We start from the raw sequence: 72,089 nt of genomic DNA on the forward strand, positions 1-72,089 counted from the left end.
CATCTACGTCTATCGACAGTGACATCATGAACATTCTATTGAAATGGCTACTTGCATAGTGGAGTCTTTTGTTAAGACATGTAGCTAGCTAGTTAAACAATGAGCCATAATCCCAACTCATAACGTTACTACCCTGCATGAATCTGCAGGTAGCAAACCAACCAGGTTCAATGTTAACTAGCTAGCTAACATTAGGCTATATCTAGCAATGCAAATGGCTCTGAGATACGACTAATATGACTACACAGTTCATACACTAGCTAGCAAACAGCACACTTTAACTTGAAATGAAAATGACTTTCTGACAAAATTTGAATTTAGAATTTTAGAATTAGAATTTCTGAAAGTGTAGCTAGCTAGACTATTTTACCCATATACATGGATGGACACTTCTCCCTCTGTCACGAATGCCATGGTTGCCCTTAGTTTGAAGATATTGAAGATATTTGCAAACATTTCTAAAAACTTTTTTTTTCACTTTGTCATTATGGAGTATTGTGTGTAGATTGATGAGGGAAACTATTGAATTAATTAATTTTAGAATAAGGCTGTAACATAACAAAATGTGGAAAAGGAGAAGTTGTCTGAATACTTTCCGAATGCATAGAAGGATTTTGGAACCTCTTACCCTGGCAATTTGAGTATTAAACTCATGGGTATACTAGCAATGGCTGCTGGTTCAGACTTGAATATGAATTGCCATTAATGGATTATATTTCTATGGTTGGTTGTGGCTGTCTGTTTGCCTTTTGCAAATTGTTAAATACAATCGCAGGAAAAACGTAGTTTGGAAAGCAAATGACTTCCGTTGAAAAGAGAAGGCTAATAAAAAAAACAGCCGCGGCTCCTATAATTTCTTAATCCGGCCCTGTGTACTGGCAGTAGGTAGCCCAGCGGCTAAGGAGTTGGACCTGTGGTAGGAGTTGGACCCAGGGCCGGTGTTATGGCCGGGCCTTAGGGGGCCTGACCCGCCCTACCGTACCTTTTGCTCTTCCAAATAAAATATTTAAATATTTATCATTTATTTGACCGAGATGCACGCAGACAGAAAGACGCGTCAGTCTCAGTTAAAGCATCCGAGAAAATGAAACAGCGCCCCTCTATCTCAATATGTGTAGACCATGAAGAGTATGGCAAAAGAGTATGGCATGTCATACTATTTCTGGCCAGACAGAATCAGATACATGGGCTATATATAGTGTGGTGTTTTTTTGCTTGCTCAGAGGCTTACTCCGGTGATATAGTTTCTGCCGGGAGGAAGAGGTGAAGCGAGAGGGCTCACTCTTGCCAAAATCTGTCCAGAATGCGTTTCTATGGGAATAATATGCAGACATAAGCTTGTCGCCTGCCTTCCTGCTTTTGGGACAAAGTCTCCCATTGTTTGTGCGGAGACATGAGCATCACTAAATTATATACAGATCAGTGGCGTTCGGTGATGTTTAAGATGAGGGAGGACGGCCTCCCAGGTGGCGCAGCGGTCTATTGCACTGCATCGCGGTGCTTGAGGCGTCACTACAGACCCGGGTTCGATCCCAGGCTGTATCACAGCCGGCCGTGACTGGGAGACCAGTGATGCAGCGCACAATTGGCCCAGCATCGTCTGGGTTAGGGGAGGGGTTTGGCCGGCCCGGGATGTCCTTGTCCCATCGCGCTCTCGCGACTTCTTGTGGTGGGCAGGGTGCCTGCAAGCTGACTTCCAGTTGTACGGTATTTCCTCCGACACATTGGTGTGGCTGGCTTCAAGGTTAAGCGAGCAGTGCGGCTTGGCAGGGTCGAGTTTCAGAGAACGCATGGCTTTCAACTTTCGCCTCTCCCGAGTCCGTACGGGAGTTGCAGCAGTGGAACAAGACTGTAACTACCAATTGGATATCATGAAATTGGGGAGAAAAAGGGGTAAAAGTACAAAAAAAATCCTTTATTTCTATTACAGCATATTAGATGACTGTCATTCATATTCCATTCACCCAGCTCAATGTAACATCTATAGGTTTAGGCTACTACATGATTCTCAAATTTTCCCTATACCCATCATAAGGTTGCTACAACCTAGCCTATGAATGAAAGTTTACAACGTAGGTGCACCGGTCAAGATAAAAATGTGAGTAATCAAGGTCACAGACAGTGACACATTCAATACCGCCTTGCACACTATTGACTGCATCTAGCTGATCAAAGGGGTAGTCATTAGTCCTACAGTCGAGAGTTTCTATTGGACAAATTCAGGTATGTTTCCCCGTTTCGTTCTGTTTTCCATTTAAAAAGCGTTTTTCAACAGAATCGGTAAAATGGATACACCCCTGATCATATGCAAACACAGTTCACTTTCATAGCAGCCACATACAAAGAAGATGATATTTGTCTCGTTAAATAATTCATTCTCGCTTTGAAATGCTCTCCTCCTCTCACCTTTTCACTTCGGTGCACWATTTTTTTATTTTTTTTAAACTTTTATTTATCTAGGCAAGTCAGTTAAGAAAAAAGTATTATTTACAATGATGGCCTACTGGGGAACAGTGGGTTAACTGCCTTGTTCAGGGGCAGAACAACAGATTTTTACTTTGTCAGCTCGGGGATTCAATCCAGCAACCTTTCGGTAACTGGCCCAACGCTCTAACCACTAGGTTACCTCCCGTCTGTCACTAAGGTGTCTGGAGTCTTTGGCAATTTGTAGAGCCTTCCTCTGACGCCACCTGGTATAGAGGTCCTGGATGGCAGGAAGCTTGGCCCCAGTGATGTACTGGGCCATACGCACTACCCTCTGTAGCGCCTTGCGGTCCGAGGCTGAGCAGTTGCCATACCAGGCAGTGACGCAACCAGTCAGGATGCTTTAGATGGTGCAGTTGTAGAACTTTTTGAGGATCTGAGGACCCATGCCAAACCTTTCAGTCTCCTGAGGGGGAATAGTTGTTGTGCCCTCTTCACAACTGTCTTGGTGTGTTTGGACATGATAGTTTGTTGGTAATGGTACTCTCAACCTGCCTCCCTACAACCCCATCGATGAGAATGGGGGTGTGCTCGGCCCTCCCTTTCCTGTAGTCCATGATCATCTCCTTTGTCTTGATCACGTTGAGGGAGAGGTTGTTGTCCTAGCACCACACTTCCAGGTCTCTGACCTCCTCCCTAGGGTTGCACATTTTGGGGAATATTGAGAGGTGGAAACTTTCTGTGGGAATTAACGGGAATATATGGGAATTAACGGGAATATATGGGAATTAATATTAATACCATTTAAATATATATGTTTTTTGCATTGGATATATTTACCATATCATATGGAGACATAATTGTAAATGTTTAAATGCTTCCAATATTTTTAAAAAAAATGTACGATTTAGTTACGAACTTTAATTAAATGAGTTGACTCTTCACATGGGATGATTTCACTGAACAACAAAAGAAAGGGGATATTGAACGATCCCCAATGATCCATCAATCTCCCAAAAACGTTTTCAAAATACATCTGTAAAATGATAGTCTAGATACTAAAGCTTTGGTTGTCTTCTCAGGCTTCCATGTCTTCTCCCTGGACCTCCTCAATGTCCACCTCTTGAACATCAGACTCTGAGGCCGCATCTTCACTGTCACTTTCCAACCTTGTTGACGATGGCTCGTTGTCAGGCTCAAAAAGCCTCAAATTTGCTCGGATAGCCACCAATTTTTCAACCCTTGTATTGATCAGCCTGTTGCGTGCTTTGATGTGTGTGTTCCCAAACAAGGACCAATTGCGCTCTGAGGCGGCTGATGTTGGTGGGATTTGGAGGATGATGGAGGCAACTGGGGAAAGAGCCTCAGATCCATGAAGTCCCTTCCACCAGGTGGCTGATGAGATATGTTGGCACGACTGCCCTATGCATCTCCATCCCAAAGCCATTGCTTGGAAGTGTACTTCGCCAGACTGCCAAGAACCTTGCCCTCATCCAGGCCAAGTTGGCGAGACACGGTAGTGATGACACCATAGGCCTGGTTGATCTCTGCACCAGACAGGATGCTCTTGCCAGCATACTTTGAGTCCAACATGTACAATGCGGTGTGTATGGGCTTCAGGCAGAAGTCTTCACGCTTTTTGATGTATTTCAGAACTGCAGTTTCCTCTGCTTGGAGCAACATTGAAGTGGGTAGGGCAGTACTTCTCTTACATCTACAAGCAGAGTCTGAACATCAGACAGGGTTGAGGGAGTCTCCCTCAATCCGTGAAATGGCTACTGCTGTAGGTTTCAGGAGTTTCAGGCTGCTTACCACTCTCTCCCAAAATACATCATCCAGGAGGATCCTCTTGATGGGGCTGTCCATATCGGCAGACTGTGATATGGCCATTTCATAGAGAGACTCCTTCCCCTCCAAGAGACTGTCAAACATGACGACAACATCACCCCAACGGGTGTTGCTGGGCAGCTTCAATGTGGTGCTCTTATTCTTCTCACTTTGCTTGGTGAGATAGATTGCTGCTATAACTTGATGACCCTTCACATACCTAACCGTTTCCTTGTCTCTCTTGTACAGTGTATCCATTGTTTTCAGTGCTATGATGTCCTTGAGGAGCAGATTCAATGCATGAGCAGCACAGCCAATGGGTGTGATGTGAGGGTAGGACTCCTCCACTTTAGACCAAGCAGCCTTCATGTTCGCAGCATTGTCTGTGACCAGTGCAAATACCTTCTGTGGTCCAAGGTCATTGATGACTGCCTTCAGCTCATCTGCAATGTCGAGAACGGTGTGCCTGTTGTCCCTTGTGTCTGTGCTCTTGTAGAATACTGGTTGAGGGGTGGAGATGATGTAGTTAATTATTCCTTGCCCACGAACATTCGACCACCCATCAGAGATGATTGCAATACAGTCTGCTTTCTCTATGATTTGCTTGACCTTCACTTGAACTCTGTTGAACTCTGCATCCAGCAAATGAGTAGATAAAGCATGTCTGGTTGGAGCGGTGTATGCTGGGCGAAGAACAATCAGAAATCTCTTCTAATACACATTGCCAGATGAACCAGTTGCAAACACAGCTCGAGCAAGACGTTCATCAGCATTTCTCTGACTACGTTCCTCCATTGAGTCAAAAAAACTTCTGATTCCAGGAGGACCATGAGCTGTTGCTATCTATAAGGTGTCTGATTCAACATTTTCACCTCGAATAGAAGTAGAGTGACTTTTGTCAGAGGTTGCTTGTTGTGAGCACTGAGGGAACTTTATGCTCTTGGCCAGATTCTTCATCTTTGTTGCATTCTTCACATATGATTTAGCACATTATTTGCAAATGTACACAGCTTATCCTTTTACATTAGCTGCAGTGAAATTTCTCAACACATCAGATAGTGCCCGTGGCATTTTCCTGTAAAGATTATAATTTGTTTTATATATTTTTTTACCCAAATACAATTCCATGTACAGATAAATAGTTAAGCAGGTAGATTAAACAACTCCTTTGTAAGATAAATGTTTTAAAATTAAACATGTATGGAAACAGGTGAATTAACACTCCTCTGTTAGCAGGCTCAATCAAGCTAAAACCCACATGGTAGCAAAAACTAACTAGCAGAAATTGTTAACAAGTTTAAAATGATTTCTACACACCTTGCTGTAGGCTACTATTTACTAGTTAACAGAAAATCATGTATGTCATTAAATATGTTCAGGTAACCTTGGTGTTCTTGAGCACAGGGACTGTAGTGGTCTGCTTGAAACATGTTGGTATTACAGCCTTGGCCCGGGACATGTTGAAAATGTCAGTGAAGACACTTGCCAGTTGGTCAGCATATGCTCGGAGTACATGTCCTGGTAATTCATTTGGCCCGGCGGCCTTGTGAATGTTGACCTGTTTAAAGGTCTTGCTCACATCGACTACGACGAGCGTGATCACACAGTTGTCCGAAACAGCTGGTGCTCTCATGCATGCTTCAGTTGTGCTTGCCTCAAAGCACGCATACAACTCATTTAGCTCATCTGGCTTCCCTTTGTAGTCCATAGTAGTTTGCAATCCCTGCCACATCCGATGAGCGCCGGAGCCGGTGTAGTAGGATTCAATCTTAGTCCTTATTTACTCTTTGCCTGTTTCATGGTTCATCTGAGGGCATAGCAGGATTTCTTATAAGTGTCCAGGTTAGAGTCCCACTCCTTGAAAGCAGCATCTCTACCTTTTAGCTCAGTGCGGATTTGCCTGTAATCTGTGGCTTCTGGTTGGGGTATGTACGTACGGTTACTGGGGACAACGTCATCGATGCACTTATTGATGAAGCTTAATACGGAAGTGGTCAGATGACATAGATGCTAAGCTACAGGACCATTTTGCTAGCACAGGCTGAAATATGTTCCGAGACTCAGACTGATGTGGTATACTCCTCAATGCCATCGAATGAGTCTCGGAACATATGCGAATGTCGGGATTTGGGCCTGGTCGGGTATCTCGAGTAAATCCTTTGCGTCTGACTCGTTAAAGAAACAATCTTTTTCCAATTAGATGGTGAGTAATCGCTGTTCTGACATCCAGAAGCTATTTTTGGTCATAAGAGACGGTGGCTGAAACATTATGTACAAAATAAGTTACAAACAATGCGAAGAAACACGAAATAGCTCAATTGGTTAGGAGCCCGTAAAACGGCAGCCATCTCCCTCCGGCACCATTCTATTCCATGAGATGTTTTAGATGTTTCTACAACTTGATTAGAGTCCACCTGTGGTAAATTAAATCGATTGGACATTATTTGGAAAGGCACACACCATTCTATATAAGGTCCCACAGTTGACAGTGCATGTCAGAGCAAACGCCAAGCCATGAGGTCGAAGGAATTGTTTGTAGAGTTCAGAGACAGGATTGTGTCAAGGGACAGGTGTGGGGAAGGGTACCGGTCCCCAAAAACACAGTGGCCTCCATCATTCTTAGATGGAAAAAGTTTGGTAACACCAAGACTCTTCCTAGAGCTGGGAGCCCAGCCAAACTGAGCAATCGGTGGGGAAGGGCTGTGGTCAGAGAGGTGAACAAGAACCCTATGGTCACTCTGACAGAGCTCCAGAGTTCCTCTGTGAAGATGGGATAACCTTCCAGAAGAACAACCATCTCTGCAGAACTCCACCAATCAGGCCTTTATGGTATAGAAGCCACTCCTCAGTAAAAGGTACATGACAGCCCGCTCGGAGTTTTCCAAAAAGCACCTAAGGGACTCTCAGACCATGAGGAACAAGATTATCTGGTCTGGTGAAACCAGGATCGAACTCTTTGGCCTGAATGCCAATCATCACGTCTGGAGGAAACCAGGCACCGCTCATCACCTAGCCAATATCAATCAAATTTATTCATAAAGCCCATTTTACATCAGCCAATGTCACAAAGTGCTATACAGAAACCCAGCCTAAAACCCAAAACTGCAAGCAATGCAGATGTAGAAGCACGGTCGCTAGGAAAAACTCCTAGGGAGGAACCAGGCTCTGAGAGGTGGCCAGTCCTCTTCTGGCTAAGGCCGGTGGATATTATAACATTACATGGCCAAGATGTTCAAGCGTTCATAGATGACCAGCAGGGTCAAATAATAATAATCACAGTGGTTGTAGAGGGTGCAACAGGTGAGCACCTCAGGAGTAAATGTCAGTTGGCTTTTCATAGCCGATCATTCAGAGTTAGAGACGGCAGGTGCGGTAGAGAGAGAGAGAGAGTCTAAAACCTTGTCCGGGATAAGGTAGCACGTCCGGTGAACAGGTCAGGGTTCCATAGCCACAGGCAGAACAGTTGAAACTGGAGCAGCAGCACGACCAGGTGGACTGGGGATAGCAAGGAGTCATCAGGCCGGTAGTCCTGAGGCATGGTCCTAGGGCTCAGGTCCTCCGAGAGAAGAGAAAGAGAGAGAGAGAATTAGAGGAAGCATACTTAAATTCACACAGGACACCAGATAAGACAGGAAAAATACTCCAGATATAACAGACTGACCCTAGCCCCCTGACACATAAATTATTGCAGCATAATTACTGAAGGCTGAGACAGGAGAGGTCGGGAGACACTGTGGCCCGTCCGACTATACCCCTGGACAGGGCCAACCAGGCAGGATATTACCCCACCCACTTTTCCAAAGCACAGCCCCCACACCAAAGTACTCTAACATCCCTACGGGGAAGCATGGTGGTGGCAGCATCATGCTGTCGGATGTTTTTCAGCGGCAGGGACTGGGAGACTTGTCAGGATCGAGGGAAAGATGAACAGAGCAAAGTACCGTGAGATTATTAATGAAAACCTGCTCCAGAGCATTCAGGACCTCAGATTGAGGCGAAGGTTAATCTTCCAACAGGACAAAGACACTAAGCACACAGCTAAGACAATGTAGGAGTGGCTTCGGGACAAGTTTCTGAATGTTCTTGAGTGGCCCAGCCAGAGCCCGGACTTGAACCTGATCGAACATCTCTGGAGAGAACTGAAAAAGCTGTGCAGCGAAGCTCCCCATCCAACCTAACAGAGCTTCAGAGAATCAGCAGAAAATAATGCGAGAAATTCCCCAAATACAGATGTGCCAAGCTTGTAGCATCATACCCAAGAAGGCTCGAGGCTGTACTCGCTTTACTGAGTAAAGGGTCTGAATACTTATGTAAATGTAATATTTCATTTTTATTTGTAATAAATTTGCTAAAATGTATCATTATGGGGTATTGTGTGTAGATTGATGAGCGGGAAAAAACGATTTAATCAATTTTAGAATAAGGCTGTAATATTTAAAAAATGTGGAAAAAGTCAATGGGTCTGAATACTTTCTGAACGCATTGGCAGCCGCAACTCATCGGATTGAGTTGCGGCTGTCAGTAAAAAGCTTCTAAAATATGTCTGAAGATAATGTGTCTTGAGTATAATTTAAAATGTTAAGAAGAGGAGGAGGGGGGTGTGGTGAAGATATGGTGCGTCTCTCTCCAGAATGCATGCACATGTAGGAAAGTGCCCATTTGGCAATTACTGTTTTCTCTGTCATTTTTTCTTCGTCAAGGATGTCTGTTTTTTTAACATCCATTGCGACTGATAGTTCCTCAGTATTTGAAAAATCTTTCCAACACTCCTGGCCTCGATATTCACCATGACTCGGTATGAAAGAGCAAAATATCATGATCTGATGAACCCATATATCAAGTGGAAACGTCGTTAAAAAAAAAACTATTTGTCCCGAGGTCACTGGCACATAGGCTAGTTGATAAAATGTTCCAAGTTCGCTAGCGACAGCTTCTGGACACCTAGTGGTGGGAGGCATACAGGGGGAGTAGAGAGATGAATTTTCTTTAGGATATTTTGTACTGTTTTTATTTGTCGACTTTAGGCCTATGTATTTTACTTAGTTGTCGATGGAAGTTATAGGCCTACTGCTGCATTGGCTATAGGCTATCTCTGAGTTCTATACTCATTTCACAGTGTGTCAATGTCTTCATATGGCAGAGGCCAGTGCTCTCCCCATACTTGAATTTTTACTTTGAGATTTTTATCATTTTACTTCAGATTTGTATGATTAACCACGTGACAATGATTTTGAGAAACGTAAACGTTACTATTGAAATTAAAATGTTAAACAAAAATGTGCATATAAAAATAATCATAACTGGCAAGCAGATCGGTTTGGTAGGATTAGCTTTGGTAGATTAGCTTTGGTAGGATAAATTGTAAGCTTCCCCAAACTTGAAACTCATGAGCTACCTATGTATGGTCTCTACTATTACACCCATTAAAACCTCTTAGGGATCCCTTACAGCTAGAATCCCGTTAATGGGATCGATTTGACAACATCCGGTAAATTGCAGAGCGCGAAATTCAAAAATACTAAATTCGTAATATTAAACATTCATGACGATACAAGTGTCCTACATAATTTAAAAGCTTAACTTCTTGTTAATCCAGATGCTTTGTCAGATTTCAAAAAGGCATTATGCTGAAAGCATACCATGCGATGATCTGAGGACAGCGCCCCGCATACAAAAGCATGAAAAACATTTTCCACCCAAACAGATGCATCACGAAAGTCAGAAATAGCAATAAAATAAATCGCTTACCTTTGAAGATCTTCATATTTTTTAAATCCCAAAGGTCTCAGTTACACAATGAATGGTTGTTTTGTTCGATAAAGTCCTTCTTTATATCCCAAAAATGTCTGTGTATTTGGCGCGTTTGATTCAGAAATACATCAGTTCCAACTCGCCCAACATGCCTACAAAGAATCTAATAAGTTACCTGTAAACTTGGTCCAAACATTTCAAACAATGTTTCTAATCCCTAAAATGTAAATAATCGATTAAATTTAAGATGGAATAAACTGTTTCCAATACCGGAGAAAAACAACGAGGAGCGCGCTCTCATTCACGCGAATCAAAAGACTAGAGTCCACCTGAGTGACACTTAGAAAGAATACGACTACTTCTTCATTTTCCAAAAAAAAAACATTGAACAATTTCTAAAGACTGTTGACATCTAGTGGAAGCCATAGGAACTGCAATCTGGGTCCTAATAATTATGCTTTCCCATAGAAAAGCATTGGAAAATCCAATGACCTCAAAAAAAATTCCTGGATGGATTGCCCTCTGGGTTTCGCCTGCCAAATCAGTTCTGTTATACTCACAGACATTATGTTAACAGTTTTAGAACCTTTGGAGTGTTTTCTATCCAATACTACCATTCATATGCATATCGTAGCTTCTGGGCCTGAGTAACAGGCAGTTTACTTTGGGCACCTCAGTCATCCAAACTTCTGAATACTGCCCCCTAGCCTTAAGAAGTTTAAAGACATATGAACGCGCAAGCGCGTGCACACATAAGGAGATCCCGTGAAAGAAAAGTGTCCGCCTATGGAAATCAAAGGCCAGTTCAACTGATTCGTTCTAGCACTGGCCCTGGTTGGAAATGTGGCCGATTCGCATCCAGGGCCGGCGCTGGAAAAAACGGGTGGATTTGATCTGACAACTGCAGTCCATTCTCATTCATTGAGAATGGAGCAGAAGACCCATTTTTGTTGTTCGCTGTAACTAGTGGACAAAGTTGAATTGTATGGTAAAGATGTCAACCAGAGTTGACATGAGCCATCATTCGAACAAAGAGATGCCTCCCTGGTCACCAGTGCATATTTCCAAACTATGTTTGCATATAATGACAATACATTATAAAAACTACGCAGATAATATTTTGTCCATTATTTAATTTTTTATTAAATTATATTCTTAGCCTAAACTATTTTATAGTAGTAGCCATAATTCAGAAATGTAACCATTTTTGTTCAGTGAAGAAGAAACTCTAGGGTTCTGATCAAAGAAACCTATAACAGGGTTCTAAACTCTAAACAAAGAAACGTCCCTTTTTGAGGACGCTGTCTTTCAAAGCAAAAATCCAAATAACTTCACAGATCTTCATTGTAAAGGGTTTAAACACTGTTTCCCATCCTTGTTCAATGAACCATAAACAATGAATGAACATGCATCTGTGGAACGGTCGTTAAGACACTAACAGCTTACAGACGGTAGGCAATTAAGGTCACAGTTATGAAAACTTAGGACACTAAAGAGGCCTTTCTACTGACTCTGGAAAAACACCAAAAGAAAGATGCCCAGGGTCCCTGCTCATCTGCGTGAACGTGCCTTGGGCATGCTGCAAGGAGGCATGAGGACTGCAGATGTGGCCAGGGCAATAAATTGCAATGTCCGTACTATGAGACGCCTAAGACAGCGCTACAGGGAGACAGGACGGACTGATCGTCCTCGCAATGGCAGACCACATGTAACAACACCTACACAGGATTGGTACATCTGAACATCACACCTGCGGGACAGGTACAGGATGGCAAAAACAACTGCCCGAGTTACACCAGGAACGCACAATCCCTCCATCAGTGCTCACACTGTCCGCAATAGGCTTAGAGAGGCTGGACTGTGGGCTTGTAGGCCTGTTGTAAGGCAGGTCCTCACCAGACATCACCGGCAACAACGTCACCTATGGGCACAAACCCACCGTCAATGGACCAGACAGGACTGGCAGTTTTGTCTCACCAGGGGCGATGGTTGGATTTGCGTTTATCGTAGAAGGAATGAGCGTTACACCGAGGCCTGTACTCTGGATTGGGATCGATTTGGAGGTGGAGGGTCCGTGATGGTCTGGGGCGGTGTGTCACAGCATCATCGGACTGAGCTCGTTGTCACTGCAGGCAATCTCAATGCTGTGCGTTACAGGGAAGACATCCTCCTCCCTCATGTGGTACCCTTCCTGCAGGCTCATCTTAACATGACCCTCCAGCATGACAATGCCACCAGCTATACTGCTCGTTCTGTGCGTGATTTACTGCAAGACAGGAATGTCAGTGTTCTGCCATGGCCAGCGAAGAGCCCGTATCTCAATCCCATTGAGCACGTCTGGGACCTGCTGGATTGGAGGGTGAGGGCTAGGGCCATTCCCCCCAGAAATGTCCAGGAACTTGCAGGTGCCTTGGTGGGAAAATGGGGTAACATCTCACTGCAAGAACTGGCAAATCTGGTGCAGTCCATGAGGAGGAGATGCACTGCAGTACTTCATGCAGCTGGTGGCCACACCAGATACTGACTGTTACTTTTGATTTTGACTCCCCCTTTGTTCAGGGACACATTATTCCATTTCTGTTAGTCACATGTCTGTGGAACTTGTTCAGTTCATGTCTCAGTTGTTGAATCTTGTTATGTTCATACAAATATTTACACATTTACACACGTTTGCTGAAAATAAACGCAGTTGACAGTGAGAGGACGTTTTTTTTGTAGCTGAGTTTGTATAGAACTAGGTTGGAAGCAAGCAATAGAACCCTTTTTGGTTCTATTCTGAACAAAAATATAACATTAACATTTACAGTGTTGGTCCGATGTTTCATGGGCTGAAATAATAGATCCCAAACATTTTCCATAAGCACAAAACACTTATTTCAAATGTGTGCACAAATGTGTTTACATCCTTGTTAGTGAGTGTTTCTCCTTTGCCAAGATAATCCATTCCCCTGACAGGTGTGGCATATCAAGAAGCTGATTAAACAGCATGATCAGTACAGAGGTGCACCTTGTGCTGGGTGCAATAAAATATCGCTCAAATGTGCAGTTTTGTCACACAATACAATTCCACAGGTGTCTCTAAGTTTTGAGGGAGTGTGCAATTGACATGCTGACTGCAGGAATGTCCACCAGAGCTGTTGCCAGATAATTGAATGTTCATTTCTCTACCATAAGCCGCCTCAAACTTCATTTTAGAGGATTTGGCAGTATGTCCAACTGTCCGAACAACCACAGACCACGTGTAACCATGCCAGCCCAGGACCTCCACATCCAAATTCTTCACCTGTGGGATTGTCTGAGACCAACCACCCCAACACTTGATGAAACTGGGTTTGCACAACCAAAGAATTTCTGCACAAACCAGGAAAGCTAGTCATCCTCAGCAGGGTCTTGACCTGACTGCAGTTATGAGTCTTAAATGACTTCAATGGGCAAATGCTGGAGAAGTGTGCTCTTCAYGGATGAATCCCGGTTTCAACTATACCGGTCAGACCGCGTGTATTGAGTCGTCAACGTTGTGAGATTGACCCATGGTGACGGTGGGGTTATTGTATGGGCAGGCATAAACTACGGACAACAAACACAATTTTATCGATGGCAATATGAATGCACAGATATACCGTCACCTCATGTTTCAGAATGATAATGCACGACCCCGTGTCTCAAGGATCTGTACACAATACCTGGAAGCTGAAAATGTCCCCGTTTTTCCATGGCCAAAAGATGCATATCTGTATTCCCAGTCGAGTGAAATCCATAGATTAGGGCCTAATGAATGTATTTAAATTGACTGATTTCCTTATATGAACTGTAACTTCTTTGAAATTGTTGCATGTTGCGTTTATATTTTTGTTTGTATAAGGAACCTTTTTTTTCTGGAATGTAGCGCTAATTTAAGAAAGGCTATGATTGTTGTGTGTAGCTAAATTTGGCCACTTTGCTGTAGCTATAGCCTATGTGGTATTTTAATATCAGGGAATATTGGCCTTAATTTGATTGATTTTATGTTTTGTTAGTGTGGTTATGAGTCGTTCAAATTTACCTAAAATGACAATGTAGCAATGCATAGGCTTCCGTCGACCACGCTTATTTAATAAATATGAGGACAGACATTTACATTGTTTTGTGTTAGCCAAAAAGTTTCTACTTCCGTCGTTTTATTAATATACCAATAGTTTCGTAACTTGTGGTGCGCATAATCTGTTGAATGATTGTCAATTGTCAATCATCTAACTAATTAGTGTTGCAAAATAGGCTACTGCATGTCAAATTACCAATGGTCTGTTTGGTATTTTGAAATTATAATTTGTATTTCCTAAAGGCTGATAATTCACTCATTCAAACTCTTGGCAGGCAATTTCAACCATAATTATGCTATGAAAAACCTACTTCTGATAAATACATCTCGAGCTGTGTGCCTTGCACTCCCGTCTTCAACCATTCGTTATTTCTTGTTACTCTATAGTGAAAATAAGAAGCTACTAACTCAGCCACCTGTGATTACACTTAGGCCTATCCTTGCCTCGTGGGGATGCGCATCGATTTGTTTCATGTAGTAAAATGTTCTATAAACCTTTCCTTGGTGCGCTTAATAATTCAATCTGAACTCTTCACTAATTTGAGCACATGTGCTTGGTCTCTAAACACTATTGTTTCTGTCGTATTCAGAAGTGTGCCACAAAATCTGGGTGTATAATTTAATTGAACAGGGAGCTTATTGTGCACTAATTTCTCTTGTGTAGCAGACACCGTCCTTTATTCAGATGGAAACCTAAAGTGCATTTGATATGATAAACTCCAAAGCGGTTAGAACCAGCATGCATTATCCATTCACATTATCGTCATAATGAAGCGAAACGCGAGACTGGACAAGAGGCTTTCTTTTTGGATTATTAAGACTGCACATGTCCTCGCTTGGCTATGGATTAGTGTTGGATGAATTGGTATTTAGCATTATTGTATGCATTCGGTAAATTAATATGTTTACATTATTGGTGATATTGTTTTGGTGTGATTGTGTTGGGTATTAGGCGGGTCGTTGGAACCCAATTTGAGTGTGCCATTTGGGTACATTCCCATAACCACTTATGTGATGTCGCAACCTTTTACGAAACGTCTATTAATGCTTTCTGTTTGCTTTAGAGCCCTCTACTTCTTTCGTTCTTTTCAAATCCTCGTCTTCACCTGGCCTGTAAGAAACCTACATTTTTGTCTCCTATTCTTTCTCTCTCAAATAATCAGCCGTGTGCCAAAAGTGTCCCTCTTGTTTTTACGCGTGCCAGTCACCTGCTGTCTCCCTTAGCCGCCCTCATTCTCTTCCCCCGTTTAAAGAAGCTTGCCTTTCTCTTACCAATTCTTTTGACTTTCAGTAGTCTGTTTCTCTAAATAGATTCAGATTGGGTACATATTGAGTTCCCATTGTCTCTCAAGGGCTGTACTAAGCTAATTAAAGTTTATCCTACCAAATAAAAAAGCATCTCCCGGCCTCGCTCCTATTAAATTCGCCCATCGCTTTCCAGCCAAACTCCCCCATTTTTACCCCATGAAAAAAATCCTCTGTTCATCGAGTCAAATCAATTGAAAAACATTTGCAAATCTCCATTATTCGTGGATTTTTGTCTTTCTCTTTTCACAAAAGCCACAGAAGCAGCTTGCTGCTTTGTGCAACTGAGCCGCTCAGGGAAGCTATGAATTCTAAATAAATTACGCATTGGGGTACCTCTCTTTATCTTTCTGTGTAGCCTACAGCTTTTCTTTATTTTCACTTTATTGTTTGCAATAAACTTTTACGCAATACTAATAAGACATCGTTTAAAATAAGTGTCTGTTTCTGCCTGAGTTTAGTTGCCCCTAAATATGGACTAATTCGCTGGTAAATTAATTGTATGACATGCGCGCAATCACTTATTCTATAGCATATCCAGGTTATTTTCTATTCACAATTAAGTACATTTTTTATTAAAAGTTGTGTGTAGCATAAAGTTGTTTGTTTCAGTAGGTTAACTGGGTCGTGATACTGCCGCTCGCATAATCTGTGTCCATGGGTCCCACATGTGCCCATGGGAGTTTTACAAAAACACTTCAAGCGTCCAAATTAGCAATATCAAACTGGAAATGGTCTGTTGTTGCCAAAGGGAATTTGATAAATCATTATTAACTACTCTAATGTACTCTGATAACGTTTTGCATATGATGTGTGTGTGTGTGTGTGTGGCTAGCTATAGTTCTCCAAAACATGCAAAACTAGACACTCCATAACATGTTTAGGTTAGTTTCCTACTGTATGCTAACTCAAATTCGCCAAGACAACGTCATAAAAACAGATTGTATGAAAATGTTTTGCGAACATATTTTTCCCTGTATCTATTTAGGGATTTCATGAATTTATCTTAACTGCATGTCCTTTTATTTCATATGTCTATACCTTCCCTTTTACATCGATGATATTACAGACCAATAATAATTGTATGAGCTAGGCTACTGTTTACTGGAAATATCAAATGTAATTCTTACTGCTTATTCATAAGGTCTATTTTTATATTTCTTCAATATCCTAGATATTGTCCATCCCTCCCGGCGCATTTCTTGTTCAACTGTCTAAAATCAAATTTCTTCGAGTGCAATAAATGTTAAACTGCAATAAATATAAATCAATCTCAATGTGTGCAAATCCTATTCCAAAGCGTAGGAAAAAAATCCCGAGAAGAAAAATGGAGGGGGGGAGCCCCCTAAAAAGCAGGTGTTGAGCAGTAATCTCTTTTCGTGCCCTGTCACTCACCTTCGTTTTCCCTTGTCACTTTGTCGCATGCAGCCTTCTCACTTCGAGCGCCTTTCTTCATTTTCATCTAAAAAAAAAATCTCGTCTTGCACTTGTAAGACCCCAACCTGGTCCAGATTTCCCAACCATACCCTTGTATTTATCCAAATAAAAGATGAGTGCATCGATGTCAAATTGCTCTCAAAACACCATGAAAGATTGATTTGCAGCACTTTCCTTTCAGCTGACATTATTGCGAAGAGAGCAGAATAGGGAACCCGCGAGCTTGGATGGAATAAAGATGTTCTCTCTGCTGGAAAAGGGGGAAAACTACCCATTTACTCCCAGTCCATCAACCCTGAAAAACAGGAAAATAAAGAGCCATGTCTATTCAAAGAGAGGCCGGTACACCTCTTAACACTGTCACAATTCTTAAGGCTTTATATTAACATTCATTAATATTTAAGGCAGGGATGCGATAGCTGAATCTCCCATCGCATAAATTGCTTAGCATTTTTTTGCCTCTCAAATTCAGTAATGTTATTAATTGGCTGTATGGCAGGGCTGTGAACGGTTGTGTTAAGCCGATTTCTATTGGTATAGACTTTGTAAAGTTCTACTTCCATGAGTGTAAAAATGACTGCAATATTCCCATTTTCACTTGTGATGCATAAACCTATTGGCTATAGGCCTACATCACTTTACATAATCTCTAGATCATGTAGGCCTGTAGCCTACGCTACTCATTTAGCAAGTAAACAATTTGTGACCTTAATTTGAGTCACTGTCAATTATGTGGTTAGATTTGCACTGTAATCCTACATGTAGATGATGCATAGATTATTTAACTTATTACTTGTTCCGTTTATATTTGAAAGAAATACAGGCTAATTAGCCCAAATACATAATTTCGCATGTATGTTATGAATGCTATGTGATTGTGCGTCTGCCATGCAGGTTACTTTGCTATAGGCTATCAATTCGACTATTACTGTATAGGCTAATAACAACGTGCCATGCTGAAAAGGTACGTCGTGTTGTATAACCTACTATTTAATGATTCTGAACAAAGTTATGGTCCTTTACAAAAAGTAAATGTTGCCTAAGTGTAATTGGTCATATTCACAGTCAATGTGGCAAAACGTTTGTTTTCTCAATAGACTAATGCTCTGAAGTAAAATCATTTTAACTCAGAATTATTCCAGTTATTAGCTTGTTTTTTTATGCTAAACTAAGTTTGTCTTTATTTTGCTGGGTTTGTTGGGTTGTTCCCCTGCCCGGAGCATTTTGGGGCACGCTACTTCTGCTGCAGCGCAAGACGCCGGAGGTTGGTGAGAGAGTGGTGGACTGAGCTTGTTATTCCTCGGGCAAGGTGGTTGTATTTCGCACCATTAGACACCCCAGTTAACAGTCCCGTTCCCTTGACACACACCTCCCTCCCCTGCCCCCCTGAGGATTGGCCACTCAATAAAGAGCCTGGCTTTTTTTCTGGTAGAACAAGGCTCCAGAACATAAGGGGAGGGTCATTAATAACTAATTAGAGGGGGTCACACCAGCAGCATATAAAGACTACCAGGACTTTGAAAAGGCGAAACATTTTAAAACTTCAGCCAGCAAAGGAGGACGTGTATTTGGCAAATAGCCTAGTCTGAAATTGTTGTGCATATAAGTATTCGTTTATTTTTATTTGTGTGTGTCATTTATTCTCCATACATTAAAAAAGGCAGATGGACATCTGAAATTGCGCACAGACTAGCCTACTTATATTTCGGCATTTTTTAGATAAACCTCACAGATTTGTGGCACCATGGGTTCCGTGTTGCCCGCTGAAGCATTGGTGCTGAAGTCTGGATTTAAGCAACAGAGTTTGTCTCTGTCTGAAATTATCACCTCGGACATTCTCCATAGTTTTCTCTATGGTAGATGGAGGAACGTGCTTGGGGAACACCTTTTGGAGGAGAAGATAAACGTCAGTCCCAAAACAGCTTTCACCGCAGAGGTCCTTGCGCAATCATTCTCAGGGGGTGAGTCAATTGGATGTTTCATTTCGAATTATGCAGGCCTTTATTATTTGTATCCTTTCAACTGTTTCCATGTCTTTATCCACGTATAGCCTGTTTATATATTAGTATGAAGTAAAACAAAATTACAAATATTTTATTGATATTATTGAGTTTCGTTATTTTGAATTTCCTAGGCGACTCTAAAGTGTGTTAATTTTTTACGTAATTCAAGTGTTGAAATGCCGCCTGTCTAGAAGCAGCATATAGACTAACTGTGAACTATAAGTGATCAAATTCACATAGCCTATAGGCTTACAGAATTTTCCAGAAAACCCGTTCTAAAGTTTTGTTCTGGTCCCCATGCACTTTTTCCTTGAATTCCATTTATTTTCATTCCATTAAGCGTATTAACCGTTTCACGACATGATCCCACGTAGCATATTTAGAGACTCGTTTAGGATCGCGTGTAATTAACTGATGGTGACTTAAATAGGGATATTAAATTCATTTGGTTAAAGTTGTGCTTGACCGAAGAAAGTTTCCACACGGACCACGGACTATAGAGGGAAAGAAAAACCCTTTTAAATGTCCCAGGTTTTATCTTGCATTTAACAATCTCAGAAAAGCCTCTCTCTCCCGCTTTGGCAGCTATTACACGGCCGGCACTTTTCTCTTTCAGTCGCCTTTAATAAAGATTGGTGTTCCTCCGTTAATATGCGGTGAAGGCTAATTCTATTGCTATTCACACCATGTCAGCCGTCTTAATCGCCTTTCCACCCCCACCCCAGAAATTCCAGGGCCTTTTAAACAAGTCATCATTTCATTGGCCCTACATGTGTTGCTACAAAGTTTAAGTGGATCATGAATGTGGAATTATACATTTCTTTCCACTTGCATTTAGCCTTTAATGTGTAAGGGCCCTTCACATCCAAAGCATAACAATTTGCTGCTTTCAGTTTGGAAAATTAGCTTTTAACCCATTTCTGCTTAGGCTCAAATTAAATTTCACTGGTTTTCACACCCTAAATGATTAGGCACCCAATGAACAATGCTTGTATAAAATTGAGTTTATAAAAGACATGAAGACATTCTGTGGTATTTGTAACAATACTAACAACATTTGTTGTCAACTGGGGAAAATTGATGGCCCACGATATTCAATATCCCTTTTGTGAAAGCACTGATTTCTGCTGCAAAGAGCAATTTCATACGAAAGCATTGAGACCAGTGATGGCAATTGCAGCCTAGACAACTGAAATGTTGCATGATGTTGCTACAATACAGGTATATGTTATCATGCTAAATGTCCCTCTCTGTTCCCCAGAGGTTCACAAGCTCTCCAGTCTGGTGTTGCCAAGTGAAGTGATAATAGCCCAGAGCTCCATCCCTGGCGAGGGCCTAGGAATCTTCTCCAAGACCTGGATCAAAGCTGGGACAGAGATGGGGCCTTTTACTGGCCGAGTCATCTCTCCTGAGCATGTGGATCTCTTCAAGAACAACAACCTCATGTGGGAGGTAAGCAAAGGTGGAGTGTGCATGCATGTAGCAGAAAAGACACTGGTAGGTCATGTACAGGCTTACACCCCAATGCTAGTCATTTAACAATTGTTTGTCACATACAACCACATACACATGAAAACAATAAATAGGATAGGATCAGGTTATTGCTTGTATGGATATAGATGGACACTCCATTGTTTTTGTGTGTTCCCTTAGGTGTTCAATGAGGATGGTACTGTGCGCTACTTCATTGATGCTAGTCAGGAGGATCACCGCAGCTGGATGACCTATATCAAATGTGCCCGCAACGAGCAGGAGCAGAACCTGGAAGTGGTGCAGATTGGCAGCAGTATCTTCTACAAAGCTATGGAGGTGAGTTTGACCCACAGAACTAGAATGAGTAGAACGGGGATCCTCATTCAAGTCAATTATCCCTCTCTATGAGATGCAATTTCTATGGCTAGACCCCTGAACAGTGTTATTTCATTACATTGTTATTATTATCACGACTACTCACATTATTACATCTATATGCACTACATTCTACTTCTACATGATATTGTACTAATAATAATACAAATGTTATACTAATACTATATTCACAAGAAGTTGTCTTACAGACCTAAATGAGCTGGGCCCTTTGTGTGTTTATGATTCTTAGTAAATTAGTCAGTCAGTCCATCAGTCAATCAATCAATTAGGCAGTCATTGGTTATGATGTATTGTTGTGTTGTTTCTGATGTTATTGTTATTCCATAAAAGTAATGTATTTTGTATGTCAACCCTCCGCAGACCATTCCCCCCGACCAGGAGCTGCTAGTGTGGTATGGAAACTCGCATAACACATTCCTGGGGATACCCGGAGTTCCAGGAATAGAGGATGACCAGCAGAAAAAGAGCAAAACCGGTGAGTCTTTAGTCGGAAACGACTTGGGCCAAAAGATGCAGATGGGCTTTTCACGATCACTTTCTGAAATAGGCTGCCAAAGTTTAGATGTATTTATTTCATGTACAACATTGAGAGTGTTTGTCGAGATGAGTCTGACTCTGCTCTCTCTCTCTCTCCTAGATGAGTTTCATATTTGCGACGGCTCCACCTCCTCGTCCTCTGCCCTGCCTACCACCGCTAGCCGGATGCGCTGCGTCATATGCCACCGGGGCTTCAACTCTCGCAGCAACCTGCGTTCCCACATGCGCATCCACACCCTGGACAAGCCTTTTGTATGTCGCTTTTGCAATCGGCGCTTCAGCCAGTCGTCCACCCTGCGCAACCACGTGCGCCTGCACACTGGCGAGCGGCCATACAAGTGCCACGTGTGCCAGAGTGCCTACTCTCAGTTGGCAGGACTGCGGGCGCACCAGAAGAGCGCCAGACACCGGCCCGGTGGTGCGGGGGGAGTGGTGGTGGGCCTCCACCAGGCACACTCCCCCCCACCCCCCCAGATGACCACGGTGCCCCACCCAGCCTCTCTGGTGCATCACATCCCCACCATGGTCCTGTGAAGGAAAGCCTTGTACATTCATTCCAATAGGCACATCCCCTCGACAGTGATGATCGTACTGCAAAATGTGATGCTTTTCTACAAGTCTGCACTTCCTTGCACATATTTGATGTAAATTAACTGGCTGTAGTGGTGTCACTGTTAGAGCTACCGGCAAATGGACTTTCTGATCACATATAATAGTTTGGCCCTCACAATGTCTCTTTTACAATGCACTATGTAGAACTAAGGTGATCTAGGTACTGGAATTCTGTTAACTTACTGTCAAAAATGTAACTAGACCTGATGTTGTCACTGTGACCATTCTTGTGAGATTAAGTTTATATATATATATATGTGTGTATATATATATATATATATGTATGTATATATATATTTGGGTCCATAATATACAGTACTGTATGTAGTGTATTGATTGGTCATGCCAGGTACCGTCATACTGATAACATATAGAAATCCATTGATTTTATAGATATTTAAAAAATCTATAGGTCAAGTTCTGAATGGTTTAACATTTTGAAGTTATTGGAAGTTATTTTTCTCTCTTACCAGTGCATGGGACAATATTTGTCTACTCAGTGGCCACAAGTCTTGGGATGTTCTTGTACATCTTCAGAGGTACTGTATCTGGGAGGAAAATGTAGTTCACTTTTGTTTGCATGCAGTTTTTGATTTATTTTTTGGAAAATAATGCTATTTGTTTATTTCCACCTGAATGAGGTAGCCCAGGCTGACAGTCAACTTGATTTGTACAAACAAGATCTGGGTTTGGGAGGACATTCACATGTTCTTAACATTGATTAACTCATATTTTTGACTATTGTAACAATAATTGTATAATTTGCAACCGTAATGGATGAAGGATCATTTGAACTGGTCACTTAACAGGATTTTCCAGACTCTCCCAGTAACCATTAGCTTTGTTGTGTTCCAGTCAGGGAATAGAATGATTCATTACATGTAAATACACTATATAAGATGTAAATATAATCCTAAAATGTACTCTATTTCCAGAATTATTGAACAGTCACTTTATCTCTACATGTACAGTATGTATAACTTAAATGACAAAGCGGGGTGCAGTGTATTACCTATACTATGTTTGCATATATAAATTACTTTGTATTTTCACCTAGTACTCCAAATAAATCATTGTAACCTTCCTTGTCTTCTGTTAATTGTCCCATGATTATAACTGTTTATATCACACAATCTCTCCATATATAATTTAACTGTACCATATACTGTATGCCTAAATTCAGTTTCACTTAGTGAGTTAATCCATTGATAAGCCAAATTGCGTTAAGTAAACATGGTTTCCAGTAACCTCCTTATCGACTTGCATCACAGAGCCAACAGAATCCCTCTTGTGAAATAATGCTGTAAAAACAGAGCTTAAGCAAACTCACCTTTGTGACTAGAAATGGTTGGAAATTCTGAGCTTGGATGACCACAGTTGATGATTAACTGAAAACAAGCATACTGCATAACTCCTTAGTGGGCTGGATAAAAACATCTGCGGTTGGGTTTGCAGAGTCAGTCAGTCTCATCGGCAGTGGAAGATGAAACTCTTACTGCTTCTTTGTGTTTTTCATCGCTGCTGTTTGGCAGGTGCTCAGGAAAAGATGTAAGTGGCTGCATTTATGACAATCCTGGCAATTGTCCATTTTTTTTAGTTTTGACTTGTTTGGATTAGTAAGTATAGTAACTAGCTTTGTCTGAGCCAGAATGGCCCATAGGGCAGGAGCCTATCTCCTGTTTCTGTAGCATGAGGAAGCTTAATGTACAAGTACATCCCCTGAACAGGACACTAGTGTGTCACAGTGACATATTTTCTATAACCCTGTTTTTCCCATATTTTCCCAAGGTACCTGATCACTGCTCCTAAACTCCTCCGACTGGATGCATCTGAGAAAGTGGTGATTCAGCTGTTTGGCTTTACCCAAGAAGCCAATGTCCATGTTTACTTGAAAAGCTCTATGGACGCAGCCCATATAAAATATGCTGATCAGTTTGTGTCCCTCAACACCCAGAATGGCTTCCTGGATGCTGTCACATTGAGGGTCAGACAAAGCTCCAACAAGTGAAACAGGCAGTCATGTTTCCTTTTGAAGGACAGGGCAGTATTCACAAAGTTCCTCAGAGTAGGAGTGCTGATCTAAGATCAGTTTAGCCTTTTCTAATAAAAAAAGTATACAGGAGGGACCTGGTCCTGGATCACCATTCCTTCTCTGAGATGTTTTACAAATACAGGCCCAAGTGTCTATATCTGTGTAAAACAGGAAATACGTAGTAATACAAAGACCATGGAGATTTGAAATGTTTATGTTATGTTGGTTATGAAATGTATGTGGTTATGATTTTGCATGAGTTTTTTGTCTCACATCTTTCTTTGCAATAGGGCATACCAGGTTTGTATGCATTTTATTTGAGATATTTGTTGTTAGTAAGGATTTTTTAAATCAATATATTAACTCTCCACAGATTTTCCCTAGTACGTTCCTTAAGGATGCCACTCATGCATACCTTGAAGTTATAGTTCCAGAACAGTCTGCGCAGCACGTGAAGATACCAGTCTCTCGTAAAAATGGCTTCCTCTTCATTCAGACTGACAAACACATTTATACACCAGAACAATCAGGTGAGGATGATAACAGCATTGTGCGTGTGTATTGGTGCGTATGTGCATGTGTGTTTGAGCGTATCCGTTGCTAGTTGTATGCCATTGTGAGAAGTGGATACACATACCCCTTCTAATGCTAAGCATGATCCAACAGTGAAAGTGCGAGCATTCTCTCTCAATGAAGATCTGCAGCCAGCCCTTCGACCTGTGACTCTAACTTTCAGGGTGAGTGTATCACAAATGGACGTTCCACTAGGCACACCACACCATTTCATCGTGGATAATTGGGGAATGTTTCGTTGAGAGACGTTTGATCAATGAGATTACAACCTATATTTACCCACATAAAAAGACAGCCAAAAGTTAGTTTTCACTATTATTTCACCCATCTAAAAGCACAACCATATTCCAATGGAAAAACAATGTTTGATTTTTGGTTTATGTGTCACCCACACTAAAAGCACAGCAAAGTTTAAATGGGAATACAGTGTCAGATATTTAGTTTATTTATACAACAGATTGTGTTATCACTGTGCTTTATCTAATAGCAGAACCAAATGACCTGGATTGCAGTTGAGATTACGTTAAATGTATATGGTGCAATTGATCAATGTCGTTCGACAATCTGCACAGATTATTACAGACATTGTGAAGATCTCCACGGAACTGCGACAACCTATGCATGCAATCTTGAACATGCATGCTTTATATCAGTGGTCCTCAACTGGTTTTGCCTCGGGACCCAAATTGAACCAGGTTGTCTCAGTCACGACCCAATATTCCCATCGCGAAAAATAATCGCCAAAATACAATCTGGAAAACTATTTTTAATGCTATATTGATAGTAAATGTTGCAACTATATGACAAGAGAACAACATTCCCACCTCTTTCAGTGTCAATAATAACATTTTGCCCATATTCTTGATGAAACATTTGAATAAACTCACTAGTTTGAGACTAGCAAAATCAACCAAAATAGTGCTACTAATAGCTCAATATTGAAAATACTGTGACTGAAGAAAAACATTTTTTAGATTAAATTATTTAAAAAAATGTAAATTCATTATCGTTAATACACATTCTCAACCTGGTTTATGTCGTTTAAATTCAGACTGGAGTATTTTGCATGAATATACTTTTTTTTTTACTCAGACACCTGTGACCCACTCACAATCTCCTGCGAACCAAATATGTTTAGCTAAACTAGCAAGTATGTTTGTTTGGTTACCAAGGCAACTACTGTAGATATCTAGCAACCTTGCTAGCCAAAATAATGCACTCTGTGGAAGACACATTCGTTCATTATTTTCTGTAGAATGCATAGCCCCTCGTTGATTATCCCTTACTTCTACAACCGGTGGGTTTAATCCTGAATGCTGATTGATTAAAAACCGCATTCCAGCCGGTGTCTTTTCCACAAATTACCACCAGCTATATCTATGATGTTAAAATGCCTATTTACTCTGTTACATCTGACTGGCAATCCACTGTCTCATCAACCCAGCCAGGCACTTTTTAAACTTGATCTCCACTATAAAAAGTATCTAGACATTATCTCACATTTAGTTTTTAACAGCGGAGATTTGAATAAACCTTGTCTGTCTCCGACATTTGCAACATTGTTTCAATATTCAAATTCGATCTGCTGTCCCATAATAGTAAGGAATGTGTCGGGAGTCGGAACGAGACAGAATGGCAGGCAGCGTTTCTCAATCAGTCGAACTTATTCATCAATTGGCATCATTTTTATGGATATAGACAAAGAAATGGACAAAGAAATGTCAATAGAAAAAAGGTGAAATGAAGTGCAGATAGTTTGCAGTCTTTCCAGCTTCAGTTTGAAATGATTGTGTTAGCTAGCTAGCTCCTCTGAACAACAGTGACCTGACGAGAGAGCACATTCTATATGCCAGGCGAAATCGTGCCTCTTTATCTCATTGTTATGGTTGTATCCAAATAAATGTCTCTAGAAAACAGTTTAAACAAATGCAAATGCAGATACTTTGCTGTTATTCTGGCTAAATTAGTCGTAGTTGGCTGACTAGCTAGCAAGCAAGGGATAAGACTGCTGCCAGTGTAACGGATGTGAAATGGCTAGCTAGTTAGCGGGTACGCGCTAATAGCGTTTCAATCAGTTACGTCACTTGCTCTGAAACCTAGAAGTAGTGTTGCCCCTTGCTTTGCAAGGGCCGCGGCTTTTGTGGAGCGATGGGTAACGACGCTTCGTGGGTGTCAGTTGTTGATGTGTGCAGAGGGTCCCTGGTTCGCGCCCGGGGCGAGGGGACGGTCTAAAGTTATACTGTTACACCAGCCAGTATGGCAATGGAACATTTAGTCGTTCGTCCATAGATACAGAACAAAAAGACTGTACAACTGGGTCGCGTCTCTAGCAACCGAACCGATAGAACGAACGACCAGCCGGCTTAGGTAGCAACCTTAGATTTGTTTCGGGACTATATCTTGTGGAAGGATGAAATAGTATGAATAAATTCCTCCAAATAACGTTCCACCACGTAGTTCATTATTTTCAATAGAACGCATAGTCCATCAATGATTATCCCTTACACATGTTAAAGTATATGACTAAATGCAACTTTAAATGGACTTTAACCTGTTCAACTTTGAGCATTTTGGGTACCGGTTCCGTGAAGCTTGAGTGCTACCCACTCCCACTTTCGAAAGCTACAGTACTTGTCTTTTGGAGTATTTTTTTATATATATTTTGTATTTATTTAACCTTTATTTAACTAGGCAAGTCATTAACAAATTCTTATTTACAATGACGGCCTACACCGGCCAAAACCGGACGACGCTGGGCCAATTGTGCGCCGCCCTATGGGACTCCCAATCACGGCCGGTTGTGATACAGCCTGGATCGAGCTCAAATCTTACTGAATCCAACATATCAATTATGAATTTGTAGACAAAATGGAATTGACTCCAGACTAAGTCAGTGGCACAGATGGAACTATCCAACCAGCCGATACTTCTCCTTCAAATGTGGATAATTGGTGGCGTTGTTAAACTAAACAATTCAATATCACTAAATATCCTTACATTTGAAATCAACCAGAGCTTAAAACCCTAGGCCTATTGTATTGTCTATTTTTAGTTGAATTCTGGTTTGAATTGAAACAATAGCTGTTGATGACTTTGCAAATTCTATATAGACCTAAATAGCATAATTGATGACATATGAGTGATAAAGTATGGTCACATTTCATTTGCTCAGTTAAACCTACTCTTTGGAATGACATGGAACTTTGTCATTTGGGTGAACGGTCCCTTCACGAAGCACCTTCAATACCAGTGATCCAGTTAAGCTAAGTTATTTCTGAGTCCTGGACGACAGTACTTCTAGGTCTCAGGAAGGCAGTAGCGATGCACTTAGTCATACACTTAGCCATACACTACATTGATATGGGGCTTTCTTTTGTCTGGCAATGTATAGGACCCAGAGTTACAGAAGGTGGAAATTGTAGACATGACAGATGTCAATGGAATCCCATCAATGCAAAATCCTTTCAAAATCCCTCTAAAACCTAGGTAAGTGGTATCTACAACACAACATTTGACATCACACTGTTAGTGTAACGGATGTGAAATGGCTAGCTAGTTAGCGGTGGTGCGCGCTAATAGCCTTTCAATCGGTGACGTCACTTGCTCTGAGACCTTGAAGTAGTAGTTCCCCTTGCTCTGCAAGGGCTGTGGCTTTTGTGGAGCGATGGGTAACGATGCTTCGTGGGTGACTGTTGTTGATGTGTGCAGAGGGTCCCTGGTTCGCGCCCGGGTATGGGCAAGGGGACGGACGTAAAGTTATACTGTTACATTAGTCATGATTCAGCATGATAATATCGGTTGTATGTATCATTAATGACAGTACATACGGTGTGGTCCATGTCATAGGTTAGGTATCTGGATAATTGAAGCTTCTTACACAGATGAGTTCACCACAAAAAACAAAGCTGAATTTGAAGTCAGAGAATACGGTAACTCTACAAGAAACATTGATTGGGATTGATGATTGAATTATACTTAAAAAATGTTTTATTATACCTCTCACCAAGTTACATTTATTTGGACACTTTTGAGTCTAACTTTTGAGTTAATCTGTGCTTTCTTTATTATTAGTATTACCCAGCCTATCCATCCACATGCAGCCAGAGGCTAACTACATCAGTTTCGGTACTTTTGAAGCTTTTAAGATCAAGATATCTGCAAGGTGGGTTTAAGAACAGAAAAGTTATGCTTTTTTGAACTGAAACGTATCTCAATCCAACAATATTCAGTCTGTCTGATCATTTTGCCTAGTTAAGTAAAGGTAAAAAAATCTCTCTCTATATATATAATAATTGTAGCCTACACTGTTGCATTTGTTATTTGTGCTGTGTATCAGGTATATTCATGGTGCTCCAGTTGCAAATGCAGAGGTATTCCTACGATTTGGATACATTGGGAAAACAACTGTCATCCTACACAAATCAGTGAGAAGAGAGCAAGTAAGAATTAGTTATGAGTAATAAGTTATGTTTGTGCGGTTGGGTGTGTGTGTCAGTGCACTACACATGGAGAAAGAAGATAGTGGGTTCGAGTCCCGCTGGTGCCACCCACAAGAAAAATGTATGCACATATGATTATAAATTGCTTTGGATAAAAATGTCAGCTAAATATATATTATTATAGGATATTATTGTTTTACATTGATCTTCTAGAGCCACTGGGGTTTTTAAGCAAAATTGTTATCAAACCTTTCAGATGACAGAAAGTGGTGAAGTGGAGGTGTGCATAAACATGAAGAAAGCTCTATCACTTGAAGATGGACCCAAAGAACTGGAAGGGATGGTGGAAAAGTTCCTGTATATGGCTGTGATGGTACAAGAGCCAACTGGTGAGAGACGCACAGTGTAGGCCCCCCTTGTTGTACACAAACCTACAGTATTGATGCCGAAATACATACTCTATTAAAAAAAACAGCTCCATTAGGCCTATCCATTTAAACAATAATAAGTCATCTATATGATGCATCTAAGATTTGCTCACTTTGACCTAGAGTTTGATTGATCATTCAAAGAAGATCATTCCATTATTGCGAAATGATTGCATCATTTAGTTTAGCAGGAACATATTATTACTCTATTTTTGATCAGACAAGGTTATTTTTTATCTCTAGGTGGTATCTCCCAGGAAGCTGAGATGGCCAATGTGAAGTTCTTAAAGTCCCCGTACAGACTGAGTCTTGTCGCTACTCCTCCTTTCATCAAACCAGGACTGCCATACGCTATCAGGGTAGGGCACCTCTATAGCCTTGTTCACATTGGCAGTTTGCAGTGACTCAAATCCCATTTAGTTGCATACCTGATTAGAATCTGTTATTTTTCCTGCAGTCTGAACAGTCAAAAAGCACATGGAATCAGATATTTCAAGCCTAATTTCAAACCACCTAAATCTGATTTCTGTCCATGCGACTTGTGTCTGAATGGTCAAATCTGATGTATATGCTCTCAAGTGATTTTTAGACTGTTATTTGACACATCTTGATGCTTGCTAGATACTCTTTTGACAGTTCCCAACTCCTATGGTCATTGTTCTGCCAAACATGACAGATCTGAGACCAAGCTACCTTTTATGCACAAATTGAAATACATGCAATAATAAAATTGTAAATTAAGTCGACACCGAATATATCCTTACTGTTAGATCTACTGTACAGAAGTAAATACAGTCATGTGAAAAAGTAAGTACACTCCCTGGAAAGTAGTCTTTTTTCTGTACATATTTGGACAGGGGGATATGTAATCTTCACTTCAACACTATTGACAGATAAAGGTAACCTAATACAACAAATGACACTAAAATATTATACTTTGCAATCATTTATTCATAAAAAATCTACAGAAATGCAATTCCATGGTGCGTAAAAAAACAAGTACACCCCTAACTTCAATAGCTGGTGTTGCCACCTTTGGTAGAGATAACTCCATGTAGCCATTTCTTGTAACTGTCTATCAGTCTTATATCGACTCAGTTAAATTTTTGCCCATTCTTTACAGTACTGCTTCAACTGTCATGATTGAGGGCTTTCTTGCATGCATGGCCCGCTTCAAGTCCCCCCACAGCATTTCGACAAGATTGAGATCTAGGCTTTGACTCTGCCATTCCCATAACCCTCCATTTCTTATTTTTTAGCCATTCTGTTGTAGCTTTGCTTGTGTGTTTTGGATCATTGTCCTGTTGCAAGATCCATGTTCGGTTCAGCTTCATCTTTTTGACAGGTGGCCTCACCTTTTCCTCAAGAATTCTCTGGTACAATATTGAATTCATGGTTGACTCAATGATGGTATGTTGGCCAGGCCAACATCAACTAGTTTATCAATGAATGTGGTTGGAATGTAGCTTAAATATCTCTCTGTCCAAATATGTAAAAAAATAAATAAAATAAGACCACTTTTTAGGGGGTGTACTTACTTTTCACATGACTACATAATTATTATAAACTGGGTGGTTCGAGCCCTGAATGCTGATTGGTTGACAGTTGTGGTATATCAGACCGTATACCACGGGTATGACAAAACAATTATTTTTACTGCTCTAATTACATTGGTAAGCAGTTTATAATAGCAATAACGCACCTCTGGGGTTTGTGGTATATTGCCAATATACCACGGCTAAGGGCTGTATCCAGGCACTCCTCGTTGCGTCATGTTTAAGAACAGCCTTTAGCCATGGTATATTGGCCATATACCACACCCCCTCGTGCCTTATTGCTTAATTCTACAATCTTAGAAACAAATGTGCTAAGTAGAACCATATAGCGTTCTTCAGTTTGTCCCCATAGGGTCAAACATTTTTCAGATGGTTCTACCTACTATAGAACCCTCTATGTAGGGTTCTTCATAAAATCCCTTTTAAATGGTTCTACCCAGAACCCTGTATGAAGGGTTCTGCCTCAAACCCTCTACGATGGTTCTACCGAGAACCCTTTTATCCTCTACCGGTTCTTCCTAGAACCCTCTATGAATGGTTCCACCAGCCTTATTACCATTTTAAATGAAAGTCTTTATGACAATACCTTACATATATCATACAGTCTTTCTTTGAGTGCCTAGTTATACCCTTTTTTATAAGACTGTATGGGGGTTTTGCCACCAGGTGTCGGTCAAGGACCATTTGGGGGACCCTGTGGCAATGGTACCAGTGAAGTTGGTGAATTCCTTCACCAAAAACAAACGTGGTGTGGACGAAAAACTTCAGTGTCCAACACTGACAGAGGATAACAGTAAGAGGACCAAGGATGATGGGATTGCTCTTTTTATTTGCAACCTTCATTCAGAAGCTGAGAGTGCAAGATTTATTGTAAGTACCAATGTGGATTGAGTCTCATTAAATGTATGATTAAGTGAAGGCAGCTTGACATACACTACCGTTCACTACCGTTCACTACCGTTTGGGGTCACTTAGAAATGTCCTTGTTTTTGAAAGAAAAGCAAATTTTTTGTCCATTAAAATAACATCAAATTGATCCGAAATACAGTGTAGATATTGTTAATGTTGTAAATGACTATTGTAGCTGGAAACGGCTGATTTTTATTGGAATCTACATAGGCCCATTATCAGAAACAATCACTCCTGTGTTCCAATGGCACATTGTGTTAGCTAATCCAAGTTTATACTTTTAAAAGGCTAATTGATGATTAGAAAACCCTTTTGCAATTATGTTAGCACAGCTGAAAACTGTTGTGCTGATTTAAAGAAGCAATAAAACTGGCCTTATTTAGACTAGTTGATCATCTGGAACATCAGCATTTGTGGGTTCGATTACAGGCTCAAAATGGCTAGAAACAAAKAACTTTCTTTTGAAACTCGCCAGTCTATTCTTGTTTTGAGAAATAAAGGCTATTCCATGCGAGAAACTGTCAAGAAACTGAAGAAACAGACGCCTCACAAGTCCTCAACTGGCAGCTTCATTAAATAGTACCCGCAGAAAAACTGTCTCAACGTCAACAGTGAAGAGGCAAGTACGGGATGCTGGCCTTCTAGCCAGGGTTGCAAATAAAAAGCCATATCTCAGACTGGCCAATAATAATAAAAGATTAAGATGGGCAAAAGAACACAGACACTGGACAGAGGAACTCTGCCTAGAAGGCCAGCATCCCAGAGTCGCCTCTTTACTGTTGACATTGAGACTGGTATTTTGTGGGTGCTATTTAATGAAGCTGCCAGTTGAGGACTTGTGAGGCGTCTGTTTCTCAAACTGGACACTCTAATGTACTTGTCCTCTTTCTCAGTTGTGCACCGGGGCCTCCCACTCCTCTTTCTATTCTGGTTAGAGCAAGTTTGCGCTGTTCTGTGAAGCTAGTAGTACACAGCGTTGTACAAGATCTTCAGTTTCTTGGCAATTTCTCGCATAGAATAGCCTTCATTTCTTAGAACAAGAATAGACTGACGAGTTTCAGAAGAAAGTTCTTTGTTTCTGGCCATTTTGAACCTGTAATCGAACCCACAAATGCTGATGCTCCAGATACTCAACTAGTCTAAAGGCCAGTTTTATTGCTTCTTTAATCAGAACAACAGTTTTCAGCTGTGCTAACATAGTTGCAAAAGGATTTTCTAATGATCAATTAGCCTTTTAAAATTATAAACTTGGATTAGCTTAGACAACGTGCCATTGGAACACGGTTGCTGACAATTGGCCTCTGTACGCCTATGTAGATATTCCATAAAAAAAAACAGCCGTTTCCAGCTACAATAGTCATTTACAACATTAATAATGTCTACACTCTATTTCTGATCAATTTTATGTTATTTTAATGGACAAAAAATKTGCTTTTCTTTAAAAAAACAAGGACATTTCTAAGTGATCCCAAACTTTTGAACGGTAGTGTACATCTATTTTTTTATATTTATTTCTGGAGGTATTTTGACACTGTTTAGACAGGGAGGTGGGAGAAACAGATTGAAAGGTTGGAGCTGGGATTGAATCCCAGTCTCCAATGGGGAGAGGGAGTTTAAATGTGTCTAAGCCAGGCATGTTATCGTTAGACCACAGGCTCTGCACATGCCACACATCTATTTCTTGCTCTCTTTTCTGTTGGTTTTGTGAGGCTTGGGATAGAATGTATGTAATGCTGTAATGTTGTTTCAGTTCAAGACCGCTGATGAGAGGTTACCCTTCGGTAGTCAAGCGGAGTATACACTTGAAGCCAAGGCATATTCGTCCCCCAACGAACGCTACTTGTACATTGATTTGCCGTCCGATTACTCTGGCCTTCAAGTTGGACAACATGTCAGCATTCAAATCTACTTCCATGCTCGCAGCTACCTCCGAATTGAGACTTTCAGCTACCAGGTAACTGATGTTAGTTTTCTAGTCATACTGTACTATAAGTATTCACCCCTCTTGGGCTTTTTCACATTTTGTTTTGTTACCAGGTGGAATTTAAAATGATTTAATTGGGATTTGTTGTCATTGATCTACACATAATACCCCATTAGGTCAAAGTAAAAAGAAAAATATTTTTCGTAAAAAAGGTAATATAACAAAACAAAAAAGAATAAAAAATGTAATTCTAACAATTTACCTCTTCCTGACCTACCTATCTGACTTCTATGCCAGATCATCTCGAGGGGTAAGATAGTGAAGTTTGCTTCTGAGAAGCGTCTCCAAGGTACAGGTTCCCAAGCCATTAGTTTCACAGTGACCTCAGACATGGTGCCATCGATACGCCTGCTAGTCTACTACATACTGCATGGGGAGAAGACGCCTGAGCTGGTTGCCGACTCAGTGTGGATAGACGTCAAGGACAAATGTGTCAATGGACTTAAGGTACTGTAGCTCCGCTTCCACCACAACCCATTCAAAACTCTTAATTCCTGATCGTGTTGTCACATTTAACTGTGAATAAGCTGAGAATGCACAGAATATTTGTATTTTCATAATGAGCATACCCCATCTTTATTCACCAGAACATTTTCTGTTTGTTTATCTCTTAGACAGAGCTCTCATTTCGTAAGAAGGATTACAAGCCTAAGGATGAACTGATATTTGAAGTGAAAACTGGGCAGGATTCCCTGGTGGCCTTATCTGCTATTGACACTGCTGTCTACTCACTTAGAGCCCCACTCCAGGACCCAGTGACAAGAGTGAGACCATTCAAGACTCAGAAAACACACAACGGCCATGCTTAACTTGTTAGAAAATAAAACATTATTGTCCATTACATTTTTTWAAATTACATCTGTGTTTGGCACTCTGAGTTAAAAGATGCATTACACACAGTGTACATTATACAGGTTAGTCCAGCAAACTCTTATTGAGCATGGTTAGTGCTGAGAGGATGAATGGCATTTTCTCTGGTAAATGGAACCTTAGTAATGGGGATTTATTGATAAAAATGAATATTCTGCCGACTACGCCAAATGTAACACTGAAGACTTGAACTGGGCACATTTCATAGAAAGCAAAAAGCTGGCATATAGAAGGTGAGGTGACAATCATTGTTATTTCTTTCTTTAGGTGCTCCGCCACATTGAGCAAAGTGACCAAGGGTGTGGAGGAGGAGGTGGCAAAGATAACGCTGATGTCTTCCGTCTCACCGGACTCACTTTTATGACCAATGCAAATGCTCAGGCTTCCCAATCTGAAGGTAATGCACAGTATCTGTCAAAGTCTGCATCCGAAATGGCACCCTATTCCCTTTGGTCTAAAGTAGTGCACTATAAAGGGAATAGGGTGCCATTTCAGACACAGATAAAGACGCGGAGGACTGGAGAACATGTAAGCGTCATTGAGAATAAGCCTCCTTACACACACTTTTATCCATGTATGTTCTCTCCATCAGATGACACATGCACTGCTTCTGTGAGACCAAAGCGTGCCCTCTCTTATGACCAAAAGAAAGAGAAAGGCAAGTAAATAGTGAGCTAACTCCCCATCACAACAAATGTTGTTTTTATTCTAAATGTTACGATGAAAAAGCTGTACTTTGTTTAGATAAATCAGGGCCCTAACTGTGTCTCTGTCCCACAGCCAAACAATATGGCAGGCACTTATACTGCTGCTGGCAGGGATTGAATCAAATCCCAACCCTGGATACCTGTGCTCACCGTGCCAATAGACTTAAGGTTAAAGAAGCCAGGGATATGAAGAGGTGTGGTGCGGTGTTCACTGAGTGCTGTGATTACAGCCTAAAGCTTCTCCAAACCAGTAGTGATCATGTCTTGGCACGTGTTGGTGAGTGCATATTTTGATGGCAATCACAGCCCCTGTGATTATGTTGACACAAAACTTCTTCTTGTTAATGTGATATTCCTTGAATCTCAATAATCTATCCTTTATCCCAAAGTGTGCACTTGTTTACTTCCTTTCATGGATTGGTATAAGAAATATGATGCAAATGCTTTTAAATATGTTTGAAGGTGGCACAAGTGCACACTTTATGAGAAATTATAGATTTTTGGCACACACTGGTTGACTCAATGTTGTTTCAATGTAATTTGTGAACTTATTGTGATGTGGAATCAACATAGAAAATACATTGGATTTGAAAAAAGTAATTAACCAGAACTGTTTTCATCTCATTTCAACCAGCGTTGTAAATATAGAAATTAGGTTCAAACTTTAATACATTGACTTAACCTGACTAACAGGTTGTTACATCAACCTAATTTCAACATAATCATCAGAACTACAGTATCAGTCAAAAGTTTGGACACACCACCTCATTCAAGGGTTTTTCTTTATTTTTACCTTTTTCTACATTGTATAATAATAGTGAAGACATCAAACCAATGAAATAACACATATGGAATCATGTAATAACCCAAAAAGTGTTAAACAAATCAAAATATTTTTTAGATTTTAGATTCTTCAAAGTATATTTTAGATTCTTTCAATTAACAGGTGTGCCTTGTTAATTTGTGGAATTTCTTTCCTTCTTAATGCGTTTGAGCCAATCAGTTGTGTTGTGACAAGGTAGGGGTGGTATACAGAAGATAGCCATATTTGGTAAAATACCAATTCCATATTATGGCAAGAACAACTCAAATAAGTAAAGAGAAACGCCAGTCCATCATTACTTTAAGACATGAAGGTCAGTCAATGCGGAAAATTTCAAGAACTTTGAACGTTTCTTCAAGTGCAATCGCAAAAACCATCAAGCACAATGATGAAAATGGCTCACATGAGGACCGCCACAGGAAAGGAAGACCCACAGTTACCGCTGCTGCAGAGGATAAGTTCATTAGAGTTAACTGCACCTCAGATGGCAGCCCAAATAAATGCTTCACCGAGTTCAAGTAACAGACAGATCACATCAACTGTTCAGAGGAGACTGTGTGAATCAGGCCTTCATGGTTGAATTGCTGCAAAGAAACCACAACTGAAGGACACCAAGAAACTGTCTTGGGCCAAGAAACACGAGCAATGGACATTAGACCGGTGGAAATCTGTCCTTTGTCCTGATGAGTCCAAATTTGAGATTTTTGGTTCCAACCGCCGTGTCTTTATGAGACGCAGAGTAGGTGAACGGATGATCTCCGCATGTGTGGTTCTCACCGTGAAGCATGGAGGAGGAGGTGTGATGGTGTGGGGGTGCTTTGCTGGTGACACTGTCAGTGATTTATTTAGAATTCAAGGCACACTTAACCAGCATGGCTACCAAAGCATTCTACAGCGATACGCCATCCCATCTGGTTTGCGCTTAGTGGGACTATCATTTGTTTTTCAACAGGACAATGACCAAAAACACACCTCCAGGCTGTGTGAGGGCTATTTGACCAAGGAGAGTGACGGAGTGCTGCATCAGATGACCTGGCCTCCACAATCACCCGACCTCAACCCAATTGAGATGGTTTGGGATGAGTTGGACCGCAGAGTGTAACGTCTTTCGTTGTTGGATGGAAGAGAGGAGGATCAAATCGCAGCGTGGTACGTTTCCATATTTATTGGAACACTTATTAAACACGAACAAAACAATAAACAGAAATGAAACCAACGACGCTACAGATCTGAACATGTGAACCTAGTGAAAACAAAGAACGCAATGAACAGGAACAATCACCCACAAACAAACAGTGAACACAGCCTACCTAAATATGGTTCCCAATCAGAGACAACGTAAAACACCTGCCTCTGATTGAGAACCATATCAGGCCAATCAGACACACCTAAACCAATGAGACACAAAACATAGAATATACCCACCCAGCTCACGTCCTGACCAACTAAACAAAGACTAAACAAAGGAAATAAGGTCTGGAACGGGACACAGAGTGAAGGAAAAGCAGCCAACAAGTGCTCAGGATATGTGGGAACTGCTTCAAGACTGTTGGAAAAGCATTCTTCATGAAGCTGGTTGAGAGAATGCCAAGAGTGTGCAAAGCTGTCATCAAGGCAAAGGGTGGCTACTTTGAATAATGTCAAATATTAAATATATTTATATATATTAGTGTAACACTTATTTGGTTACTACATGTGTCATTTGTGCCATGTGTCATTTCATAGTTTTGATGTCTTCACTATTATTCTACAATGTAGAAAATAGTAAAAATAAAGAAAAACCCTTGAATGAGTAGGTGTGTCCAAACCTTTGACTGGTAATGTATGTGACCCACCACCTGTGTTCGGTCCTATTTAGCAACATTTTTTACATTGGATTAAAGTAGAGTAAAAATGGTATATCATACACTGCAGTTAAGGAACAATGAGAAAGTAATTATGCTTTGAAAGTTGATAAACTTTTAACCTCACTTTTGAGAAAATGGCCTGTGAATGTTTTGATAGACCTAGTGGAGAGCTCCTCCTTTTCTTCACCCATTCAGCATCGTTCACAACCAACGGTTTCAAGACTAAAAGTGGTTAAAGTAGTAACAAAAAGTTGTATTAAAAATAAACTTTATCTAGTTCTTGGGCTATGTATTGTTCACCTAATACGTTTTTTGCACTATTGGTTAGAGCCTGTAAGTAAGCATTTCACTGTAAGGTCTACACCTGTAGTATTCGGCCCACGTGACAAATAAACTTTAATTTGATATTTCCTAATCTGATTTTGCTGCATGTCTTGTTGTTCTTCACATCACCGTCTCTGGTAATCACACTATATCAAATAAAATCTACGTTTATTTGTCACATGCACAGGATACAGAAGGTGTAAACGGTACAGTTAAATGGTTACTTGCATAGTGGAGTCTTTTGTTTAGAAATTTAGCTAGCTAGCAAGCTAAACAGTTATCCATAATCCCGTGAAAAACAAACTCTGACTGGGAAAAATTGATTTGAACTGTCATCCAACTCGGAATTCCAACTCGGGAACTTGGGCTTCTTTCTAGAGCTCCTACACAGAACATTAGCTAACGTTAGCCAGCCAGCTAACGTTAGCCAGCCAGCTAACGTTAGCTAGCTAGCTAACAGTATGCTTTAACTTGCAATGAAAACAACTTCCTGACAAAATTTGAAATGTATAATATCTGAAAATGTAGCTGGGCACTTACCCCTATACATGGATGAACGCTTCTCCCTCTGTCATGGATGCCATGGTTGCACTTAGTTTGAAGATGTAATCCATAGACAGGTGTTTTATACAACAGCCTCCTTTCTGTGTTCTCTTTTTGGACACTCTGCATTTGGCAATCATCTCTCTGCTTCCACTGGGCATTCCACTGATTTCAAAACTCGGTCAACTTCTTCCGTGACAACAATACCGTTTCTTCCCCACCATTGTCATCAGAAGACTACAATTTCTGGTTCAATGAAAATGTTTTAACCTAAATCAGGGATTTCCTCATTGTCTGATTCATTTTCAGTCAGAAAGAGTCAGCATGGCACGATCAACCTCCAGAAAGTAGTCCATCACAACATTTTCCCACTGAGCTTTGTCGATAGTGCTATTAACTTCAGGGCAGCAATGTTGAGAGCAGTAGCAAAACTTTTTCAGTTGTTCATGACATCTTAAAAAAAAAAAGCTGCAGTAGACCGGATTATCCACACATACTTAGCAATTCACGTTATAGACAGAAGCATTCTCCAATCCATTATCTCAGCCAATCATGGCTAGCGGGAAGGTTCCTGTATTTTTCCCTGGCTAAACCAATTATTTCCAGATGGCATACAAATTAAGGCATATGTAAGTTATGTTCATATATGTTCCAGAAGGCATTTCTGCCCAAAAATGTATTTCGATAAAAATAAACATTCAAATGCCTCTCCTGGAAAGTAGTGACGTGCGACATACGCATAGTTTCTTGAAACGGGGCACACATTTGCTTTTCCCTTGTTTCAATGTTGATAATAAAATTGTATTCTTTAATCATTGTCATTGTTTCAATGTCAAGCTATCAACCTTGAAATAAAATCTGAAGCCACAGTCCAACGATTTATGCCTGGACATTGACTTCTACTGTTGTATGAGAGGTAATGCACATCAGTGAGAACAAGTCCACCATCCAGATGCCTACCTCTATGTACTCTGCTTAACTTTGGAAACAAACTGTGTACAATTCAGCTGAGCTATCATGTCAACACATTTTGACATTGATCAGCTTCCATACTAATTTGCATAGACTACATAAATAACATTGAATAGTAACTCCTCAAACTTTTCTTGTACAAGCTGTATGTGAAAGTAAATTCGGAGTGATTCCATGTCACAATACATTGACAAATTACGTGATTCACATTGATTAACATTGATTCAACCAGTGTGTGCCCAGTGGGTAGTCCCTGTTGTGGTCCTGTGGATTTTTTTGTGGCCCTGTTCTGGTTCACAATGGTCCTGGATGGCAGGGAGCTCCATTGTATCATCAGCAAACTTAATGATGGTGTTGGAGTCATGCAGTCGCAGGTGAACAGGGAGTACAGGAGGGGACTTAGCAGGCACCCCTGAGGGTCCCCCGTGTTGAGGGTCAGCATAGTTGTGTTTTAACTTACAATCCCTGCCTTTTCTATGCAGAGATGGCTATTCTCTTTGACCTGATGCCCACTCAGATACGCAGCTACTTCCCAGAGAGCTGGCTATGGGAAGTACAACCAGTCAGGTGAGAAAAACAAAGGTTCTTGGCATAGCATAAAAAAATATAAACAAACTATAAATGCAATATATCTTCTTACCTGGAAGATATATTAAATATGGAACATTAAGGTTGACAATTAATGCAAAGTAAGTTACTTGAGACAATACTGAAAGACAGGTTTAAAATGTGTATTCTCTATGTTCATTGAATGTACTGTTATCTAACAGTATCTAAAAGGGGAGTGTGCTAGCCCAGTGGCCCTTGTGTCTTGGTTGACCTGAGGCCAAGTAAGTGTGTTACTGTTGTCATCAACTAGGTCAGGGCAGATGACCTTGAACAGAAATCTCCCAGACTCTCTGACCACTTGGGAGATAAAAGCTGTTGGCGTGTTCAAGAAGGAGGGTAAGTTGGTGAACAAACACTGACACCTAGCACCACCTACAGGAGAAATTAGGTACATTTACCACAGTCATTCAACACACCAAGCAATCTTAATCTTATTTATTTTTTCATCCATATAATAGCAACTATCTTTGCTGGAGTCCTTAGCCACTGTTCTACACAGTCAGTTGTACCCCTTTCACACATTGTGCCAACCCGAACCGTACCATGCTGGCTCTAGTATTTTCTCTACACATTGTCCTTTCCAGCACAGTTCCAGCAACTATGGTAGTTGTCATAGCCGAGGGAAGTAGGGTTGCTGTGGGTGATTCAGCACTCCCTGATAAATCACAATATATTTTTAAAAATAGTCACTTGGCCTTTATCACTCCTGTAGCACTCCTGTATGAGCTACATGACTCCCCGCTGCCATTTTAGTTGTGTAGACAGGCCAGCAAAGCTTGGCTAAAAACAGTAGAGTGAATCAACCCTTGGTCACCCGGGTTTTGTTGTTAATGTTTTTCTTATTCTTCCCAGGGAGCTCAGGGATCTGTGTGGCGGACCCCATCAAGGTCTCAGTTACTCAGGCAGTGAGTGTAAATGTGCCCCTCCCCTATTCCATGGTGCGTGGAGAGCAGATCGAGCTGCGAGGCTCCGTCTATAACCAGGCAGAAGACAATATTAAGGTGAAGCCAGTAAAAGAGGTTCTATTGAAATGCATTGAAAATAATAAAAAACATTTACCTGGCATTATTCATGTCATTAGGATTGAAAACATTTATCATATAATGCATATTTTGATGAATTTATGATGTGCTTGAAGTGGAATGAAATAAGGGCCAGTATTACTGTTTTTTGTTAAGACAATATTCTATAGGATGTGCCGGTACTCAAGCAGTCAAAAATCGAGTTACTGGTATTCAGTACCGGTGTGTACCTGCCCATTTTAAGCACTGATTTACTTACATCTTATTGCTTCCATTCTTCTTTCTGTCTGTATCATCCGTGGCTAGTATTGTGTAACTCTGACCGCTGGGGCAGGGGTGTGCCTGTTCCAAGGAAAACCAACGAAAGATGACGGCATAATGACTACCAACTGTGACAAGACAACTCTGTTGGAAAGCGGCTCAGTTGGTCTTGTCACCTTCACTCTCATGGCCTTGGAAGTGGGGAGTCACACTCTCACATTCACCTTACGCACTGACAAGTCAAGGTTCAACGACCAAATTGTGAAGACGATCCGTGTAGTGGTAAGCTTATAGGCGACTAGTTCGACTGCTGCTACTTCTGCACTTAACTGTACTAGAATGAGCGTCATCCGCACGCACCATTATATGACAAAACAAAAGGGGTGATGATGATGATGCAAAATGGAACTGACACAAAATGCATCATCATCACACTTGTAGATTTTTACAAAGTGCTCTATCTTGAAAACTGATGATATGCAACAAAAATGGACTGCATCGGAAAAAAACTATAATATATGTTTTTTCAGTAAAATATCTCTTTAACATCTCTGCAACTACCTAATGCATATTGTGATTACATACACAGTACGTTCAGTATATTATGTACAGTATATGACAGTATGATGTTTTAAAAGCTGTGTATTATCTGTCTTTTCACCAGCCTGAAGGCATCAGGACCGAGGACCTCAGCGGAGGAAAACTGGACCCACAGGGTCTTTATGGTATGGGCTCAATGCTATTTCACATTAGTGCTGGGACACAACATCGGTAGTCTGTGTATTGGACCTGAGTTGTGCCTCGTTCTGGTGTGTGGTGAAAGAAAATAACCCCACCACAATATATCCTGCTTCACCCCAAAAAACTTTTCCTGTCAACAGAAGCCAACAAAGGCATATGTGTAATCTGTAGGAACTCTACTTACCAGACGTAAAGTGAAATGTATCCCTCGCTATCAAATCAACAACTGAATCTAACTTTTGTCCAAACCTMCATATGGTAGATTTTGTGGTAGGAAGTTTCACGTGAAGTGCATGGTGTAATGTTTAACTCAGCAGGAATATGATGTGGATCGGACAAAAGTTGGACACATTTCACTTTAGTCTGTAAGTAGAGTTCCTAGAGATTATACATATGCCTTTGTAGACAGGATTTTCTTGGGTGGTTAAGCCGGCTATATTGTGGTTGGGTTATTTTCCATTGCCACCCACCAGAAAGATGCACAACTCAGGGAGTTCAACCAATACACTAACTCCCGATGTTGTGTCCCTAAGCTATTGCAGATATACAGTACATTAACTATAATATCTTTCTTAGTATACTCTCCAAACCTCTGTGTCATGGTTCTGCCTGCTTAATCTCTATCTCTATCACAGGCGGCTAGTGGCACCTTAATTGGGGAGGACAGGCTCATAGTATTGGCTGGAACGGAATAAATGTAATGGTATCGAACACTTATCACACATGGTTTCCATGTGTTTGATTCCATTCCATTTACTCCATTCCAGCCGTTATTATGAGCCGTCCTCCCCTCACCAGCCTCCTGTGGATCATCAGTCCTAAACAATAAATATGCCCTCTGTAATGCTGGGCTGTCTTTTTTTGGAAAAACGAAACAAATGGATGAACAAAGCATTCCATTGGATGCACATGCTCCACACATAGACATTCGAATTGTTGACCATTGTTGATATAATTTCTCCTAACTGCTGATGTATGTTCTGTGTTGTGTGTATCAGGCCCCGCCATCAGAAAGGTAGAACTCAGTAATAGCATTCCTTCACAACTGGTGCCTAAGACCTCTGTGGAACGTCTCCTTACTATTAATGGTATTTTATTCTATTCCATTTTAATGATATGGTATGCTATAGAGGTTGCACTGTGATATCTATTTGTTTCCTCAAATGTGGCAGAACTTCAACAGCAGAAATTATACAAATGTGTATAATTTCTGAAACTGTACAATATCAAATTATTGATCATGTCTTTAAGTTCATATCAATAAGTAGTGCCGTATGATTTGTGAATTGCACCCAGTTGCTCTTTATTTAGCCTAAAATAATTGTAGAAATCGTAATCTCATAGCCTAATCTTACCTCATTATCGTAATCTTTGTTGTTGTGTCTAATTGTTATCACTCCTTCCTTTTCCTCCCTCTCCATCTTGCATTTAAATGAGCCTGTATCCTCCTCACCACATCTTTTAGGTGAGATTTTGGGAGAGGTGCTGGCTATCTTGAACAACCCCGATGGCCTGCGCCAGCTTGTCAACCTACCCAGTGGCTCCGCTGAGGGCGAGATCATGAGAGTCCTCCCCATCTACTTTGTCTACCACTACCTGGAGACCACGAGCCGTTGGGACATCATGGGCCTAGAGGAACACAACAGTCCCCTGGAGCTTAAGAGGAAGATCAGAGAGGGTGGGAGATTCACTCTTTTTTTTTTTTTTTTACACTTATTGTTTCTCTAAAATACAAATGTGATCACAACATTACATTACTTATCCTGTTGTTTAGAATCCCTTGCTCCTTTGTTTGCTAAGTCCTCCTTGCAAAAAAAGTTTCCTAACTTCAACATTTGGTAAAACAAGGGTTAAATAAAAAAWATATATTTTTGTTTCATGAGTTTTGAATTGGTGTTGCTCAATTGTGTTTTTTTTKTTGTTCTGTGTTGTTAAGGCATCACAAGCATCCTCTCTTTTAAGAGGCCTCGTGAATTTAGTTACAGCATGTGGAAAGACAAGGAGGCTAGTACATGGTGAGTCTGCTGCTTGGTATAGGGTTGAACAGACAGAGCCTGGTCCCATACTGTGTGCTGTAGCCAACTTCCCTACCATTGTCATGCCACAGCCCAATTCGGATAGTTTTTTCACTAATTGTTCTTTTGACCAGATCCGCTCTGAAAAATATCTAATGTGATTGGTCAAAGTCCAATTAGTGGGAAACATTTAAGAATTGGGCTGCCTGTGTAAATGTATCATCTTTCTGTTGTCCTTCTTGCTGCCAGTCAGCATATATATACAGTACATACAGTATGGGTCAGCAACTAGGCTAGAGGAAACTCAGTGCGCTGTCTCATGCACCTCACCTTGTTGTGTTGTTGTGTAACCGACTCTCCTGTAGGTTAACAGCTCTTGTGGTGAAGACTTTGGGACAGATGGACAAATACGTCAAAGTAGACRGTGACATGTTGTCTAACTCCATCTTCTGGCTAATCAACAAGGCTCAAAATGATGATGGTTCCTTCCGTGAATTCTCCACCTGTCCCAGAGTACAGGGTGCAAGTGTAGATTCCGTGGATCAATCAGTCTTCTTCACATCCTTCGTCATGATTGGAATCAAGACTGCCATGGCGGTGGAAAATTGTGGCTTGCTGGTGAGGCTATAGCAAATGTGGAAGTAGGCTATCAAATATAGGCTCTAATATTTCCAGTACCATGTGGTAACCTAGACTTGTGTGATTATCCTCAGGAGTTTAGTCAGGCTCTGAAACGTGCTGCAGGCTACGTCTCTGATCATGCACCCCGGGTGAAAAGCCTGTATGCGAAAGCTGTGGCTGCCTATGCTCTCACACTGGACGACAGGGACAGCATGCAATCCGTGATCCTGTATGATAGCCTTGAGAAGCAAGCCAGGGAAAAAGGTACGAAGTGGTGTGGATTCTGAGGCGAAAGTTACTGGATACAATTTAGAATTCAATGTAGAACATACTGTAGCTTCAAATTATCAGTATAATCTTGTGATGTCTGTACTCTTGTGTCTTCTTGTGAAGGAAACCCAGTTGAATATCGCTACTGGCACGAGATAGATGCCAGTCTGAACCCGCTAAAGCCTGACAAGGCATCGGCCCAGACCGTGGAGACCACCTCCTACCTCCTACTCACAGGCTTGATCAAAGCCAAACACAACTACGCCAAGCCCATCATCAACTGGCTGACCCAGGACCAGCGCTATGGAGGGGGCTTTCACTCAACTCAGGTTCCATAGCAATACTAACACTGGTATCAGATAGTATTTAATTTACTTTCATATTCTTTGAGCATTGGATTGAGCCTGCCTGAACGAAATGCAAAATGGACAGGGTTTGCACGTTAAGGACTATTCCATTGGTTATAGTGCGCCAGACCGGCTCAATCAAGCGCAGTTAAAGTTTTTGAAAGAAATCAAAATAGGTCTACTATTTGAACCCAGGTCTCAATATACATAACAGTTTTTTTTTTCATTTGTCATTTAGGACATTTTGTACATAGTCCCCCCCATTTTAGGGGACCAAAACTGTTGGGACTAATTAACTTATATGTTTATTAAAGTAGTCCAAAGTTTAGTATTTGTCCCATATTCCTAGCACGCAATGATTACATCAAGCTTGTGAGTCTTCAAACTTGTTAGATGCAGTTGCTGTTTGCTTTGTTTGTGTTTCAGGTTATTATGTTCCCAATAGAAATGAATGGTAAATAATGTATTGTGTCATTTGGAGCCACTTTTATTGTAAATAAGAATATAATATGTTCCTAACATGAATGTGGATGGTACCATGATTACAGATAATCCTGACTGAATCGTGAATAATGATGGAGAAAGTTAGAGGCATAAATATCATACCCCCCAAAAAACGTTAACCTCCCCTGTTTCTGTAATGGTGAGAGGTTAACCTCTTGGCGCACGGATCCCTTTAACGGGATCATTTTCGTAAACAACCGCTGAATTGCAGAGCGCCAAATTCAAAAATAATTAATAAAAATATTTATTTTCATGAAATCACAAGTGAAATATACCAAAACACAGCTTAGCTTGTTGTTAATCCACCTATCGTGTCAGATTTTGAAAATATGCTTTACAGCAAAAGCAATCCAAGCGTTTGTGAGTTTCTCGATCACTAGACAAAACATTACAAACAGCTAGCAGCAATATAGATTGGTCACGAAAGCCAGAAAAGCAATAAAATTAATAGCTTACCTTTGATGATCTTCGGATGTTTGCACTCACGAGACTCCCAGTTACACAATAAATGTTCCTTTTGTTCGATAAAGATTATTTTTATATATAAAAAACTCCATTTGTTTTGCGCGTTATGTTCAGTATTCCACAGCCTTAGGCATGTCATCAAGGGTTGACTAAAAATTCCAAATAGTATCCGTAAAGTTCGTAGAAACATGTCAAACGTTTTTAATAATCAATCCTCGGGTTGTTTTTAACATTAGTAATCGATAATATTTCAACCGGACTGTAAACTATTCAATAAAGAAGAGAAAGAAAATGCAAAGCTATCAGTGTCGCGTGCATGATCTAATGGAAGGACATCCGTCTATCCACTGACGCGATTTGATAAATCTCGCTCATTTTTCAGAATAAAAGCTTGAAACTATGTCTAAAGACTGTTCACACCCTGAGGAAGCCATAGGAAAAGGAATCTGGTTGATATCCCTTTAAATGGACGAAAGGCAGGCAATGGAACAGTGGTTTTTCAAAATAAGAGTCACTTCTGGGTTGGATTTCCTCAGGTTTTCACCTGCAAAATCAGTTCTGTTATACTCACAGACAATATTTTGACAGTTTTGGAATCTTTAGAGTGTTTTCTATCCTACTCTGTCAATTATATGCATCTGGACCTGAGAAATAAGCCGTTTACATTGGGAACGTTATTTTTCCAAACATAAAAATTCTGCCTCCTAGCGTCAAAAAGTTWATCAACATCCACGGTGCCTGGGGAACAGTGGGTTAACTGCCTTGCTCAGGGGCAGAACGACAGATTTTTACCTTGTCAGCTCAGGGATTTGATTCAGCAACCCCCAACGCTCTAACCACTAGGCTACCGTAGAGCTGCCTCTTTCAAGGAGCGGGACTCTAACCCCGAAGCTTATAAGAAATCCCGCTATACCCTCCGACGAACCATCAAATAGGCAAAGCGTCAATACAGCTCCGATGATCGTCAGATGTGACAGGGCTTGCAAACTATTACAGACTGCAAAGGGAAGCACAGCCGAGAGCTGCCCAGTGACACGTGCCTACCAGACGAGCTAAATAACTTCTATGCTCGCTTCGAGGCAAGTAACACTGAAACATGCATGAGAGCATCAGCTGTTCCAGACAACTGTGTGACCACGCTCTCCGCAGCCGATGTGAGTTAGACCTTTAAACAGGTTAACATTCACAAGGCTGCAGGGCCAGACGGATTACCAGGACGTGTACTCTGAGCATGCGCTGACCAACTGGCAAGTGTCTTCACTGACCTTCTCAACCTCTCCCTGTCTGGGTCTGTAATACCAACATGTATCAAGCAGACTATCATAGTCCCTGTGCCCAGGAACACTTAAGGTTACCCGCCTAAATGACTACGGAACCGTAGCACTCACGTCTGTAGCCATGAAGTGCTTTGAAAGGCTGGTCATGGCTCACATCAACACCACTATCCCAGAAACTGAAGATCCACTCCAATTTGCATACCGCCCCAACAGATCCACAGATGATGCAATCTCGATTGCACTCCACACTGCCCTTTCCCACCTGGACAAAATAAATACCTATGTGAGAATGCTATTCATTGACTACAGCTCAGCGTTCAACACCATAGTGCCCTCAAAGTTCATCACTAAGCTAAGGACCCTGGGACTAAACATCTCCCTCTGCAACTGGATCCTGGACTTCCTGATGGGCGACCCCCCCAGGTGGTAAGGGTAGGTAACAACACATCCGCCACACTGATCCTCAAAACGGTGGCCCCTCAGGGGTGCGTGCTCAGTCCCCTCCTGTACTCCCTGTTCACTCATGACTGCACGGCCAGCACGACTCCAACACAATCATTAAGTTTGCCAATGACACAACAGTGGTAGACCTGATCACCGACAATGATGAGACAGCCTATAGGGAGGTCAGAGACCTGACCGTGTGGTGCAAGGATAACAACCTCTCCCTCAACGTGATCAAGACAAGTTGATGATTGTGGACTACAGGAAAAGAAGACGAGTACGCCCCCATTTTCATTGACGGAGCTGTAGTGGAGCAGGTTGAGAGCTTCAAGTTCCTTGGCGTCCAAATCACCAACAAACTAACATGGTCCAAGCATACCAAGACAGTTGTGAAGAGGGCACGACAAAACCTATTCCCCCTCAGCATACTGAAAAGATTTGTCATGAGTCCTCAGATCATCAAAAGGTTCTACAGCTGCACCATCGAGAGCATCCTGACTGATGCATCACTGCCTAGTATGGCATCTGCTCGGCCTCTGACCGCAAGACACTACAGAGGGTAGTGCGTATGGCCCAGTACATCACTGGTGCCAAGCTTCCTGCCATCCAGGACCTCTATACCAGGCGGTGTCAGAGGAAAGCCCTAAAAATTGTCAGACTCCAGCCACCCTAGTCATAGACTGTTTCTCTGCTACCGCATGGTAAGCGGTACCAGAGCACCAAGTCGAGGTGAAAGAGGCTTCTAAACCCCCAACCATAAGAGTCCTGAACATCTAATCAAATGGCTACCCAGACTATTTGCATTGCCCCCCCCCCCCCTTCTACGCTGCTGCTACCTCTTCTGTTATATATGCATAGTCATTTTAATAATACTTACATGTACATATTACCTCAATTACCTCAACTAACCGATCCCCCCGCACATTGACTCTGTACCGGTACACCCTGTATATAGCCTCGCCATTGTTATTTTACTGCTGCTGTTTAATTATTTGTTACGTTTATTTTTGTATTTTTCTACTTATCTATTTTTTACTTAACACATTTTTCTTCTTAATCTTAAAGCATTGTTGGTTAAGGGCTTGTAAGTAAGCATTTCACTGTAAGGTCTACCTACACCTGTTGTATTCGGCGGATGTGACAAGTAAAATTGGATTTGATTTGGATGCACGGTTCTGACTGACTGCCTGGTGGCCGGCATGCCTGGCTGTGCCCCTCCCCTCTCTCCCTCCCTGGCTAACTGCTTCTTTCTTTGCTGTAAAAGTTGTGAGTTTGCGTTGTGAGTTTGCGTTCTCGGAAGTAGCCTATGGCAACTAGCTAGTTTCCTCCATTGCAAAAATACTGAATCTTAGGACTCGATTCCTAGTGGAATAGAGGCTTGACACACAGAAATGGGAGTTGAGGAATGGACTCCCCACCACTAGTCATGGCACATACCTTCCACGTTGTTCAATAATTTCCATAACACATAGCCCCTTGTTAATTATTCCTTACATAATATATGCCATTTAGCAGACGCTTTTATCCAAAGCGACTTAGTCATGCAGATATTTTAACGTATGTCCCAGGAATCGAACCCACTATTCTGGTGTTTTAAGTGCCATGCTCTACCAGCTGAGCTACAGAAGACCACCTACAAAGGACCACCTACACCTTCTTCATCACACTACTGTATGTCATCTCTATTCAGGACACTATTCTCACCCTGGAGGCTCTGACTGAGTACAGCAAACTGGTCAAATATACCAAGCTGGATCTGTTGATCGAGGCGTCCTACATAAAGACGAGGGAACAACTGGGGAAAATCGAGCTCACCCAGAAGAAACCTGTGGGCAAACCAATAGAGGTAAGGGCTTACCTCCACCCTCACACGCTGTGTGACCCAAAATGTACACACTGCCTGCAAAAGGACCACTTCTGCTCAATGAGACCATCTTTTCCTTGGGTTTTCCTGTGACTATGATGTATCGGGTCAATGATATTTGCAGAATAACCTGATCATGATCTCAATCATTTATGTACTGATGTAGTTTCTTCAGCATCTACCCCTATGGCACATTTCATTCTGATCTTTGCTAAATGAACCCTGAAGTTGCAGTACAGGCTATATATTATATCTCTCATGTGCTGTGTTTGTATGTTTCCCCGCTATTTTCTGTCTCCCATCTATATCATGATTATACAGTCATACTGTGTCTCATTTTAACAGGTGACTGAGGATAAAGATGTCAGAGTGTCCACAGGCTTTGGTACAGGAGTCTCCGTTGTCCAGGTAAGTTCCATCCATCCTCTGTTGCGTTACTCAATGTCCTTCTAAAGAGAAGTTGGTTATGGGCTCCCGAGTGGCACAGCAGTTTAACCTCTCTTGGGTACGTGAGACGTTAGCGTCCCACCTCTTCAACAGCCAGTGAAACTGCTGGGCGCCAAATTCAAATACAGAAATACTCATTATAAAAATTCAGAAAACAAAACATATTTTACATAGGTTTAAAGATTAACTTCTTGTGAATCCAACCACGGTGTCAGATTTAAAAAATGCTTTACGGCGAAAGCATACCTTACAATTATTTGAGAACATAGCCCACTAGACAATTCATTACAAACAGTAACCAGCCAAGTAGTACAGTTACACAAGTCAGAAATAGAGATAAAATGAATCCCTTACCTTTGATGATCTTCATATGGTTGCACTCAGCAGACATTAATTTACTCAATAAATGTTCTTTTTGTTCGATAAAGTCTCTTTATATCCAAAAACCTCCATTTTGTTCGCATGTTTTCTTCAGTAATCCACAGGCTCAAACGCAGTCAAAACAGGAAGACAAAAAAATCCAAATTGTATCYGTAAAGTTCATAGAAACATGTCAAACGATGTTTATATTCAACCCTCAGGTTGTTTTTAGAACGTAAACAAGAAACGCACTCTCTCCGTCTCGCGCATGAAAAAGCTCTGTGACACTTTAGGGTCGACTCATTGAGACTGCTCTTACTTCTTCATTTTTCAGAATACAAGCCTGAAACAATTTCTAAAGACTGTTGACATCTAGTGGAAGGCATAGAAACTGCAATTTGAGTCCTAAGTCAATGGATACTGTAATGGCATTGAATAGAAAACTACAAACCCCCCCCCMAAAAAACTTCCTGAATTGATTTTTCTCAGGTTTTCGCCTGCCAAATCAGTTCTGTTATACTCACAGACACTATTTTAACAGTTTTGGAAACTTTAGCGTGTTTTCTATCCAAATCTACCAGTTATATGCATATCATATCTTCTGGGCCCGAGAAGCAGGCAGTTTAATTTGGGCATGCATTTCATCCAAAATTCCGAATGCTGCCCCTACCCTAGAGAAGTTAAGGCACTGCATTTCAGTGCAAGAGGCGTCACTACAGTCCCTGGTTTGATTCCAGGCTGTATCACATCCGGCTGTGATCGGGAGTCCCATAGGGCGGCGCACAATTGGCCCAGCGTCGGCCAACCTATACTGTGAATGTTTAAATTATGTATTCAATATAGACAAGAAAAATACGATTAGTAGTGTTATTAGTTTAAGCACACTATGTTTGTCTATTGTTGTGATTTAGATGAAGATCAGATCAAATGTTATGACCAATTAATGCAGAAATCCAGGTAATTCCAAAGGGTTCACATACTTKATCTTGCCACTGTACATTTAAGTAATGATTTACATATACCCATTAATTCTTGAAGAATTTATTTTATGCCTCATGAGCTTAGTTCAACTGTCATACCCAATTGTTGTTTCAACTCTAGATTGCCCCTTTAAACAGTATGCTCAATTCTTATCTGACAACAGATGAAAACCGTTTATTATAAAACAACAGAGACCGACAAAAACTGCAAATTTGACATTTCCATTGAAGTGCATCATCCTAACAAAAAGTCCAAAGGTATGACAGTGTATCAATGTCTGTAAACCATTTCTCTCACAATAAACATGGAAACATATATACAGTACCAGTCAAAAGTTTGGACACACCTACTCATTCAAGGGTTTTCTTTATTTTAACTATTTTGATTTGTTTAACACTTTTTTTGTTACTACATGATTCCATATGTGTTATTTCATAGTTTTGATGTCTTCATTATTATTCTACAATGTAGAAAATAGTAAAAAATAAAGAAAAGCACTGGAATGAGTAGGTGTGTTCAAACATTTGACTGGTACTGTAGYTTTAATTTCTACTTCACCAGATACTATGCTGCATTCGTCTCGAATTGTCGCATGTGCAAAGTGAGTAAAATATTTGGTGTTTTGTTTTATTAATCGAATAAAAAACATGAGCTGGCGCACACCCAGAGGAAAGGATTTTATGTAGAGGTGCTGACTGACGGAGAATAAACTATAAGCTATGAAAATAAATAGAGTCACACACTATATATTAGTTCACAGTCATTTATTGAGTAAATCACCATCGTTTTATTTGTATTTGTATTTATCATGGATCCCCATTAGCTGCTGCCAAAGCAGCTATTCTTCCTGGGGTCCAGCAAAATTAAGGCAGTTTGTACAATTTTAAAACATTACAATACATTCACAGATTTCACAACACACTGTGTGCTTTCATGCCCCTACTCCACCACTATCACATATCTACAGTACTAAATCCATGTGTATGTATAGCGCGTGTGTGTGTGTGAGTGTATGCGTGTGTATGTGTGTGTCTGTGCCAATGTTTGTGTTGCTTCACAGTCCCCGCTGTTCCATAAGGTGTTTTTTAATCTGTTTTAATGTAATTAAAATACAAAGAATGCTAATGCTATCTCCACCACTGTAAAGATAATGTGCATTTCTGTATAGTAAAATATACTTCATAGAACAGTGCTTATATTGTCTCATATGTTTTAAAGATACAAACCCCCTCCAAACGAGTTATTCACTGACTCCAGCCACACAGTCATGGAAATCCAACTACCCACTGGGGTGCAACCCTTCCAAGAAGATCTGAATATGGTAATTAACATATTCATGTTTTCCACTTTCTCCTAAATCTACACTGAACAAGTGTTGGTCCCATGTTTCATGAGCTGAAATAAAAGATCCCAGAAATGTTCCATATGCACAAAAAACGTATTTCTCTCCTATTTTGTGCACAAATTTGTTTACATCCCTGTTAGTGAGCCTTTTTCCTTTGCCAAGATAATCCATCCACCTGACAGGTGTGGCATATCAAGAAGCTGATTAAACAGCATAATCATTACACAGGTGCACCAATAAAAGGCCACTCTAAAATGTGCCACAGATGTCTCAAGTTTTGAGAGTGTGCAATTAGCATGCTGACTGCAGGATTGTCCACCAGAGCGGTTGCCAGAAAATGTAATGTTCATTTCTCTACCATAAGCCGCCTCCATTATCGTTTTAGAGAATTTTGCAGTACGTCCAACCAGCCCAGGACCTCCACATCCGGCTTCTTCACCTGCGGGATCATCTGAGACCAGCCAGCTGATGAAACTGGGTTTTGACAACCAAAGAATTTCTGCATAAATTGTCAGAAACCGTTTCAGGGAAGCTCATCTGCATTCTCGTCGTCCACACCAGGGTCTTGACCTGACTACAGTTTTCTATGGACATCAAACACAGTTGCATTTTATCGATGGCAATTTGAATTCACAGAGATACCGTGACGAGATCCGAGGCCTATTGTTGTGCCATTCATCCGCCGCCATCACCTCATGTTTCAACATGATAATGCACGGCCCCATGTCGCAAGGATTTGTACACAATTCCTGGAAGCTGAAAATGTCCCAGTTCTTCCATGGCCTGCATATTCACCAGACATGTCACCAATTGAGCATGTTTGGGATGCTCTGGATCTACGTGTACGACAGCGCGTTCCAGTTCCCGCCAATATCCAGCAACTTTGCACAGCCATTAAAGAGGAGTTGGACAACATTCCACAGGCCACAATCAACAGCCTGATCAACTCTATGCGAAGGAGATGTAGCGCTGCATGAGGCAAATGGTGGTCACACCTAGATACTGAATGGTTTTCTGATCCACGCCACAATCTTTTTTAAAGATATCTGTGACCAACAGATACATATCTGTATTCCCAGTCATGTGAAATCCATACATTAGGGCCTAATTTATTTATTTCAATTGAGAGATGTCCTTATATGAACTGTAACTCAGTAAAATCCATATTTTTGTTCAGTGTATTTGTACACTGTTCCATATGAATGACATGGCCTGTTTTCAGTTGTGTGATCAATTCCCTCACAGTTCCGGGATGGACTGGAATCTGTGATATCTGACTACAAGATCACAGGAGACAAGGTTGTGCTTCAGCTGGACTCAGTAAGTTCCACTTATCTTCTCTTCTGCTATTGGAACATGTTGGTTTAGGTGTGGACATTCAAATGAATCATATAATGTAGTCCTATGCTGTAGTTTAAATTTGTCCTAATACTGTAGTCCTATACTTTTGTTCAAGTGAGTCATATAATGTTAACACTGTCATTGCCTTTCACACTACAGGTCCCCTTTGACCAATTCGTCTGTGTGGGATTCCGTATAAAAGAACTCTTTCGAGTTGGCATGGTCAGTGCTTCCTTGTTTAAAATCTACGAGTACAATGATCAAGGTACAGTATGGCGGAAAACAAAACCCACAGAAACGAATATACCACAGGAAGTTGGACCAACTTAAAAATAATCCTTCTCTATTGCTCCACAGAGAGCCAATGTTCCAAGCTCTACTCCCCGCCTATAGAAACCAAGCTACTACGGCTTTGTGTAGAGGAACAGTGCCACTGCATGGCAGGTAAGTCAGAAAACTGGTTGGTCATTTGTTCAAGTTAATGTAAATTATGGGTGATTACTTTGTTTATTTTTATTTGTGACTGCAATCTGTTGCTGTGATGATAGCGGAATGCTGCAACTTCAAATCAGAGATGGATCCCAGCATCACTGCTGAGGAAAGAAGACAAGCTACTTGCCTTGACAGTATAAAATATGGTAAGATGATACTTTGTAGAACTGTTACCACCTCATCAGGAAAAATTGTCGCCAATGCCCAATTGATTTATTGAAGAAATTTCACATTTGTAGGCAGTCTTTTTGGTATGGTGAGCTTATTCTATTTGTTTCGCCTTGCATATGATATGTTTGCGTCTTTTCTCACAGCTTTCAAGGTAAAAATCAAATCCATTGTGGAAGAAGGTGATTTTATTACTTATGTGGCAAATGTGGAGGATCCCTTCAAAAGGGGTACGTCTATCTCCTATAAAAACGTTTTAATGTGAAGTAAGAAATATATATATATTTACAATTGTATGATATGTTTAACTTTATTCCTGTTTTGTGTAAATGACAGGGTTGGACAATGTCAACATCAACACAGAGGTGGAATTTGTCAAAAAGGCCAGTTGCAGTTCTGTGGATATGAAGATTGGTGGGCAGTACCTGATCATGGGTGCAGACAGCATGCAGATACGAGTTGGCAGAAGTTATAAGTGAGTGTGTGCATTAGTCTTTATTTTAGATTACAAAAAAATTATACAACTTGGCTACTGACAATGCACTATAACCACGTCTTTTTTGATTCAGATCTGACCCTAACCCTATGTTTCAGGTATAGATACCCTTTGGATTCCCAGGCTACAGTTGAGATGTGGCCAACTGAATGTGAGGGAAGTCCCGCCTGCACTAAATATGTAGACATTCTGAATGATTATGCAGAACGTGTTCTATTTGAAGGCTGTTAAATGGGCACTTCACCCTTTTTCAACACCCAATTCATAATCTCCAGCACCAAGCCAAAAAAACGTCATGTTTCTAAGTTCAGGAGACACTGATGACATCACGTGACAACTATGAGCAGGCAAAGGTTACTTTACAAAGCTTTAGACACATTTAGGCATTTTTTGTTTAAAGCAGCTAAATATAAAAGGAAACAGCAAGATACTAACTCAGGAAGACACAACATAATTTTATGATATGGTGTTTTTAGGATTACTGTGAATACATAAAGGTGCCATAGGTCTCATTAATTTTGTACAAATTACAAATAAACAGATGATATGGATTTCGTGTGTGTGTGTCAGTAGCGGTGTGTGGGTAACATCATCAGGGATGCCAAGCCAGGGAAAAAAATAGACATTACAACCTATGTGTTGTGATAATTGCATTGTTTGCTCTATAACCTGTTAGTTCATAAACTGTACCTTGACACCGAGATATAGGCCTAAGGCCGAGACAATAAGAAGATACATTAGCTACATGTTGACCTTTCTATTCTTTCAGGCCAGGGGCGTAATATATGAATTTATGGTTGGATCAGAATCGCCGTTATAATCATTGGCCAGTACGGAGAATTAAGTTAAACCACAAGTCCAAATCCCTATCTCCATCTGTGGCTAATTTAGGAAAGGGACCATTTTAGTTAGCTAGCTAGCCACCGGAGGATGACGACACAACGAGATGCAACAATTCAAGTTTTCTGTCAATGACGTTTGGCTTCTGATGTGATGTGATTGGTGTGAAGCCAAAACCAAACTGGTTTCCCTTGACACTTTTTTTTGGTGTGCCAGGATTATTCACAGCTGAGCTCACTCAGTTTAGCTCAACACTAATTGGCTATAAAATATATATATCAAGGGAGTCCAAATGCTTGATGGCGTTCCTTGCATTCAGTGCTACCGGCAACAACGTCATACTCCTTTTGACCAGACAGCATCAGTTAGATGGGCTACACATGTTGAGACCGAGGGGCGCTGTTTCGTTCGCTCGGATGCTTTCTCCAGTGAGATACATTCAGCCTCTTGCGCATTGAAGGAAATGTATGAAACACAGAGACGAAAGATCAATTCTTTAGTATGTTTTTTTTTTGGAAGGGGGGGTTAGGGTGGAGATCCTGACTTCCCTTGGCATCCATGAATACACACCACTGGGTGGGTGGTTGTGTGTGCGTGCGTGTTTAAATCAGAGGATGAGTACAAGTACAATACCATGCTATCCAATGCAATACACTACAAATGTTGTCTACCTTTCAACCAATTCATTGGTCACAATCAATATCAGGCATGACATTTAATACATACTAATTTAATACATACTACTTTAATACATTGACTTAGATGGGGAATTGATCCCAAAATGTTGCTAGTTGTTTGCAGTGTGTAAAATCACTGAACTTTCCCTTAAGTGTATCACAGGATAAGAAATGCTATGCAATTGGTTTTGTTAGGGACGATGAGTAGATTAACATGGTGAGTAAATATCAAATATAGGTTAGTTATACCTTGAAAGCAAAAGTAAAACCTCTTCTGAGTTTCAAAATTACATATGAAATCTAATATAAAAAAATGTACATGATGGACTTTTGTAAATTCATTGTTATACACCAAAGTGACTTGCAATAAGTATATAAAAAAACAATATCCTCAATATATTTGTATTTTATTTATTTCACCTTTATTTAACTAGGCAAGTCAGTTAAAAACACATTTTTATTTACAATGGCGGCTTACCAAAAGGCAAAAGGCCTCCTGCGGGGACCGGGGCTTGGATTAAAAATGTAAATATAGAACAAAACACACATGACAAGAAAGACACCACAACACTACATAAAGAGAGACCTAAGACACCATCATAAAATGGCAGCAACATATGACAACACATGAAAACACAGCATGGTAGCAACATCACATGACAACATCATGGTAGCAACACAACATGGCAGCAGCACAAAACATGGTACAAACATTATTGGGCACAGACAACAGCACAAAGGCAAGAAGGAACAGACAACAATACATCACACGAAGCAGCCCCAACTGTCAGTAAGAGTGTCCATGGTTGAGTCTTTGAATGAAGAGATGGAGAAAAAAACTGCCCAGTTTGAGTGTTTGTTGCAGCTCGTTCAAATTGCTAGCTGCAGCGAACTGAAAAGAGGAGCGACCCAGGGATGTGTGTGCTTTGGGGACCTTTAACAGAATGTGACTGGTAGAACGGGTGTTGTTTGTGGAGGATGAGGGCTGCAGTAGGTATCTCAGATTAGGGGGAGTGAGGCCTAAGACGGTTTTATAAATAAGCATCAACCAGTGGGTCTTGCGACGGGTATACAGAGATGACCAGTTTACAGAGGAGTATAGAGTGCAGTGATGTGTCCCAAAGGAGTATTGGTGGCAAATCTCATGGCTAGCCACTTGAGAGCACCCTTACCTGCCGATCTATAAATTGCGTCTCCGTAATATAGCATGGATAATAGGATGGTCATCTGAATCAGCTTGATCTCCCCCTTTAAATGAAGGATGCACCGTGGCTGCCTTCCAAGCAATGGGAACCTCCCCAGAGAGGAGAGACAGGTTAAAAAGGTCAAAGTACTCCCACCAGATAAAGTATTTCCACCTCAGTAGTCAAAAGTAAATAAAGACGAAAGAAAATGATAGAACCTAATTAGAGTCTGGGACAAACTGAACATATGCATAGGTCATAACATTAATAGTGCGAGAAGCAAAAAAAAAACACACAGTTTACATAACTTATGGTAGCCTAACACCAATATCACACTATCACCAATAGCAACAACAACAGTGTCACATCAAAAGTGACAGGCTCGTGGTGCTGAAAGGACAGCGACCGTAAAAGCCAATTTATGCTTGATCCATAAATGGGGTCGGAGGCTCCGTATGGAGGGTGTGATGCAATTGCAGAGCCTCCGGAGGCATGCATAGGCCAAATTGAGGTCTGTCACGCATCGCTGTGCGCCTCTCAAATTTTGTAACAATGCAGAGGGCTCCGTTTAGCTCTGTATAGCTCTGCAATGACATGATTGGTGGAGGCGGTACATCCTGTATTAACACAAACTCACTTCCTTCAGAACAAACATGGAGAAATTTGACGAAAGGCTATCAGAAGAAGTTCGCAAATATAAACATATTTATGATACCACGTGTAGGGATTTCAAAGACAATAGTTTAGTTTCAACTCCTGGAAAGAGATCAGGGAGGTAATGGGGATGGAAGGGGAAGCTTGCTACAAGAAGTGGAGGCAGTTGGTTAAGATTTTTTTTAAATGAAGGGTCGAAGTGGAGATGGGCAGGTGGGAAAACGGTGCTGTCTTTTTACTTCATGCTATCATGGCTGAGCTCCTATGTCAATCACCGGGGAACCGACTCCAACATATCAGAAGAGGTAATGTCTTTTTGTTTGTTAAAGACATGGTGATTATAATAAGTTTAATAGATCCATATGGTAGATGGGTGTTATGCTATCATTATACATTGTATTACTGATCAGTCAACATTACCGTTATGAAAAAACTACACCGGCTGGTTATTGTACACGTAACTTTTTATGAACTGATGTAATTGCATATGTCAGATGACTGCAGCGCAGGATCAGGCCCATTTAGTCCTGAGTTAAACAACTCTGCCCAATCCTGTGCGAAGTTTGCTATACATAAGCTCCTCTTTGAAATGGAGCTGGCTATGTATGAGTAGCCAGCGTCTGAGGATCAGCAGGGAACTGAAGAGTACACAACCACACACACTCAAAATAAATGTTTTGTTCTTTAAAAAAGGTTCTGTGACACTTTATATTGTTGAGATATGTTGTAAAGGGTTTGTGTAGCATCTTTAATTTGTTTAATTTAACTGTTAATTAGTGAATGAATAACTTCTCTGTTGATAACTGATTCATTAAATTATTTAAATGTCCAGAAATTATGTTTAAATGCCTATAAACTAAGAATAAATGCTGTGCCAACCCTTAATAATATATAACTAATTTATGTTTGCACTTTGTTCTGTTGAATTGGCCAAATCTGCAGCACTACCTCATATATTTGCACTTGTAGAATTACCAAATTGGAGAAATAAAAGTTTTTGTTTTGCAAACATTTCTCAAGTCTTTGTCATGTCATTTGTCATGTCAAAATCAACAGTCATTCAACAGGTTACATATCAATGTTTTATTACTGTATTACTTCACTTCTGACAAGTCTGCTGCCAAGAGACACTTTCCTGAGGTGACATAAAGAATGTCTTAAGTTAGTTCCTGGTCCCCAATGCAGCCCGTGATGCCCTGGTATTGCAGAGTCGCCCTGGATCCTGAAGGTTGACATCACACATCACCTGCCTTCTCCGCTCTCCTGGCTGTTGTTGTTCACCAGATGCCGTGGTGGAATCTGTGAAGTTGGGAGGGATGTACCTGGCAGCTGGGGTGTTGGCAGCATCGGTTTATGACAAGTAGTTGTAAAGGGCGATGCATGCCTTCACAACGTCCACCGCCTTGTCGGGATGGAACTCAATTGGCCGGCAAAGGATCGTCCACCTGGCAGTCAAGATGCCAAAAGAGTTCTCAATGATGCGTTGTGCACGGAAATGATGGTAGTTGTACATTTTCTGGTCTTCATCAAGGTTGGTACCTGTAAATTGAGTAAAAAGACAAATACAAGCCATTGGTTTTCAATGGCATGACAATTGTGGTACTAAATATTACAAGAGATAAATACAGGTAGAGGTGGTGCTGAACATACCAAAGGCATGAAACATTATTGATGCTGGACCAAGAAAAGAATGTAAATATAAAAGCATTCACACAATGTTGTGTTTTTTGTGTGCGCTACAATAAACAACTCCTTGGCTACAATTGTCAGAACGTTGTCGAGTGTTGTGATGCAAAAATTAAGTAGGCCTATCTGGGAGGGAAAAGTCTAAACGGGATACTTGGGACATCCCAACTGACGTCAACCAACTGAAGTTGACATTTAAAAGGTTAAGGTAGGGTAGGGTAGGGGTTTAGGGTAGGGATATCCTAAGGAACCTGGATAGCACTACTTTTTCCTATAGAATGGTTGTAGCTACAATCTGAAGTCCTTGTTGCCCATGGTTGCTGAAACATACGTAATGTATAAAAGGAACAGCAGTACATCCAACACATAGCAAGTACCTTGGGCCTGAACGTCTCACTGGTAAACTCATAGTGTATACAGGTATACATACCTGGGTAGGGGCGCATGAGATTAACATGGAAGGGGAAAGCAGCATCTCCAAAAAACACATGCAGGACTGTGGTTGTGGTGCCAGGCAGGTCTTGAGGTGGTGGCAACTCGAGCTTCCCCTCAAGGAGACGAGACCCAAAGGTGCTCTCCTGTAACACTCCTCTGTTGCTTTGCCGACCATGTGCCCCCATGTCTACCATGGTGAAACGATAGTGGCCATCACATTCTCCAAGAAGCACTATGGAGTGTGTGCCCTTGTAATTGAAATAGTCACTACCCACTAAAAGTGGTGCCTTGACCTGGACGTGCTTCCCATCAATACTACTAAGGCAGTATGGAAAGTTCCACACCCTCCATAATTAAGTTGCGACCTGCAAAACACCAGTCTCAACGTCAACAGTGAAGAGGCGACTCCGGGATGCTGGCCTTCTAGGCAGAGTTGCAAAGAAAAAGCCATATCTCAGACTGGCCAATAAAAATACAAGTTTAAGATGGGCAAAAGAACACAGACATTGGACAGAGGAACTCTGCCTAAAAGGCCAGCATCCCGGAGTTGCCTCATCACTGTTGACGTTGAGACTGGTGTTTTGCGTGTACTATTTAATAAAGCTGCCAGTTGAGAAATTGTGAGGTGTCTGTTTCTCAAACTAGACACTCTAATGTACTTGTCCTCTTGCTCAGTTGTGCACCGGGGCCTCCCACTCCTCTTTCCATTCAGGTTAGAGTGAGTTTACGCTGTTCTGTGAAGGGAGTAGTACACAGCGTTGTACCAGATCTTCAGTTTCTTTGCAATTTCTCGCATGGAATAGCCTTCATTTCTCAGAACAAGAATAGACTGACGCGTTTCAGAAGAAAGTACTTTGCTTCTGGCCATTTTGAGCCAGTAATCGAACCCACGAATGCTGATGTTCCAGAAACTCTGACCTCAGCTGAGACCCTCCTCGCCTTCCCTGTCTTTTGAGGAAAGACCATTCTTTACACTTCCTGTTTGGCATGATGTTCTCAAGGTGTTTCTTTTCATTTTGTGTGGTATTACCTATAGATGACTCCTAGATACTTTCACATAGTTTGCCTCTGAATTGGTGTCAGCATCAGGCTATTTTACTTGTTACTTGTGTGTTAGAATACTGCTTCCCTTTCACATAATTTGAAGGATCCCTCCACTGCCACCCGCTCTCTCTCTCTCTTTCTCTCCAGGATACATTAGGGAAAGTTGCTTTGCGGTTGGCACCACGCCTGCCAGGCTGCCAGACAACATCCTAAACTTTGCTAACTCTTGTTCAACTGCTCTTTGATTAATCTGCTAAATTGTAATTATTCGATTTATTGCCTACCTCATGCCTTTTGCACACATTGTATATAGATTCTCTTTTTTTCTACCATGTTATTGACTTGTTTATTGTTTACTCCATGTGTAACTCTGTGTTGTCTGTTCACACTGCTACGCTTTATCTTGGCCAGGTCGCAGTTGCAAATGAGAACTTGTTCTCAACTAGCCTACCTGGTTAAATAAAGGTGAAAAAAATAAATAAAAATCGGTTTAATTAAATGTTTACATTTGCTTCAAGTGTGTTTTTTCAACTAAAAGTTGACAGATGACACTTGAATAGTAAATCTCGCTCATTTGTGACCCTCAGTCATGTTTTTTGACAGATTTTCTACTTCAGTACCAAAATGTTATGGCTGCTCCCATAGGATATAGTAATTACAAAAATGGACAACACTGAAAGCAGAGCTTAGGTTTAAAAGCTCTCATATGGTGTTTTTCATTAGAATTTTGGTGGACACTATGATTCAGAATGTAATGGGAATTTTCTACCACCATGTTTTTGACCAGGATAAGAGGACCTACTGCCTGATGCTTCTGGATCTGCAGATACACTATAAAGTGCAATTGGAAAGTATTCAGACCATTTTTCCCACATTTTGTTACATTACAGCATTATTTTAAAATTAATTACATCGTTTTTCCCCCTCATCAACCTACATACAAAACACCATAATGACAAAAGAAACATGTTTCTTTTTAAAAATTAAAATAAATAAATAAAATAATAAATTTACATAATGCCCCATGTACAATAGCACAAGTGCCGCGCGTTGAAACTAAGCTTCCCATTCATTTTCAACGGAAGGAAAGTGGTGAGAAGCGGGGGACCTTTGGGTGATGCGAACTTGGCATGAAAAATATAAATTTTCCCAACTTTATGCCAATCACCAGCGGCGACCGCTGGGCAATGACCAATCATATCGAGTGGTTCCCATGATGAATTTGATACTATGCGACCCAAGGCTGGAGACTTTCTTCAGCAAAAATGGCTGACAAAAATACTAAAATGGAAGCAAATGTAAGTGATTATAACGTCAGAACGAATCATGCAAAAACTGTACAGTTGAGAGGAATATGTTAGTTAATGTAGAGACAAATGATTATGCATATTTTTTTAATCATAAAGTTAATTTATGAAAATTGCAATTTAGCAAGCTAGCTGACTAGCTAACATTAGCCAGCTAGCTGGCTAGCTTTATGGGTGTTGTGACATGAGTATGAAATTGTAATTCTGGTTGTTTAATGTTTTAGGGACTCCAAATCAGGCTATCATCTTGTGAAACAGTGGATGTAAAGAATCTAGCTAGCTAAAGCATTTACTGAAAATGTAATGTACAATTTTGTTGTTTATTGTGCAGTGGAGGATAAAAATGCCTATGGATGTGTAGCTAGCACCAGTTGAAGTCAGAAGTTTACATACACTTAGGTTGGAGTCATTAAAACTCATTTTTCAACAACTCCACAAATATCTTGTTAACAAACTATAGTTTTGGCAAGTCGGTTAGGACATCTACTTTGTGCATGACACAAGTAATTTCTCCAACAATTGTTTACAGACAGATTATTTCACTGTATCACAATTCCAGTGGGTCATAAATTTACATACACTAAGTTGACTGTGCCTTTAAACAGCTTGGAAAATTCCAGAAAATGATGTCATGGCTTTAGAAGCTTCTGATAGGCTAATTGACATAATTTGGGTCAATTGGAGGTGTAGCTGTGGATGTATTTCAAGGCCTACCTTCAAACTCAATGCTTCTTTGCTTGACATCATGGGGAAATTAAAAAAATTCAGCCAAGACCTCAGGCAAAAAAATTGTAGACCTCCACAAGTCTGGTTCATTTTTTTCACCTTTATTTAACCAGGTAGGCCAGTTGAGAATGGCCTACCTGGCCTACCTGGCCTACCTGGCCTACCTGGCCTACCTGGCCAAGATAAAGCAAAGCAATGCGACAAAAAACAACACAGAGTTACACATAGGATAAACAAAAGTACAGTCAATAACACAATAGAAAAATCTATATACAGTGTGTGCAAATAGAGTAAGGAGGTAAGGAAATAAATAGACCATAGTAGTGAAGTAATTACAATTTAGCAAATTAACATTGAACTGATAGATGTGCAGATGATGATGTGCAAAACAATACGGGGATGAGGTAGGTAGTTGGGTGGGCTATTCACAGATGGTCTATGTACAGCTGCAGCGATCGATAAGCTGCTCAGATAGCTGATGCTTAAAGTTAGTGAGGGAGATATGTCTCCAGTCATTGGCAGCAGAGAACTGGAAGGAAACACGGCCAAAGTGGGTGTTGGCTTTGGGGATGACCAGTGAGATATACCTGCTGGAGCACGTGCTACGGGTGGGTGTTGTTATGGTGACCAGTGAGCTGAGATAAGGCGGAGCTTTACCTAGCAAAGACTTATATATGACCTGGAGCCAGTGGGTCTGGCGACGAATATGTAGCGAGGGCCAGCCGACGAGAGCATACAGGTCGCAGTGGTGGGTGGGTATGGGGCTTTGGTGACAAAACGGATGGCACTGTGATAGACTGCGTCCAGTTTGCTGAGTAGAGTGTTGGAGGCTATTTTGTAAATGACATCGTCGAAGTCAAGGATCGGTAGGATAGTCCGTTTTACAAGGGTATGTTTGGCAGAATGAGTGAAGGATGCTTTGTTGCAAAATAGGAAGCCGATTCTAGATTTAATTTTGGATTGGAGATGCTTAAGGCTGCAATCCCGTTAACGGGATCGATATGACAACAGCCAGTGAAAGTGCAGGGCGCCAAATTCAAACAACAGAAATCTCATAATAAAAATTCCTCGAGCATACAAGTATTTCACACCATTTTAAAGATACACTTCTTGTTAATCCCACCACAGTGTCCGATTTCAAAAAGGCTTTACAGCGAAAGCACCACAAACGATTATGTTAGGTCACCGCAAAATCACAGAAAAACACAGCCATTTTTCCAGCCAAAGACAGGAGTCACAAAAAGCAGAAATAGAGATAAAATGAATCACTAACCTTTGATGATCTTCATCAGATGACACTCATAGGACTTCACGTTACACAATACATATATGTTTTGTTCGATAAAGTTCATATTTATATCCAAAAACCTCAGTTTACATTGGCGCCATGTTCAGAAATGCCTCCAAAATATCCGGAGAAATTGCAGAGAGCTACATCAAATAACAGAAATACTCATCATAAACTTTGATGAAAGATACATATTTTACATAGAATTAAAGATAAACTTGTTCTTAATGCAACTGCTGTGTCAGATTTCAAAAAAGCTTTACGGCAAAAGCACAATATTCAATAATCTGAGAACAGCGTTCAGCCACAAAAGCAAGCCATACAGTTACCCGCCAAATTGTGGAGTCAACAAAAGTCCTAAATAGCATTATAAATCTTCACTTACCTTTGCTGATCTTCGTCGAAATGCACTCCCAGGACTCCCACTTCCAAAATAAATGTTCTATTTGTTCGGTAATGTCCATCATTTATGTCCAAATAGCTACTTTTGTGAGCGTGTTTGGTAAACAAATCCAAAGTCACAAAGCACGTTCACTAAAAGCAGACAAAATGTCAGAAAGTTCCGTAACAGTCAGTAGAAACATGTCAAATTATGTATTGAATCAATCTTTAGGATGTTTTTAACATAAATCTTCAATAATGTTCAATAAACTTTGCAATAGTAACCTAGATGAACCAACTTCCCAGGTTAAGTCAAGTTTAATTCCCAGATAGCCTATCCAGGTATGATTAATCATTATCATTGATTAATTATTTCAATTTGCCTTTGAAAATTAATTCACGTCCAACTCCCACATTACTGGTATAGTACTGATGGTTCATTAATGTCTATAAATAGATTAAAATCATCTTTGCAGCTTCCAACATACTCCAAAACCATACTTTGGAAAATGTCCTTTCAAATGTTCTAATAATGTGCAAGCTTATCAGATGGGGTAGCCCCCACTCGCCCGCTAATTAGTGAACCTCCACCCATAAATGGATTGACCTCTGACCTCAGCAGCGACACCAACCCTAATTATGCCATTAGCGGAAAAACAGCAGACAACAACGCTCTCCAAAATCAACCATCGGGCGCAGGCCTCGTAAAGGTTCTCTCCAGTCTAGTCCTGATGTCTTGCCATCCTAGATTGGCATCGATCCAATACCGCAGTGCACAGATGAAGCACAAACAGGTAATGTGAGACATAAAGGGACAGGTGGAGAGAACCGGGAAACCAATGACAAATGCAGAAAAGGATAACATTTGGCTAGCTATGGGACTGCATTTGAAAACTGAACAATTAAATGTAATTGCAAAAACTTATGACGATGAACAAGCACAAACTCTTCAACAAAATTGTCTTCTACAGGAACAAAATCGTATGCTACAGGAACAACTCAATTTAGCCAAATTTAAATACGATGATGTCCACGCCAAACTAGATAAATCTGACGAGTTATCTACAAACAGGCACGGTCAACTTGATAACATGCTTGCAGTTTTGTTGAACATTACTCAAAGTAACAATGTTCTACTCCAAATGCTGCAGACTAAAGACGATCAGTTAATGAACACAATGACTAAGTTGGATGACAAATCAGCAGAACTCATTGAAGTCGCTGACCAAATGAATGATGAGAGAACTCAGGTGATGAAGATGGAAATATTGATTTCTAAGCAAGCGGAGGAAATCTCATCACTGAATCTCTCGCTCCGTACTCAAGACCTCTATCTGCAAACCATGACAGATAAGTTTGAGACCGAAAGGAGCAAGAGCGACTCTCACATGTCCAAAATCAGTACTCTAAGCACTCAAGTGGACTCTGCAATGCAGCAGAATACCACCCTTAGGTACAATCTGGTGGAATTCCTGAACGATCACGCGCTACAGCGTGACTACCCAACCAAGCAACCGGAGCCCGGCACTCAAAGGAGTGAAGACAGGTTTCACTCAAATAGGTTTCAGACTTTGCCTTCCTCATGTGTCCCTCAGTCTTCTCCTCTTGGCCTTTCGGCCCCAATTTCCCCACAGAAAGAAGCCAAACCTCTCCGYCCGCTTGGCGTGGAATACCTTGACAAACTCGTCAAGAATTTCCCCACCTTTGACCCCATTCCAGGTCAGCCAAACGATACTGAGATGCTCCTAGCTGACATAGAGGACACATTAGATGGCTAACCGAACGCTACGGGTTCTGACAGGGTTTACCTGTTAAAGAAAATGTCAAATAGACACAAGACAAGGTTCATTCGTCTACAACAGCAACACGTGCTAAATGACTACGCTAAAATTGCCACAGCTTTGAAATTAGAATTCAGTGGTTCTGCGACTCGCAAACACGATAGCTCACTGGCTAACACCGTCAAACAAGCTCGGAACGAACACCCACAAGCTTGTTCAGCTTACTTTGGCCTACTCACTGAAACAGGAATGGAAGAGCTGTTACCATTCAAACAAATGTTTCTGTCAAACATGTATCCCACCTTCATTACTACTTGGGGCCTGCAGCCCACGTTGGCTTGTCTATCTTACAACTCAGAGAGCTTGCAAGCACAGCTTTTGAGGTATCAAAAGCTCACAATGCTAAGAGACCTGACCATTCGGTCTTGAAGTTTGACCAGGAGCACTCAGGTATCAGAGCATTGAGAGATGACGCACAACAACGGTTTCTACCACAAAACCACGATTCCAATATCCTCCGCGGTCTAAATAACTGTAAAGTAACTGTAAAGTACGTCGCCATCAAAACGACTACCGCTACAATCGACCTGTTCGCTACGTTCCTGCATCCAACCCACAAAAAGTGTCAGTTAAAATTCTAATTTCTCCCGTTCTCACTCGAGACCCTATCCAGGGCCTGCTTGATCAAGAAACAAGCCCACAGGCTTTGTCTATAGACTCTGATACAAAGGTTGCGAAGAAAAAGGTCAAACGCTTCATTAAAGCCAAGCCCACTCAAAATCGGAAAAGTCGATCTGCTTTCAACTTGAACAGAAATGGCACATCACATCGTTGCAAATGACCACTCCACTTCGTGGGGACTATATCCACTAAACACAAATCTAAAACACCCATACCTGGAAACAGTCTTGGAGGACTGTTTAACTTGTCATGCGCTAATTGATTTGGGCGTGACAATATCGCTCATCTCTCAAACATTGTTCAATTACCTCAAAAGGGCTTTGAAACCAACTAAACGTTGGTTAAAAGTGGAACGATGTGATACTACACTTCGAGGGGTCACTCAGACTACCTCGCCTCTCACATTGAGAGTCATGCTGAAACTACACTTCCAGGACGTATCGCTCGTTCACCCTGTGTATGTTACCAGCCTCGAATCTGAACCCCTGCTACTTGGAGCAGACTTGATGGATCGGTTACTCCAACTGATAGATTGAAAAACCAACCATGTATGGTCACAGGCCACAGTTCCTTCTCCACTGACCACACTGTCTTCTCCTAATGCTAGCTGCAACGTAATCATTCACGAGGGGTATCTGTCGAAAGCACCCGTCGGGAAAAAGACGTTTAGAAACCTCCAAGGAGATATTACGATATCTCGACACATTCCATCAGCCAACCTGACTGACCATTATTTTCATGATTTCGAGCCAGCTGCCTCTGTGAATGAGCAACTTCCCTCCTCCTTGCAGTCGTGCAATACGGTAGTTGAGATGAACTTCTCTTGCCCTTCGGACACTTCCGCAAGCACTGCGGCTGTCTCAGCAAGAAAAACATTGATGCACAGAGTGTACTCTGCTTCCGATGATACACCTTCCGCTTTGTGGGGGACTGTCACCCCTTACAATGACACTAATGGCGGCAGTTCCGCAACTGACCAGATGACTACCACTGGTGAAACATTTTGCGATATCACAGACAGATATCCTCATCTCAGTTCACAGGTACTGAAGAGGTTGCCACCAGCGAATGCTGTGGTGACTGACAGGCCTCGACAGCCACTGAGCGTTTTGAAGCACAAACACCAGGAGATTTGGTTGAAAGGTTACAACCATTCTCATAACGCGGCCGCTGACAACTCGCACATAGGGTCCGACCTTTTCATTGGTGCCTCGGGGGCGTCCCGAGACACAAAGAGGGGGAATAGTAGCCCAGACCCATGATGAACCTCATCGAGGCCGGTGGGGGGGGGGGTCGAGACTACATGCAACACCGTATGAGGCCACCAGAGCATAAAACAAATCTAGTTGTAAACTCCCCTATGAAAACAGTGAGGAGCAGATAGGCCCCTAGACGGGGACAACCTTAGAACACATCTAAGATATTACTGAAGTATACCACACTGGTCGTAGAAGTCCAGTGGACTTCCACCTCAAACAAATGGCAAAAATAGTCATGCCTTGCCATGCGTAGGTTCAACTACAATACATCTAGTAAAATGCTCTAATTATGTGTTCCGGGAGGATAGTATTTCATAATAAATCGGTAGGATAACTGGTCCCCTTGAGTACCAGTACCAATGCCAGCAACAGTTTTTATTTTAATTTCACCTTTATTTAACCAGGTAGGCTAGTTGAGAACAAGTTCTCATTTGCAACTGCGACTTGGCCAAGATAAAGCATAGCAGTGTGAACAGACAACAACACAGAGTTACACATGGAGTAAACAATAAACAAGTCCAATAAACAATAAACATGTAGAAAAAAGAGAATCTATATACAATGTGTGCAAAAGGCATGAGGAGGTAGGCAATAAATCGAATAATTACAATTTAGCAGATTAACACTGGAGTGATAAATCATCAGATGATCATGTGCAAGTAGAGATACTGGTGTGCAAAAGAAGCAGAAAAGTAAATAAATAAAAGCAGTATGGGGGGTGAGGGAGGTGAATTGGGTGGGCTATATACCGATGACTATGTACAGCTGCAGCGATCGGTTCTGCTCGGAATGCAGATGTTTAAAGTTTGAGGGAGATAAAAGTCTCCAACTTCAGAGATTTTTGCAATTCGTTCCAGTCGCAGGCAGCAGAGAACTGGAAGGAAAGGCGTCCAAATGAGGTTTTGCTGTTAGGGATGATCAGTGAGATACACCTGCTGGAGCGCGTGCTACGGTGGGTGTAGCCATCGTGACCAGTGAACTGAGATAAGGCGGCACTTTACCTAGCATAGCCTTGTAGATGACCTGGAGCCAGTGGGTCTGACGACGAACATGTAGCGAGGCCAGCCGACTAGGGCATACAAGTCGCAGTGGTGGGTCGTATAAGGTGCATTAGTAACAAAACGGATGGCACTGTGATAAACTGCATCCAGTTTGCTGAGTAGAGTATTGGAAGCTATTTTGTAGATGACATCGCCGAAGTCGAGGATCGGTAGGATAGTCAGTTTTACTAGGGTAAGTTTGGCGCGTGAGTGAAGGAGGCTTTGTTGCGAAATAGAAAGCCGACTCTAGATTTGATTTTGGATTGGAGATGTTTGATATGAGTCTGGAAGGAGAGTTTGCAGTCTAGCCAGACACCTAGGTACTTATAGATGTCCACATATTCTAGGTCGGAACCGTCCAGGTGTTGATGCTAGTCGGGCGTGCGGGTCAGGCAGCGAACGGTTGAAAAGCATGCATTTGGTTTTACTAGCGTTTAAGAGCAGTTGGAGCCACGGAAGGAGTGTTGTATGGCATTGAAGCTCGTGTTGGAGGTTAGATAGCACAGTGTCCAAGGAAGGCCAGAAGTATACAGAATGTGTCGTCTGCGTAGAGGTGGATCAGGGAATCGCCCGCAGCAAGAGCAACATCATTGATRTATACAGAGAAAAGAGTCGGCCCGAGAATTGAACCCTGTGGTACCCCCATAGAGACTGCCAGAGGACCGGACAACATGCCCTCCGATTTGACACACTGAACTCTGTCTGCAAAGTAGTTGGTGAACCAGGCAAGACAGTCATTAGAAAAACCGAGGCTACTGAGTCTGCCGATAAGAATATGGTGATTGACAGAGTCGAAAGCCTTGGCCAGGTCAATGAATACGGCTGCACAGTACTGTCTTTTATCGATGCCGGTTATGATATCGTTTAGTACCTTGAGTGTAGCTGAGGTGCACCCGTGACCGGCTCGGAAACCGGATTGCACAGCGGAGAAGGTACGGTGGGATTCGAGATGGTCAGTGATCTGTTTGTTGACTTGGCTTTCGAAGACCTTAGATAGGCAGGGCAGGATGGATATACAGTCGTATGAAAAAGTTTGGGCACCCCTCTGAGGCTGCATAATAATTTACTCTGTCGTCACAGAAAATGATCACAGTGGCATGCCATTCATTTTCTAATAAAAGCTGAGTACTGGGGTATTGTCCAGACAAAGATGTTTAGTGTAGCTATATTAAGTTGTATGAAATTA

The 72,089-nt window shown here is 41.2% G+C and overlaps 2 protein-coding genes across 3 annotated transcripts; both read left to right on the forward strand.

Moving 5' to 3' along the window:
• The first annotated feature begins 18,297 nt into the window (after positions 1–18,297).
• Positions 18,298–22,926, forward strand: prdm12b (PR domain containing 12b). Its single transcript, XM_024003214.2, has 5 exons — positions 18,298–18,783; positions 20,087–20,277; positions 20,479–20,634; positions 21,055–21,169; positions 21,332–22,926. The coding sequence occupies exons 1-5, from the start codon at positions 18,567–18,569 to the stop codon at positions 21,763–21,765; spliced, it is 1,113 nt and encodes a 370-aa protein (XP_023858982.1). The 5' UTR covers positions 18,298–18,566; the 3' UTR covers positions 21,766–22,926.
• A 357-nt stretch (positions 22,927–23,283) lies between these two features.
• c5 (complement component 5) lies at positions 23,284–56,471 on the forward strand. Of its 2 annotated transcripts, XM_024002519.2 has the most exons (40): positions 23,284–23,391; positions 23,632–23,827; positions 24,249–24,405; positions 24,542–24,612; positions 27,840–27,934; positions 28,295–28,377; positions 28,520–28,610; positions 28,785–28,887; positions 29,144–29,276; positions 29,559–29,674; positions 31,538–31,741; positions 33,531–33,734; positions 34,002–34,211; positions 34,379–34,528; positions 34,902–35,031; positions 35,227–35,292; positions 35,415–35,618; positions 40,333–40,417; positions 40,710–40,795; positions 41,312–41,460; positions 41,788–42,024; positions 42,407–42,467; positions 43,482–43,571; positions 43,949–44,161; positions 44,420–44,498; positions 44,864–45,116; positions 45,212–45,383; positions 45,513–45,718; positions 50,117–50,272; positions 50,636–50,698; positions 52,242–52,335; positions 52,640–52,679; positions 53,297–53,399; positions 54,669–54,743; positions 54,924–55,029; positions 55,122–55,208; positions 55,313–55,402; positions 55,571–55,654; positions 55,761–55,899; positions 56,019–56,471. In XM_024002519.2, exons 1-40 carry the CDS (start codon positions 23,327–23,329, stop codon positions 56,149–56,151), a joined length of 5,079 nt encoding a protein of 1,692 aa, XP_023858287.1. In that variant the 5' UTR covers positions 23,284–23,326; the 3' UTR covers positions 56,152–56,471. The 2 variants fall into 2 exon arrangements, 1 of the variants encoding a protein (XP_023858287.1); XR_011481045.1 differs by lacking the exons at positions 52,242–52,335; positions 52,640–52,679; positions 56,019–56,471.
• The last annotated feature ends 15,618 nt before the right edge of the window (positions 56,472–72,089 follow it).

The sequence above is a fragment of the Salvelinus sp. IW2-2015 genome, linkage group LG15 (genome assembly GCF_002910315.2).
Source record: "Salvelinus sp. IW2-2015 linkage group LG15, ASM291031v2, whole genome shotgun sequence".
In the NCBI taxonomy this organism is placed as follows: Eukaryota; Metazoa; Chordata; class Actinopteri; order Salmoniformes; family Salmonidae; genus Salvelinus; species Salvelinus sp. IW2-2015.

Excerpts from the sequence above, each read along its gene's own strand:
- prdm12b (XM_024003214.2), top strand. The coding sequence starts at position 18,567 with ATGGGTTCCGTGTTGCCCGCTGAAGCATTGGTGCTGAAGTCTGGATTT. Across the intron at positions 20,278-20,478 it reads ACAACAACCTCATGTGGGAG|GTGTTCAATGAGGATGGTAC; the intron begins GTAAGCAAAGGT and ends GTGTTCCCTTAG. Across the intron at positions 20,635-21,054 it reads TCTTCTACAAAGCTATGGAG|ACCATTCCCCCCGACCAGGA; the intron begins GTGAGTTTGACC and ends AACCCTCCGCAG.